General features: G+C 33.3%; 1 protein-coding gene across 1 annotated transcript; it reads left to right on the plus strand.

Annotated features, from left to right (window-relative positions):
* Positions 1 to 29,942: 29,942 nt before the first annotated feature.
* Positions 29,943 to 60,312, plus strand: LOC132753409 (A disintegrin and metalloproteinase with thrombospondin motifs gon-1-like). The gene is made up of 23 exons (XM_060743873.1): positions 29,943 to 30,069; positions 31,183 to 31,343; positions 32,206 to 32,289; positions 32,716 to 32,825; positions 33,919 to 34,065; positions 34,442 to 34,564; positions 39,730 to 39,880; positions 40,185 to 40,289; positions 40,649 to 40,806; positions 41,073 to 41,136; positions 41,870 to 41,954; positions 43,627 to 43,760; positions 44,850 to 44,973; positions 45,544 to 45,621; positions 47,405 to 47,565; positions 49,148 to 49,292; positions 51,942 to 52,068; positions 52,466 to 52,565; positions 53,007 to 53,102; positions 56,530 to 56,677; positions 57,123 to 57,251; positions 58,120 to 58,245; positions 60,045 to 60,312. The coding sequence occupies exons 2-23, from the start codon at positions 31,281 to 31,283 to the stop codon at positions 60,143 to 60,145; spliced, it is 2,559 nt and encodes an 852-aa protein (XP_060599856.1). The 5' UTR covers positions 29,943 to 30,069; positions 31,183 to 31,280; the 3' UTR covers positions 60,146 to 60,312.
* The last annotated feature ends 6,075 nt before the right edge of the window (positions 60,313 to 66,387 follow it).

The raw sequence follows: 66,387 nt of genomic DNA on the forward strand, positions 1-66,387 counted from the left end.
AATGACTGAAATACTGTTGGGAAAAGGTATAAAATGAAACAAACAAAACAATACTGTAACCATCCTACTGTCTTACTGTCACCATCGCACTGTTTACTTTCACCATCATACTGTCTTACTGTCCCAATCATAATGTCTTACTGTCACCATTGTACTGTCTTACTGTCCGCATCATACTGTTTACTGTCACCATCATACTGTCTTACTGTCCGCATCATACTGTCTTAAGGTTCCATATCATCCTGTTTTACAGTCACTATCATACTGTCTTACTGTCATCATCATACTGTCTTACTGTCACCATCATACTGTTAACTGTCACCATCGTACTGTCTTACTGTCATCATCATACTGTCTTACTGTCATCATCATACTGTTAACTGTCACCATCGTACTGTCTTACTGTCATCATCATACTGTCTTACTGCCCCCATCATACTGTTAACTGTCACCATCGTACTGTCTTACTGTCATCATCATACTGTCTTACTGTCATCATCATACTGTTTACTGTCACCATCGTACTGTTTTACTGTCACCGTTAAACTGTTTACTGTCCCCATCATACTGTCTTACTTTCACCGTTGAACTGTTTACTGTCTCCATCATACTGTCTTACTTTCACCATCATACTGTCTTACTTTCACCATCGTACTGTCTTACTGTCATCATCATACTGTCTTACTGCCCCCATCATACTGTTAACTGTCACCTTCGTACTGTCTTACTGTCATCATCATACTGTCTTACTGTCCCCATCATACTGTCACCATCGTACTGTCTTACTGTCATCATCATACTGTCTTACTGTCATCATCATACTGTTTACTGTCACCATCGTACTGTTTTACTGTCACCGTTAAACTGTTTACTGTCCCCATCATACTGTCTTACTTTCACCGTTGAACTGTTTACTGTCTCCATCATACTGTCTTTCTTTCACCATCATACTGTCTTACTTTCACCATCATACTGTCTTACTGTCACCATCGTCCTGTCTTACTGTAACCATCATACTGTCTTACTGTCCCCATCATACTGTCTTACTGTCCCCATATCATGCTGTCTTAACGTTCCCTATCATCCTGGGGTGGATGTCTCGAAAGCCTCGTATCCCTTACGACGATCGTAACACTGACGTAAGACCATTGTAGCATTTTTTCTGATTGTCACGAACAGTTCGTAATTTACGAATCATCGTAAACATCTCGTAAAGTTACGGTAAAAAAATTGACCCCATAAGAACATGGTAAGTCTACGATAACGAATATAATTGGATTCCATCTTGTCAATTTAGCCTCATTTTCATTTTAAGAGTAAAAGAAAATCCATGTCAAATGCATATTGTACTCAATCAAGCCTCTTTTTCGTTTTTACAATCCAAAGAGTCTGTATCAAATGCATATTGAACTCAAGATAGTCTAGTTTTTATTTTGCAAGTCCTAAATTACATATCAAATCCATATTGTACACAAATAAACAAAGTTCTGTCAAAACATTGATGGTGTGAAATAAAGATGTCATTGACAATACTCTGGTTTTATTGCACTTGTACACAGCTGCAAAACTTATATTTGACAAAGCGATAGAATTCAGTATTTAACACAACAATGTAAAATAAACTCATATTATCAGTGAAATAAAAGCCATATCATGCACAGTATATCACTCACACTGGGACTAGATTGTACTGATAAGGGGAACTTGTTTTGGTGAACATTTTAATTTTCATGATTCCGTAAGTTTTAAGATTTCCTAATAAGCGATTGTATTGTTTTGTTTTAAATGGCACATTTCTCGATTCAAATGTCATTATTTCTTTGTTTAATAAAAAAGTTAAAAATTACGCCGCGATTGTGACTATAAATTTAAACTAACGTTTGTTTACGTAGCGTCCATGCAGCAGTTGAACGTCTGACGTCACCTTTAAACGTGTGTTTGTTTCCCGCGCGTCATTATTGCCGTTTACTACACTTTGCAGGCATTAAATAAAAAGAAAATGAGCCGTGTCACGACAAAACCAACATAGTGCGTTTGCGACCAGCATGGATCCAGACCAGCCTGCGCATCCACGCAGTCTGATCAGGATCAATTTTGTTCGCTATAAGTTTCTCTACTTGTAATAGGGTTTGTAAGCGCACAACATGGATCCTGATCAGACTGCCCGGATGCGCAGGCTGGTCTGGATCCATGCTGGTCGCAAACCCATTATGTTGGTTTTGTCGTGACGCGGCTCAAATGTGTTAGTTTTTCGCGAATATGATATAAATCACACATCGATGTGAGAAAGTATTGCAATTATACTGGGATACCGGTATATAGCATATTCACTCACAATTAACAAACATGCATTATCTATTTAATGCTAACTCGTGAAAACTGAGATATATCAGTGAAATAAGAACCATATGATTATCACTCACAGGCCATCACTCACACTATGACTGAAGTAGCTTTGCCGAACCTCTGGCATACCTAATTACCCCCGCGTCGTTGAAAACAGTAAAAAATTGCCGTTTTCTTCATTTTAAATGATAATGCCATATATCACAAGTCACTCTTTCTTACTTCTGTGCAGCTTCTTTCGCAAGATGAAACAGAATTTACTTTTGCTATTATCTGGACCATTTTTTTGTTTGTTTTCTTTTCACTTGTGATGATTTTAGAAAACATGCTGAAAAGAAGTGATTTGCTCTCAGTTTCCTCTCTCGCAAGTACCTCAAGTTCATTTGCAGAAATATTTGTCCTCCATTTTCTTGACTCCGCCATTTTTTAATATTTATTTTAACTATTATATAAAATACAATGTACTGTAAAAATATTTATGCATCAATGTCAAAACCAGGTCATGCTATTTTTGTTTCTACTCAAAATGCTTGAAATATGTATAAAAATGTTACCCTACCCCACACATTTTAAATAGTTGTTTGACCATTTTCCTACTTGGAGTGCCTTGTTCAAAATATCCCTAAAATTTTCCAAAACGAGAGCCTGTGTACAAAGATTGCCTAAATTTTCTAAAAGGTACATGCAAACTGGATGGTCTTGTCAAATATAAAATACTTTTACCGTCTAGTGTTTATTTTATTAAACTTTGAAAATATCAGGTACCATATTTAATAATAAATTTGGCATAATTTAGCCAATCAATACCGATAATAACTTTATAATTAAAATGAAACACTTTTTTCTACGAGAGACATACATGTGTAAATAATAAATACCTATATTAATTAAATTATTAAAATTAAACACTTTTTTCTTCCTGAAAGGGATATGAGAGATACATGTTTAAAGAAAAAAAGAAAGAAAAAAAAAAGTTGACCCTTCTGGGGCTTGAACCCATGCCCCTCAGTTTCAATGCAGTTGACAGTAGTTCTAGCCTATTTTGATACGAGTTAATGCATTAGGTGGGTCATATGTTAACAACACAAAGTCACCTTTGCATATATGATGTTGTTAATTACGTTTGAGAAACGAGATCGTTAAGGACTGTCCTTCCAGACAATGAAAAAAGGACATATTAGTTATACCGCAGCAATCTCGTAAGTTTAGTCACAACTTTAAGATACGAGAATTTTTCGAGACAACCACCCCTGCTTTACTGTCACTATCATACTGTCTGTCATCATACTGTTAATTGTAAACATCATACTGTCTTACTGTCATCATCATACTGCCTAACTGTCACTGTTGCACTGTTTACTGTCACCATCATACTGTCTTACATTCACCATCATGATGTCTTACTGTCATCACCACACTGTCTTACTGTCACCATCATACTGTCTGTCACCATCATTCTGTATGTCACCATCACACTGTCTTACTGTCACCATCATACTGTCTGTCACAATCATACTGTCTTACTGTCATCATCATTCTGCCTTACTGTCACTGTTGCACTGTTTACTGTCCCCATCATACTGTCTTACATTCACCATCATACTGTCTTACTGTCACCATCATACTGTCTTACTGTCACCATCATACTGTCTTACTGTCACCATCATACCGTCTTACTGTCACCATCATACTGTCTTACTGTCATCATCATACTGTCTTACTGTCACTGTTGCACTGTTTACTGTCCCCATCATACTGTCTTACTGTCACCATCATACTGTCTTACTGTCATCATCATACTGCCTTACTGTCACTGTTGCACTGTTTACTGTCCCCATCATACTGTCTTACATTCACCATCATACTGTCTTACATTCACCATCATACTGTCTTTACTGTCATCATCATTACTGTCTTACTGTCACCATCATTACTGTCTGTCACAATCATACAGTCTTACTGTCACTATTAATACTTTTTATTGTTACCAATCCCATACTGTCTGTCACAATCATACTGTCTTACTGTCACTATCATACTGTTTTATTGTTACCATCATACTGTCTGTCACAATCATACTGTCTTACTGTCACCACCACACTGTCTTACTGTCATCATCATACTGTCTTACTGTCACCATCACACTGTCTGTCACAATCATACAGTCTTACTGTCACTATCATACTGTTTTATTGTTACCATCATACTGTCTGTCACAATCATACAGTCTTACTGTCACTATCATACTGTTTTATTGTTACCATCATACTGTCTGTCACAATCATACGTCTTACTGTCACTATCATACTGTTTTATTGTTACCATCATACTGTCTGTCACAATCATACTGGTCTTACTGTCACCACCACACTGTCTTACTGTCATCATCATACTGTCTTACTGTCACCATCACACTGTCTGTCACAATCATACAGTCTTACTGTCACTATCATACTGTTTATTGTTACCATCATACTGTCTGTCACAATCATACTGCTTACTGTCACTATCATACTGTTTTATTGTTACCATCATACTGTCTGTCACAATCATACTGTCTTACTGTCACTATCATACTGTCTTACTGTCACCATCATACTGTTTTATTGTTACCATCATACTGTCTGTCACCATCATTCTGTCTGTCACCATCATACTGTCTTACTGTCACCATCATACTGTCTAACTGTCATCACCACACTGTCTTACTGTCATCATCATACTGTTTTACTGTCACCATCATACTGTCTGTCACCATCATTCTGTCTTACTGTCACCATCATACTGTTTGTAACCATCATACTGTCTTACTGTCATCACCATACTGTCTTACTGTCATCATCATACTGTCTTACTGTCACCATCATACTGTCTTACTGTTACCATCATACTGTCTGTCACCATCATTCTGTATGTCACCATCGTACTGTCTTACTGTCACAATCATACTGTCTTACTGTCACAATCATACTGTCTGTCACCATCGTCTGTTTGCCGTGGCATGTTTTACAAACTGTTTTTTTTTCTCTCTCTCATTTCAACTACCACATCAAACTGATGTAAATATTAATTTGAGTTTCGCAAATTTTGGATTATTTAAAATAACACTGTCTTCAATACATGTCACATTATTTTAAATCCATATACATTGTATAGCGACTAAAAATATTTATTTATTTTCATGTAAAAACTAAGTGCTAAATAAGGATAAAGTGATTTGTTTTTTCGAAACTAATGACTTCTTAGCTCAGCATCATGGTACTTGTTTGTTTACGTCTTTTCTTTAATCGGCAAATTGTGTTTAGGTAAACGTTGCATAATTAATACTCAAATTGTTTATTTTTGCACTTTTAGATTGTGAGATAAAGTAAATCTATGTAAACAAAAAAATATTGCGATCCACAATCTCTCGACTGAAGAATAGTCGTATTCGATTTTTCATTTTGATTTGTGATTAACCCAATACTCGGATACTTGCTCCAGCCCTATTAACCTTTTACCCCATGAGCATATTGCGAAAAATGACCGTTTTCATTGAAAAGCCTCCTGTAACAAGTTCAAACTTTTATGAAACTATGAAAAATGCTTCAATACTGATGAAACTTGGCACAAATGTTGACTACACCATAGCCTCTGTAACAGAATGCTCTTGAAATCGTAAATTTCCTGTTACCATGGCAATGGGGGGACATCTCAAAATTGCCAAAAATCACTATTTTGCATTGTTTTTTTCCATCAAAACTGATTTCAAAGTGCTGCAACTTCTCAATGAATTCAGCGTCGGTTACTAGTTACCCTAAGATTGACCTGAGGCCATTTTTAGCCTGTCACATGTCCAAAATTTTCTTGGCGATGAGGGGGACTCCGCCCCCCCCTTCAAACATTTAGCAACATTTCTCAAACGAAAACCAGTTTTTGGGGCCTAAATAGGGCATTTTTTCACTGTTTGAGGCCTCAAAAAGGGGGAAGGTAAAAAGCTGTTGAAACATGCTTATATAAGGGAAAAGGTTAATAAGATAATAGGATCATCGTCAACAAATCAACATAAAAAACTTAATTCGAACATAAACTAGTTATCTAATAATTTCATAAACATGAAGCCTTCAGAAGGTGAAAGTATTCTCTATTTCGCCACCATCTTGCCAAAATGTCTAATCACATAACTATGCGACTCATTTAAATATGCCTGGACAGTTACTAAAACAATGCCATGTGCTTTTAATTTTTTTTTTATCATTTTTTTCCCCAAAATTATAAAAGGTGATTTCCTGACTTATATTCTACTATTTTAGTTAAGTTGCTCTACTGAAAAATAAAAAAGTACATAAAAATGAAATCTTGAATATAGAAATCATGTCATGTCAACAAAGATATTGTACATGTATATACATAGTGCATGTATGCCAGTACTCTATGAGGAACAGCCGGAATTACCTTTCCGCATGATGGAAAATGCTTAAATAATACCACTTAATTAATAATCTTTGAAAGATTCCTTCATTGTTTGTTTGTTTTGGGTTTTACGTCATATCGACACAGTATAGGTCATAACGCAACGTTCGAGCTTTACTGATGGAGGAAGACCTCAGGTGCTTGTTTGTTTGGGTTTTACGTCACATTGACACAGTATAGGTCATATGGTAACGCTCCAGCTTTGCTGGTGGAGGAAGACCTCAGGTGCCCTTCCGTGCATTATTTCAGGCACGACCGGGCACCTGAGTAGAACCACCGACGTTCCGTAAGCTAGCTGGATAGAGACTTCAGGTGCCCTTCTGTGCATTATTTCAGGCACTAACAGGCACCTGAGTAGAACCACCGATGTTCCGTAAGGTGGCTGGATAGGTTCCTCATATGAAAGAATCCAAAGTCCCACAGTGGTGAGGGGCAAGTGGTTTGGAATACACGACCTTAACCACTCGGCCATGGACGCCCCTGATTCCTTCATTAATTGAAATCTTATAACATTGATTGCGTAAATTAAACTTATTTTGAAATATTTAAAAATAAGACCGATTTGGTATTGGGCCGATATCTCAGGGGACGAAACGTCTTGGGTCGAAATAACTCTTTTGAAACGCACCTTTCAAATTATCTATGAAGTCAGCCAATTTCTAGTAAGGCCAGCAAAGCAAGTGATTTCTTATCCTCGTCAAGATAAAGAAAGTCGCCATTTTCTAAGAACTGCTTTAAAATATTTATGTCAAACCAGTCCTTGAATAGTGCACCCGCGTGGGAAGCAGAAATCCTTTCCGTTTCACACCAGGCATCGCTGAAACTGCGAGAAAACGCACCATTGCAACCCAGAACTCGCAAAAAACACAATGGAAAGTTTTCCACCTGATTAATAGCACTGCGTAGATCGTTTTCGTGCTTTTTTAACTGTTCATGAATAAATTTGACGTCAGTTTTACGCTTTTCTGTAGCGGTAGGAATATGTTCAGCCATGATTGTGTAACAGTGGCACTCTACCCAAAGGGTCATTCTCACGGTTAGTACTTTTCACTAGTCACTATTTGTACATGTACATGTAGTTTAGCATGCTTTTCATGACTTCTTGCATACACAACTACTCTCTCTCTTCTCTCCTGGACTTCGTTCTGGTAACATACCTTTCCTTGAAGTGAAGACCGTCAACTACAGTTGATATATCAGGTAAGTGATTTTATAATCATCAAGAATATTTTGACAATTTTTTTGTTCATTTTGAAACTTTATATTTAATTTGTAAACCCCATTTTGACCATGTGGTAGCACATGTTTGAAATTTTTCTGGTAAAATTTGCATACCTATTATTACTATAGGCCTGTATTCATGTAAGTGTATTTATTATAATTGATAAATACATTCATTTAGTAAACATTTAGGTTTCTAACTAGTTGTTTTTTGGGGTTTTTTTTGTTTTGTTTAGGTGAATTATTTGACATTACAGTGTTCCTTTATTTTGAGCGCTGTAACTCCCACTGCACGTGTTATCATCAGTGTTACCACGTGCCATCATTGTATTTCTTTAAGAAGTATATAACAATTAGGTTTATACTATTTTAGGTGTTTACATTAAAATTAAACACTATTCTTTTGGTATTTCAGTTAAATCATTAGGTAATTAATATTTTCAGTTTACACTTAGTAAACTTTTTTATGCCCCGCCATATAATGGCAGGGGCATATAGTGTTACCCTGTTCCGTCATTCCGTCCTTCCGTCCTTCCGTCATCATCAGTTTCCGTTCATTATCTTAATAACCCTTGCACATATTGAACTCAAATTTGACATATGGATATGTCATGAGAAAATACAGGTCAACTTCGAAATTGGTCATGGTTCGATGATTTTTGGCAGAGTTATGCCCCTTTTACTTTGAAAATAATATGAAATTTTCAGTTTCCGTTCATTATCTCCCAAACGGTTCAAAACATTCAATTCAAAATTGACATATGGATATGTCATGAGAAAATACAGGTCAAGTTCGAAATTGGTCATGGTTCGATGATTTTTGGCAGAGTTATGCCCCTTTTACATTGAAAATAATATGAAATTTTCAGTTTCCGTTCATTATCTCCCAAACGGTTCAAAACATTCAATTCAAAATTGACATATTGATATGTCATGAGAAAATACAGGTCAAGTTCGAAATTGGTCATGGTTCGATGATTTTTGGCAGAGTTATGCCCCTTTTACTTTGAAAATAATATGAAATTTTCAGTTTCTGTTCATTATCTCCCCAATGGTACAACACATTCAACTCAAACTTGACATATTGATATGTCATGAGAAAATACAGGTCAAGTTCAAATTTGGTCATGGTTCGATGATTTTTGGCAGAGTTATGCCCCTTTTACTTTGAAAATAATATGAAATTTTCAGTTTCCGTTCATTAACTCCCCAATGGTACAACACATTCAACTCAAACTTGACATATGGATACGTCAAAGGAATGCGCAGGTCAAGTTTAAATTTGGTCATGGTTCAATGATTTTTTGCAGAGTTATGCCCCTTTCACTTTGAAAATAATATGAAATTTTCAGTTTCCGTTCATTATCTCCCCAATCGTACAACACATTTAGCTCAAACTTGACATATCGATACGTCAAAGGAATGCGCAGGTCAAGTTCAAATTTGGTCATGGTTCGATGATTTTTGGCAGAGTTATGCCCCTTTTACTTTGAAAATAATATGAAATTTTCAGTTTCTGTTTATTATCTCCCCAACAGTATTAAACATTCAACTCAAATTTGACATATTGATACGTCAAAGGAATGCGCAGGTCAATTTTAAATTTGGTCATGGTTCGATGATTTTTGGCAGAGTTATGCCCCTTTTCTTTGAAAATAATATGAAATTTTCAGTTTCTGTTTATTATCTCCCCAACAGTATTAAACATTCAACTCAAATTTGACATATTGATACGTCAAAGGAATGCGCAGGTCAATTTCAAATTTGGTCATGGTTCGATGATTTTTGGCAGAGTTATGCCCCTTTCACTTTAAAAATAATATGAAATTTTCAGTTTCCGTTTTATTATCTCCCCAACAATATTACACATTCAACTCAAATTTGACATATGGATATGTTTTTGGAATGCGCAGACCAAGTTCGAATCTGGTCATGGTTCAATGATTTTTGGCAGAGTAATGCCCCTTTCACTTTGAAAATGATATGAAATTTACAGTTTCTGTTCATTATCAACCCAACAGTGTTGTGGAAATGTATATAGCCATTATGTTGGCTACAAATATGCAATATGCTGTTTTTAAAAGGTTAAGACTGAATAATTTCAGTGCCTTGAACTTTGTATAAAATGGTTTGTGTTCTAAGGGCTTTGAACTTAGAGTGAAAGAAATAGTTTGTGCAAATAAATTTGGAAGTAAATATTATCACATTTGAAATTTTGGCTGCATGCGGGGGCATCCGTGGCATGATGACACATTTCTAGTTATTTTTTGTTTTTGTAGCACTATGTTTTATACAGGGTCAACTCCCTATGCCATGTGCTTATAATATTTATTGAATAATATTGTAAGCCTTTGTTTTATGAAGGGTCAGCCCCATATGCCATGTGCTTATGATATTCATTAAATAAAAATATTGTAAGCCTTTGTTTTATAAAGGGTAAACCCCATATGCCATGTGCTTATAGTATTCATTAAATAATATTGTAAGCCTTTGTTGATTTATTGTTTGCATTGTTGTAAACAATTTCATTTTATTTGTAGTTTAAGGTTATATTCATATAACCTTTAAAACAATTTATCCCATATATATAAACATATATAAACATTTAACTTAGTTTCAATTGACAATGACGGGTTACCAAAGATTGCTCACCAAGATGGACAACCTGTGTCACATGATTGACACAATGTCTCACAAAATTGATCGCAGATTTGATGCCCTGTCAGAGCAAGTGGCTCTTTTGCTAGCTAGAAGTGAGCCTAGCCAGACAACTTTGGCATACAGGCCACCAGGTCAAGTTAAGCAAAGCCAAGTAAGCCCCCACCTGGTTTTAATAACGATCAATACACGGGCCGAGGCTTTGAATCATTACCGAAAGAATTTGAGTACTCTAGCAGTACTCAAAATGAGTATGTCTACCCTGGACTGACCTCACCAAAGTCTTCGACTGGTACATGTACCCTACCACCACCCCAAGGATTTGAACCTTTATTAAAAGTAGTTCAGTATCCCAGCAGTACTCAAAGTGAAACATCTCCAAAGTACTTAACTACTGGGTTTGAACCTCATGCTTCAAACTGTCATGAGATAGACAAAGTGACAGATGAACAGCAGGGATTTGAACCTTTGTCCGACAATTTGCAGGATGAAATAGATGATGTTTTGGCTTTTATCGACAGCATTTGCCCCATAAATGATATTATAGTCTATGCCGAGTCTGACCATGAACAGGAGACTCAAGTCCAAGAGCAAATGCAGGCCATGGAGTATCCGACATCCTCATTAACTAATGAGAGAACTTTTCAGTCCCATGATAATAAGAATAAGAAATCCTTGTTAACTTTAACTCTACCTCAAGATAATCAATCTCATTTACTTGATGTCTCTTATAGTGATGTTGGAGTGATAATACTTTCTTCACCTCCTTTTACCAAACTATTTTCACCTCCATTTTCTTTTGGTTACCTATATGGAGGCTCAAAAAAGGTTACATCTCATATCAATAGTGTAAGGTCACAGGTCATCAATTAAAAAATATTCACTTCAAACATAATATGTATCATTTGTGGAAGTAAAGTTCAATTTGTTTACTTCAACCCTGATCCTGGAATCTTGAACAGATCTTAATTGGTGGTCAATGCCAAGGTTTGTGAGATAGATCAGCCAGTCTATGCACTTTAGTTGGTCTGTCTGATAAACCTTGCCTCTTGTGTAGGTAAACATGGGACTAGTTAGCCCAGGCTGTGTACTTTAGTTAACTGGTTCCATTTTGTCTAATTTTAGGTGCATTGTTGTGATACTTTGGCCCAGGCTGTGTACTCTAGTCACTGTGTCATTGCAATGTATTCAGCTTTCATGTAATTGTCTGTTTAGTGATGTTTATATTCACTCAGATCTGCGGCCCGGTCTGTGTACTTAAGTCAATGGTCTGTGCTGAATTTAATGTCTGTATTTGTCATTCATGTATTATGTATCTGTAGGTTGGATCTGCCCAGGCTGTGTACTTAAGTAGTGAAAACCTTAAGATGCATATTTTTTTTTTAAATAAATTTTTCTAAGATTTTCTTTTTTGATAATTTTTTCTTTTAGAATTGACAAATTTTGGTTATTTAAGGTTTATATTAGAATTAACAAATTTTGGTTATTTAAGTGTGCACAAGATAAAGCTTTTCATTATAAAAATTAGTCAATAGGTAAATAAAAAAAGAAGAAGAAATAAAGTAACAATATGTACTAAAAAGCTTAAAAGGCATTTCTTTTTGTCTTGTGTATCATGGTGCACGAGTCCTGCATATGCCTGCAGAGACTGCCAAAACTCCGAAATCTCTGAGGTGCAATTTTCTGAGTTTCACTCAGGGCATGGGAGATTCACTCCAGGGACAAACATGTCCATTTGGTTTTATCTTGTCAATGGTTTTCTTCTGTTTATTGCAAATAACCTTGGCATGCGCAGTACGAGTGATCTCCTTTCCTATGTAGTGGAACAAGGGTTGCACTCCAGAGACCCCATTATCTCTGATGATGAATTAGTCTTCCTTAGAGGTTTTGACCATAGAGCAGGTTTGGAGCCCTTTAGGAGTATATCTGATTACCAGGTTACTTGTCCAGACAGAATTAGTCAATGCCTCCACTATACTGCATTGAAGAATTTCATCAGCTGTCTGGATACAACATGCAGGGAAAAACACCTGTATGACTACCGTCTCCCGGATGGCTCTGCACCTCCGAAAGGACATCCAAGGCGGGATGTGGTAATCACTGATTGCCATACTCGCCTTGATGAGCTTTTGGGGAAATATGATCACCCACTAAGCTCACTGGAAATCTTGATAGATCCTCGATTAAATTGCGGCATGTTATAGCCAATTATGTTTTTCTACTAAAATTCGGGACTGTAGGGACTCCGGTAATGGGCTAGCAGCCAAGCAAACCCTGTTGTTGTTTAGGGAGTTAAACTTAACTCATATATATGCCTGTTCAGTGACATTGTTTCATTGGCAGTTCTGAGGAATTTGTACAATGGAGTACTGTCCTTCCTAATTGCATGTTTAGTCTGTCCATGCGCTCCCTACAAGACCGGAAAACGTGTAAAGCTTTAGTTCAACACGCTGATGCTAAAAGGTTACGTTTGGAGACAGATGCTCCCTATTTAGCTAAAGACCCTACAGAAGTTTATCAGGTTGCTAAAAAAGCATCACAACTTCTGAAAATCCCTTTGGGAGAATTTATATCTAAATGTTATCAAAATGCTTCCAAATTCTTCAGGTTACCTTCTTAGAATCTTATTCACCAGTCTCAGTGAATATTACAGACTTTCTATCATCAGGTTACAAAATATAATAATCTTAATTTGGTCACACCTTGTATATATAACTTATATTAGTTATATATGGTCTTTATAGATTTTGGCTACACCCTATATATATATGTACAGTTGTTATTTCTATTAGCACTGTATGATGGTCAATGTAAAAGTAGTGGCACATCCTGTATCTACATAATATATATGTGGGCTATATTTTTCATATATATGGTTTTGGTCCACTTCGTGTACATGCCTTTGTTTTGATGGTGCATTGCAGAAGTCCCTGTACTTCATTAATGGGTAAGTTGAAACCTTGCAGAAGTCCCAGCTTGCATGCTTTTGACACTGCATTGTTTTAACACAAAATTTACAATTCCTTTATTTGTTCACCTCAGTTTGCACTCTCTTGGTGGACACGTTTGGGAATTTCCATTCTCCTTTTCTTATCAAAAGCCATTTTATTTCAAAATTATGTTATAACATGTTGGGATTTTTCTGGAGGAATGTACTACTGTAATAAAATTCCCTCTTACTACATATTCAAATTCTATATAGTAAACTTTCTGTTTTTGGTATGATACTGTTTACAAACCTTTATATTTTTATTTTATTTACGGAGTCATCAACATGTAGTAAGTAATTGCGTGTATCATACTTTGTAGTTTAGTTATCCTAGTTACTCAGAGTTCAAACAATGCTAAAACTGAAAATCCCAAAAAACAACAAAAAAAAAACAACATTACTTTGAAAAAAATAATGTATGTACCATAGAAAGAAAAAAAAGAAAAAAAGAATAGAATGTAAACAATGAACTGTCACTTCATGTTGATGTATATTTCAGTCTATAAATACTAGTAAACTTTATGACTGTGTAAATTCCGGTAAACATTTTATAAATAGGACTGCCAAACTATTTCAGCCAAAGTTCAGTCTGTAATTTTATTTTTAGTTTGTCATGTAATTATGTTACTTACCCTTTGATATATACTTGTTTTACTGTAATGGTATTCTCACTTGGCATTGTTTGAACAATAACTATCTATCTACTCAATAATTATTTCCAAATTACATTATATTTTTTGGTCTGGTTTGTGTTTCTTTCCTTTCCTTCCCTTTGTATCTTTCTTCTAGTAGTACAACCTGTCAAGAGCTTTAGTGTCTAGTGGTGTTGGATTTGTGATGTAGTCTGCCCCTTTTATCTAGATGTATCAATCCGGCACTCTCTCAGACTTAAGGTATTAAAAGTGTATTTACTAACTTTTAAAATGAATAATGTTTGTAGTTTCTATACATTTAAACGAGGGATTATCAAAAGTGAAAACTTTAACTTCTTTATTTTTATATGGTTAATTTAAGATTCATGCAGTATTTTTTCACTCTGAAGATCTGTAAAGAATAAATTTTATTTTTATTTTTTGTTCGATAATCCTGTAAAAGTTTCATACTTATTCTTGTTTAAAACAAGTATTGTTAGTATTCCTTTCTACATTTTATGTTACATGAATAATTAATCTTTAGGACATATATATATATATATATATATATATATATATATATATATATATATATATATATATATATAATATATATATATATATATATATATATATATATATATATATATATATATATATATAAATCACTTAGTTTTGAAGAATAATGTTTAAATTGTTGAAGAATTTTTGTCATCATTGAGGTTTTTTGTTAATGGCATAATGGTTTGCCTTGTTACTTTTTGTAAATTTACAATTTCAAGAAGTTTTCTATGACTTCTTTTCAGTACATTTTTGAACATTCAAACTCCAGTTCTTCTTTGTACTTATTACTTCTATTAAACGTTTTTATGAATTTTTTATAAGGTTAATCTTATAGTGACAATGCTGAACATTTCTATTTGTTAATTGTCTGGTCGATTGTTAAATGAGAGCATGCTCAGTTCTTTTTTCAAAGAAGGGGACGAGTGTTACAGTGGCACTCTACCCAAAAGGTCTTTCTCACGGTTAGTACTTTTCACTAGACATATTTGTACATGTACATGTAGTTTAACATGCTTTTCATGACTTCTTGCATACACAACTGCTCTCCCTCTTCTCTCCTGGACTTAATTCGTACTGGTTTCATACCTTTCCTTGAAGTGAAGACCGTCAACTACAGTTGATATATCAGGTAAGAGATTTTATTATCATCATTTACTTGGTGCAAATTGTAATAATTGTTTTAGAAATCTCGCGAACCGATAGTCTAAAACCCGTATCGGGTCATAATCCGGGTTATTCTCTCTCCGTGATAAAGGGAAGTAACTTGGGAAAAGTTACCAGTGTTACAAGCTTATAGATCTACGTGGTCTCAACCCGGTTCGGAATTAGACCCAGCCCGTTGTAGAAAAGAGTTCTTTGAAATTTTGAAGTGCCCTATTTCAAGTCATTTTTATTGTGACTGATTACATTTTAAGTGTAATTATTGTAACAGTGTACATTTAGTGTCATTTCTGTGACTTTAAATGTTGCATTTTGTGTATTCTGCAGGATCTCATTTCTTGGTGGAAGGATTCGAGAAGTACTACACGCCAGCATACATGACATTTGAATCTTTGATAATTTGACAGTGACTTAACAAATTAAGAAATATTGTGAAATCTAGATGGTTTACATAGGACATTTCGGGCTTCGACTAACTTGACTAGTGTTGATGTTTAAAGTAATGAAATACAGAATTCTGCTGAGTTTAATAGAAGTCCATAATGAAGCTTTAAATGTGACAGATTTACTTTAGAATAAAGAAAGACGAAAATGGTCAAGGCCGTGTCCACGTGTACATCCTGTCAGCTGCAGTGCCTAATTGTAATTAATTTAAGATTTTCTAAATGAATGCTTGATCAATGTTATCCGTTGTTGCACACTACAATTTTTGAATATATTTTCTTTTAACTCAAAATGTTTTAAAACTTCTTATTTGCAAAAAAAAGACAATGTTCAACAAAAGAAAGTGTTTTTTTTTATTGTATCAATACTAGTTATTAAAGATTCCGGCCCATGGTCATGTTATATTTCCAAACAACCGGTTGTATATGGCCTTTATAACCTGTCAGAAATATTTATTACATATAGCACAAAGACAATTATTTTTCACCCCTCATGGCATGTGTCCCCTGTATGACTGAATGACTCTCTGAGATGGACTAAAATGGTCAAAATATTCCTGTATCCCTCTGTTTGACTATTGTGGTATTGTGTGACCCCAGTATGATTGTATGATCCACAGAATTCTTGCATCAAATGTTTTTTTTTTTGGAAAAGAGAATACGTTTTCTATTAAAACATTTTGTAAATTCTGAATTTTGACTATGAAATAATTTTTCATTAAAATAGTCGAAATTTTAAACAAAATACTGTTATGATCAATGTATTAATTCCAAAATGAAAAAGAAACGTACAAAAGTTGGTCCAGCTATATGGTCATTTAACTATAACAGGCATTATTTTATAGAATCTAGAGTCGAAGTAACATTTTTCCGACCGAAGGATGGTCTGTTTTCAGTTTGACGTTGAGTGTCTTGTTTCTGACGTGTTTAATAAAGCTTATTTAATAGAAGCATTTTGACCATTTTGATTTGTTTAGGATGGGACTTATCCAAATTTTGGAATTCATCGTTTGAATTGTTTATTTTTACGATGCTATATTCAGAAATAACGGTTATTTTTGTTGTGTGCGTTCATCCGTGACATGACATAAACAACAAAGTGCACGTGAGGATGACAGGTTGGCGCTAAATGAAGTTATTATTGACCATCAAGGATTCTATTAAAATAAAGACATCCAGAAAACATAAATTTATTGCAGAATTTTTGCAATTAAAAGAAAAATGGCCGTCTAGAAGTTTTACGCAAGGGAATTTGCATTTCGGGCGCCCATTTTGAAAATAAATTTGCATAACATTTTCTCAAATAATCATATTGACTAAGATTTTACTTTAAAACTAAAAACAAACTTTCTTGATACTTTCATATTAATGTAAATATCGTGTTTGCATTACTTTTAGCAGAGTCTTTCAAATAGAATATAAAATCACAGTGACATTATGCCCTGGAATTTATTGTTGTATTATACCCTATCGGTGATCCTATGTTTTATGTTTGTATTTTAGTGAAATCAAGAGATTTAGACCTTTTTGCACCCATTATAAATACGCATTTTACAGAAATGTGAAATTCGGTTTTAGCGCAATCTTGCACACATCGCTATTTCTCAGTAAATACGAATCGCCCTGACATTATAATCGATACCTATCATTGCACATATCTGTACTATACTTGGTTAAAATTTTAAAATTTCAGAGACCTATGTTTATTAGTATCTGAGAAAAGTTGATTTTTATACGTGCACAGTTATAAGATTTGTTAAGTGTATAGTATAAGTTCCGTCCATTCTTTGAAAGTCTTTAAAACATTTCTTTTAACATAAATAATAAATTCGATCATGTTAAAATAAAATAGCAATGGCGTTTACACAATGAAATCAATCAAATTTAATAAGTATAACACGGAAAATTCGAAACGATTTGAATAGTGTTTAGATGAATTATCAAAGTAACCTTCAAACACAAAATAAATACACACAAATAGTAGTAGCAAACCAAATATATATTGAGTAAAGTTTTTATCTTCTTTTCTTCTTCGGTATCATCTTGATGAGGCCCCAACACGTCAGCAAACCTATATATTCCTGTAGACGTTATAGTAGATTTAAATCAATGACCATATTTTGTCGAGATAAAATTTGGACATGGGGTCACCAGATACTACAAGCTTCTCACAGTAATTACTTCCCTTGGCAGAACTGAGCGTAGGATTGCACAGACGCTTGGGGGTCAGATCCTGCCCCCCAACGTGATACGCCTCTGTAAACACTCTACCAAAACTATTTTAATATTTAAACACGAAATGACATCTGTTACAACGATAAAAATGGTTTTCAAACAATTTTTACGTATATGAAAAAATACCGTATACCATCAAGTCTCAATAAAGTACTTGATGGTATACGGTATTTTTTCATATACGTAAAATTTGTTTGAAAATCATTTTTATCGTTGTAACAGATGCACAATTCGTGTTTGAATATTAAAATAGTTTTGGTAGAGTGTTTACAGGGGCGTATAAGGATCGGACCCCCAAGCGTCTGTGTAGGATTGTAGATGATTACAATAAATTCTTATTTTCTTACTTTTGTTACTACAATGCTTACAACTTACATACTAGGTAATAAAACTACATTACCATAAGCTTAAGATTTCTACTGAAAGCTTTCACATTACAACATCAGCAATATTTATTAATAAAAAGATTTTATAAGTGCATATTTTAAATGTGACCTCAATGGGAACTTTATCTATCGCTGATTACCTGATCTATAAGTCACCCCTGCCAACTTGAACGACAGGCGACGAAATGACAATTTAGGCATAAAGGCCCGGATCTCTGTCGTTGAAATAGATCTAAAAAGTCTTGTATCACTGTATTAAATCTTATCACCAGGATCCCTACAGCTATTTTCTGAAGGAAAAAAAACGAATTTAAAAAGGAAAGAAAAACAGAGTCTCTATATATGCATTTTATATGTTTTGCGTTAAATTACGATAAGAAGGGTAGTTGTAGCTGAAATAAAGGTATGTCTATTGATAGGGAATTTTCTCGAGAAGATCGTAAATGACGTCACACGGATGAAGGTCTGAGTAACTGCATGATCGCCATTTTTCGGCCTACTTCATACTTTTGTAACATGTATGACAAGGTTAGCTTTTAAAAAAGCTAGTAGCGACTCGCTTCGTAATTTCTTTCCAGGGGCGTGTTTAAATGTAAAAATGACAGTTCTGTTAGCTGAAAAGACTTCAGCGAACATCAAAATAAAAGTGACATATAAAGTTAAGGAAGCCAGTTCTCTCAGTTTAACAAAGAGGAATATGAGTATATATGAAGATGTAAACAGATAGAATGAAGTCCCTATGTCTATGCACATTTACTATATGGCCTGTTGACCTTGACCAGAAAAAAAATAGATAAGTAGAATTCATAAAAATGTCTCTTTATACGAAGTTAAGTTGTAATATGTTATTTAGTATTGGAATAAGTGACAGATACAAGTCCTAAAGAAAACACAAGTTGTCTATCAATTCAGCCAGAAAAGCCGGGATCCTATTAAAAAAATAGGATCCCGGAAATTGACCAGTTCAAGAATATAGTTTTCAGAAAAGCCGGGATCATATTAAAAAATTAAGAGATCCAAGGAATTGGACAGTTCAAGAATATTGTTTTCAGAAAAGCTGGGATCGTATATAGGGATCCCGGGATTTGACCAATTCAAGAATATAGTCTTTGATTTTTCCAATTAATTAGGCATATAATTATAAGTATTGTGATTTTGTTAATAAATAGCTCTAAATATATCTATATCCTAAGTTAAATCAATTTAACTTTCATTACATACAATAAAAAAACTTAACGTTTAATGGCCTTTCATTACGACAATAATCAACACAAATATAGTTTATTAGTTTTTTCCCTTATTATCTTATACGATCCCGGATCCCGGGCGTCTCGGATCCCGGCCAGTAAATACATACACTAAATACCGGAAAGGATAAAATGACCGGAAAAAAGGAAAAAGAAAAAAATGCACAGAACCAGATGTCGTTTATGTTAATTAACCAAACGAAAACTTACTACAGAGTAAACAGGACTGGTGAAATCGCTAAATCAAAAGTCAGTGTAAATATGATTTACTGAAAAGAATCCATGAAAACAAACATTTTAATCATCAATATATCTTTGCGCTCAAAACAATACTTGCTGCTTTTTAAAAATGGCGTGAAAATTGAGGGTTTTTTGACGCTATATAAGATCAAATTTGATTGGCTAAATAATTTTGGATCCTAGCCCTGATAGATAAATTTTGTAGAAAGCTGGAAGCTAAGCTTCGATTAAATTTTTGGATTGATTCGGAGTTTTAGGTTGTTTCTCAGTAAAATCCTATCGTAATACCGGCTCGCCGTGGCGAGCCGGCATAAGACTTGCAAAAATTAACAGTGTCATATTTGCGTGCTGCTCAAGTTTAATACATTTTTTGTTGTTGCCCATCGTACATTACCTTTAATTTTTCAAGTAGAATAAGTCGAATATAGAAATTAAATGTGTATTGTCCATATTGTCTTGTGATGATAATTTGGTTTTAATGGTACTTGAGAAAGTACGTCTGCATATTATTTGAGATTGAAAGTGTCAACAACTATATATAGTTTAATTCTAAAAAAAATGCATACCACCGTACAGTAGCTCAGTTGGTAAATCAACGTCACAGTAACTTTTAATTATTTTCACTTTTATGTTTGAACCCTTCGCTCTGCTATGTTAGTATGACGTTGTTGTTGTTGTTTTTCTCCCCTTTTCACTGTGTCTGTCTTTTGTATACATGTATTTGGTTCTTATAAATTTCTACTTCTATTTCATGCTTCTGTTTTTTATTTCATTTTTGTTCCTCTCTTTATAAAGAAACTAATTTCATTTCTAGTGATTTTTTAAAACTTTATTTTATATTTTAAAAATCAAACAATTTAAACACACTACGATTTCGATATACAATGTATCTATAATTTGAATAAATGGATCAATTATAACACACTCCATTTCATTATATTTATTACATTTCAGATAATGCTTATTCCTGATGTTTGACGTTTTTCCCAAACTTAACACAACTGTATATCAACTTGTGTACAAAAATATTCTATCTCATGCATTTGAAACTATTTGAAACAAAACAGGTCGAATAAGAATAAGAAACATTAAAAACGCAAATGAAATGTTACTATGATACGAGCATCTAAATGCACGAAACAATACTGACAAGGACGCTCTGCCTGCACATGAAAATTTGACGTTTTCTTTGTGTTTCATTTATAAGGCTTCAGTCTGACTTACCCTTTTTTCGCATAGTTATTAAATTTTATGTAAACATAGGCTCAAGTTATCGTCCCGGGACAATACTTCGGCAAAAATGCCACCCCCCCACCCCCCTACCGGTAACATTTGAAAACAACGTGTGAAATATATCTCCAATATTTAATGCATATAAAACGTTTATTGAAACGTTCATGTTTTTCAAAATTAAAAAAAAATCTGGTATATAAATAGACTGAAAAGTAGAAAAAAAGGCGTAAACTGATTACCCGCTTGGTTTGCGTTACTATTGTTATATATAAACCAATTCAAGACATATCTGTGAAAATTAGCCTCCTTATCAATAACATTAGGCAATGGCATATTTCTAAGTCTGTCCTCTTACTGTTTGTCCCTTTCTCGTAAAAGATGGGGAATCTTGTGATGCGTGTATGTGGTCGCACGATCACTTTCTTTCAAACGTGTCCTGGATGCATGTATGCGGTCGCATGGTCGAAAATCTCTAATATAATGACAACATTAACAAAGGCGTTGTGGTCAACATTTTAAAATCTTAATAAGGAAAAATAAAATATGACTAGGAGTTGTTAAAGGGAGACACAGGCAAAATTTTCATTTCTTAGTTTTGAATTTTTAATTATTTATTCTGTAAATGTCCTCAAAATAAATACACTAAACAGTCAAAAGAACAAAACTTTGCTCCATGTAAAGAATAAAATGGTGTTCTCCTAACTTGACCCGCGTGGGTCAGGTTAGAGCACTAAGATTTTACAATAGATGTCACTGTGTACTCTGGAAACGTTAAAGAACATGTCAAATCAATTACTTAGACTTATTTCAATCATACAATATCCACAATACCTGTTATAGTAACTTCCAGGGTTTGTTCAAATCACATGACTTGTTTTTTAACTATTCGGGGATTCTGTTGGCGTCTAAATTTCGTTCAACATATATAGTTATTTTCAAGCTTCAAACCCAAAATATATAGAATTTATACAGAAATTCATGCTGGGAATTTAAGAAATGTCATTTTAGGGTGATTTGAGTACAGAAGATAATTTTTATATTTTTGTCAATATTTTGCCTGAGTATCCCTTTAAATAAAATCTTATTTAGGAGGAGCTTCAAAAGACTAAATACAGAATAAAAATGTTTTTTAAACTTCTTACATGCAAATCATGCAAGGCTCTTTGAACCCTTACGCCATTTGCAATGTTATCAAGAGAGATCAATCTTACCGACTCTGTTTGTAGTGCAAAAGTGACCTTCCTTTGGAACCCTTACTCCATTAGCAATGTTCTCAAGAGAGGTCATTCTAACTGACTTTTTTTAAAACGCAACAGTAACCTCCCTTATGATTCCTTACGTCATTTGCAAAGTTTTCAGGGGAGTTTATTCTAATAGACACTTTTTTTGGTGCAACAGTAACCTCCCTTGAACCCTTACGCCATTTGCCACCTTTTCAGGGGAGTTCATTCAAGTCGACTCTTTTTAGCGCAACAGTAACTTCACTTCTGAACCCTTACAACATTTGCAATGATGTCAGGGGAAGTCACTTTTATCTACACCTTTTTTAGCGCAACAGTTAACTCCCTTTGAACCCTTACTCCGTTTGCAATGTTTTCTAGGGAGGGCACTCTAATCAATCTTTTTGATGGCAATAGTTACCTCCCTATTGAACCCTTACGCCATTTGCAATGCTTTCAGGGGAGGTCATTTTCATCAACTCTTTTTTTGAACCCATACGGCATAATATTTTGTATGTGCCGTAAAATGCTACGTTTTCCGATTAACGGTGAAAATTTAACATTGAATACTTAACTAGTTAACTTCAAAATTTCACATTTAAAAATTTCTGTGCATATATTTCTAAGGATCGTATTTATAATGCGTCAGTTTATCCGTCTGTCTGTTCATTTTAATGTTAATGTAACCTTTCTTTCGGACTTGCAAACGTTTCGCACGCTTTAGCTTCAACTTACTATCTTAAAGATGTATTTCCATTGAAAACATTCAAACATGTATAAATAGATTTTATCTTTATGACGTTACAAGAACAAGATGTATTATATTGCAAACTGATATTTTAATTCAAAAGAGTGATAATTAGAAAGGCATTTTATATCAATCTGACGTCATAGAATAAATAGTCGTCAATAGTTCAATATTGTTTATTTGTATCTTCAAACGTCCTTTAATCTTCCATGTCTTCAAAAATGAACGCGACTGAACTCTCTAAAGAAAGCTTGTGTTTCATAATGTTTAAATAACAAACTGATCGTGCGTATCATCCTTGAAAAAAGAGCAATGATGAATGTGATCTATAAAGTAAAAAGAGCCGCGCCACGATAAAACCAACATAGTTGGTTTGCGACCGGCATGGAGCATCCGCGCAGTCTGATCAGAACCCAGGCTGTTCGTTATCAGTTTTTGTAGTTTTAAAAGGGTTTGTAACCGAACAACCTAGATCCTGATCATGATCAGACTGCGCGGATGCACAGGCTGGTCTGGATCCATGCTGGTCGCAAACGCATTACGTTGGTTTTGTCATGACGCGGCTCAATTTGCCTTTGTTGTTTTCACATTCTTGATGTCATATCTGAATAGTTTTAGTTATAATTAAAAGTGTGCTTAATTAATAAACGCACACGATGAATAATTGAAAACGGAGAACAAAATGTTTGCATTAACTGCTATTCTTTCAGGATTAAAGGTGATTCGCACCATTTTTCCGTATATTTTATCAACATTTTCCTCTCAAATAAGACATTTAAGAAACACACGAAAATGTTATAAAGATTGGGTACAGTCCTTTTAACCCTTATCCGGCTTAACTTCTTAAAGGCACTTGTCCAGCTTCTGTTCTTAGATTTAAAGTGTATCAAAACAAATCGGTTAAAAGAGACTGCACAGGTTAGCATGCTGGCCTGGATCATCTCTGGTGACAAATCACTGTTGGTTTTGAGACATTCAGGCCTGTTCTCTGTTGACATTATCGAATAAAGGCATCAAGAAACTGCTTACTGGCTAATGCAACGGTTTCCTATTCAGTAAAAAAGTACACTTTTCCGTAAGATGTAAACAATTTAGGACATATTTATCTGGTGCATCCCCCCTGCATGTGCTTACGCTAATAACATTTAAAAGTGCCCCCAATCGCTAGACGACTGCTCAATAAAGTTAAATTTGAGATAAAACTTTCAAAAGGCCTTCCTCAATAAATTTGATCTTAATGCAAAAATACCATTACTGGGTCGATGCCTCCCTTCCGACCTTTGATAAATTGCTCCATAAAGCATCAGTGATAACGTTATGAATAGCTCGCTTTTATAACCCTTATCATCCAGCTTTTTAAATATCGTCTTTTTATCAAAAAAAAAAGGAAATAATCTGCGTTTCCTTAACGGAATTATAAAGTCTTGCGTTCAACTCAAATATCTTTATTATAGCTTGCGAATTTGCATGCGCAATACTTTCTTTGTTAAAATGTCGTGTTTAACATATTTTACGCTATCGCTACATTTTGTGTGTTTGATAATAACTGTTCATGTGAGTATATTTTTCATACATCATTTATGTAGTTTTTCGTTTTTCTTGGCTATGACATCTTTCGAAATTTCGTCCTGGTAAACCATGTCTAAAACGTGTTATCAGGAATTCGACAAAGTTGCGCTAATTTTCGATATGGTATCATTTACCAATCATTAGTGCAACATAACGAACTGTAACTATAAATAATATTTGTATCACAAGATATCAGAGTAACTATTAATGATGTACAGGATGTGGGATTTGGGGGTTTGGGGAGTGGTCGTCATTTGGTTTTTGAGGCACCGCCAGGCAAGATATTTGTGGCTTTCCAACCACCGCAAGATATCAATGAAGAGTGATTATAAGGTACCGCCTGGAAATACATAAGCAAAATTAAAATGTAGCATGATCATGAGACAGCGCCATATAAGACAATTCGTGACTAAGAGGCATCGAAAGGTTTTTAGCAGAGTAATAATGAAAAACTGGCCAGTGTAATCGTTTGGGGATTTCCAAAAAATAAAAAAATGGCGTTGATATTTCTTCTAAAAAAAAAGTTTTTTTGGATAAAACGAGGGTTGGAGCACCAACTAAATCCGGGATTCCCCGGTATAAAAGCAAAGGGGCTTATAAAAAATGCTAAAAACTTGCCTTTTTAACCAACGGGAATGAAATTTAATAGGGCTAATTTCTTTTTCAAACCGAATTTTGTATGATAAGAAGAAAAAAGCAAAAAATGGCAAAAAAAATTTTTTTATTATGACTGATTTCTGCAACGTTATAGGGATGCCCCAACCCCGTAGGTTAAAACCAAAGTTTTTGGTTTTGTTTTCCCGACAAAATTATTCAAAAAAGAAAAAATCCGGGTGTTTTTACTTTTAAATTAAAGTTTTTAAAGCCCTTGACCAGTTTTACAACAAACTGAATTGCGCACTGCCCTTTTTTTGGGTTTACCGCCCCCAAAAAAACCCCTTTTTTAAAAAAGTTTTAAGTGTATATTATACTTTGTTAAATTCATGGGCTTCTAAATATAATGTTATAGACACTTAAGTGTGTCTATTTCTTTCTTTACATAGCTATGATTGTTATCAAGCGCAATAGTGATTTTTTTTCTTCCCTTTTTTATTTTAGTGTAAGCGTGTATCGCTTAGTCAAGAAAATCTACAATCAACGTCTCCTTTTCCTTACATTACTGACACCGACAAAGGTAAATATCTATATATATACTTTTTTTCCTGTCATGTAGAATTTTATGTTTGAAATAAGATTGAACAATAATTTGATATTGTACTAAATTTAGCGCGCCTCAACACTATGTTTTGTATAACGCAAATGACGTCATGTCAAATATATGCATGTGCATAGGCGTGCAATTCAATTCTTTACGGAGTCGCATAAGCGGCACGGGTATGTGATAAATATTGTTCTTGTGCTAGTATTTTTTCGAAATCTACGAAAGAAGTAAGAGAAAAACATCAGTAATGAAAAGTACACACGTAAGATGTCCTCTTCTTGCTGCAGTCGATTTCTGCCCCGATAAAGAATCAAATTTAAAAAATGGATACTTAAGAAAAAATAAATCAAGGATTTAATTATTATATCATAAGAAATGCATTAGTATTTCTCATCGATGATATATCGATGGCATGTTTTATGTCAAATATTATTTGAAATTAATTCTGGCACGGAATGTAATCCCGAACAGGGTCGAATATGTGACTAATTTTGCACACATTTTCTTTGACCTGAGAAAAGTAATACTTGTTCATCATTAATTCTGAACAAAACCATTCATCATTTTTAGAAACAACTTTAGAATCAGTACTGGTTTCATAGGTCTAAACTCGTAACATTGGTACAGCTGGCTAAAAAATAAATAGCTATAGTTTTTTAATTCGACAATTATTTTCTATTACGAATGCTTTAAATTCATAGAAATTAACTTTCGTTTGAGGCACATTACCTTAGGGATGCTGATTGAGGCAACCTGTTTGAAGCATATTTATTGTGGGATACTAATTAAAGCATACTAATTGAGGCATACTGCTTGATATATACTGATTGAGGCTTTCTGCGTGATGCATACTGATTGAGGCTTTCTGCGTGATGCATACTGATTGAAACATTCTTTTTGATGCATACTGATTGAAACATTCTTTTTGATGCATACTGATTGAAACATTCTTTTTGATGCATACTGATTGAAACATTCTTTTTGATGCATACTGATTGAAACATTCTTTTTGATGCATACTGATTGAAACATTTTTTTTGATGCATACTGATTGAAACATTCTTTTTGATGCATACTGATTGAAACATTTTTTTATGCATACTGATTGAAACATTCTTTTTGATGTATACTTATTGAGGCATACTAATTGAGGCATTTTGATTGCGGCATACTCATTGATGCATACTTATTGAGGAACACTGCTTTTGAATACCCGCTTTAAAGAATATTATTTAAATTTTTAGTGCTGGGTGGGTAGCTTTCTGTTTAAAATTCTAAAAACACAAATTTTCGTCATTTCCCCTAAACGTCCCGCAAAAAGGGGTCCTAAACCCGTAAAAGTTAAACAAAGGAAAACGTTTTTGATAAAATTACGTCCAAACAAAAATTTTAATTTACACCAAGGTAATTTGGATTAAATCAAAACAATTGGGCAGTTTCGTTAAGGGCGCTTTGCAGCCAACTTTTTTTGCATTTTTCATTCATTAAACATGCATAAAATCGGTGGAAAAAATGGGAAATTAAAACCTTTTTAAAATTTTATTTCCCTTGGTTTTAAAAGGAAAAATTTTTTGATTTTATCATTCAAGGGGCCCTTTTCCGGTATTTTTAAACCCGGAATACGGGGATTTTTTGTTGGGGGATCCAAACTTTTATTTAGTCTCACTCGGTAATTTCTGTTTTGTGTATGAATATAGACACAAATCTTTATTCGTGAGTGAAAATGAATAATGAATGAGACAGCTTCATTGGAAAAACATAAACGTTTTCTTTGTCAAAAAATTTCAGTATAGTTAATAAGGGCGGGAAATTGTCCCCATTTGTTCAACTCTATCGTACAGTTTGTCCGTAAAAGTAGAACTATTTAGTTATTTTATATAGTATATGTACATTGTGCTTTGTCATTGAGAACTAATTTGTTGTGCAATACTGCCTTTATGCGTAGACCTACGCTGTAAATGGTCTTTTACGACTTATTTTACGCGTATGACTCATTTGTTGCACAACAATGATTTTGTGCGTAGGTCTACATTGTAATTTGTCTCGTACAACTAATTTGTCGCGTATAACTAATTTGTTGCAAGCACTCATTTTTTGAAGCACAACATTGTAATGTGTCTTGTAACTAATTTGACGCGTCTACAGACTATTTTGTTGCACAACACTGATTTTGTTCGTAGTTCTACATTGTAATATGTTTTTGGAAATTCTTTAAATAAATTTTAAAGGGGTGGGGCCCAATTTTTTGCACAAAATGATTTTGTGGTAGTTTAGTTTTTTTAAATTGTAATTTTTGTCTTTTATAACTAAATTTGACGCGTTGAACTAATTTTAAATGGTAGATTTAAATTTTCTTTAATAAAAATTTGACCATTTGAAAAATTTTTATTGCCTTTGTTTTACAGACCCGGGGGCTTTTAACTTCACGGTTTAAATTTATCTTTCAACCAAAGTCTGCGTAGAAAATTTTTATTGGGGGAAAAAGTCTTTAAATTTTTTCTAAAAAACCTGTTAAATTTCCGGGTTTTTTTTTACATGTAAAGGTTGTCTTGTACATAGATATTTATCTAATGGAAAGAAAGACATATACCCATGTACGAGAGAGAGCGTAGACTGTTATTACACGGGTCATAGTGATACTCATCAGGACTCTTGGGTGGCCGCAAATGTTTGCTACGGTCTTGTAAGTTCTTTATATTTTTTCACATCAATTGTTACTTTGATCATTTCACTTTTCGGAATGAAAACAGAGGAAAATAGTCAGTCTTTATTGCAAGTTTAGGGGGAAACATGAAACTAAGTTTATTGCAAAGAGCTATTTACTCATGTCGATCTCACTTTGTTTCGCTTTTTATGTGTCGGTAGAAATGATAGTAGAATACTATATTGTTTTTGTTACATGGAACTAATTTGTCGCAGGGAACTTATTTGTTGATGTGTAGATTAGAACCGATTTACTCGGGAAGAACTACTTTGTCGCGTAGAGCTAGTCAAATAACATACAATAACCCCGTTTTTTTTTTTTATTTAGAAAAAACACTTAAAACCCTTTATAAGGGTTTTGGGGCTTGAAAATTTTATTTTTTTTTGTTTCCAGAATATTTTTCCCCCAATTTTTGGTTTTTTTGACAAGTTGCAATTTTTAAAAAAAAAATAAAATTTAAAAAGGTTCCTTTTTCAAACCAAATTCTTCAATTATTTCTAACGTTTTTAAATAATTAAATTTTTAAAGGATTTCCTTTTTGTTAAAAAATTTTCTTCAAATTCCTCTTTTCTTTTTCCAGTTTAACCCCAAAAATTTTTAACATTCACAATTTTTCTTCCGTTTTAAAACGGTTTTCAAATTTTTTTATTAATTCAACAAAAAGTATTGTAATTCCCGAAAAAATCAAGGGTGAAATAATAAATTTTATGAGATTTTAGTTTATTGGGGATCCCTAGGGCCCCTAAAGGTCGAAAATTAAAGAATGTTTTGATAAAAATGGGGGCCCTTTATTTCATTTCTTTTAAAAAAAGGGGCCCCGGGCCCCGATTTTTTAAATGATTAAAAAATCTGTTACCAAAGTTTCAAATTTTTTTAAATCCGTTTACACCTTTTTATTAACAGTAAAAAAATAAATCCCGGCCCAATTTGGGAAAAATTTAAAATTTACAAAAAACTAGGGTAATAAAAAAAAAAATCTACCCCTTATTTCCTTATTGTTAAGGGAAAATTATATCTTTCAATTTTAAATTTGTCATTTTAAATATCTTTTATTAAACATCCCCTTAAAAAATTTTAAAAGTTGGGGGGAGGTAAAGGATGAAAATTAAAAATATATACAAGGGAAAATTTTTTATGCTCTTCCTTGAAAGTTTTTTTTAATATTTTTTTCAGAACGGGGTTTATAAAACTTTGAAAATCGAGTCTGCTCATTGCGCCTGCGCAAAACAAGCGAATCTATGGAGGGAAATGAGGGCCATGTGCATTTAGTATATCGTTTTCCAAGGAGATAAACAGATTTGTCCAATAAATGATTTGTCTGGTATGTTAATCGTATTTATAGATTGTACGGATTTAAAGGACCAAGTCAGCCGCATTAAAAAGAAAAGAAAAGAAAGAAAACAACAACAACAAAAAAAAAAAAAACCCATAGGAAAACGCTGAGCTAAAATGTAGACAACTAAAAATTTTTAATTTTTTCCTAATGTTATTTTGCATAATTTACATAATTTTAATACGGACATACAGTATTTAAGTTTTTCGTGATACTGTACCATAACAACATAATGATCATGTTTATGTAATATATATTTAAACAACGGCTAAAGTAGCTTATCAAGGTTACCATTACAAAGCCAAGCCAGTCTGATTATTTTTGACGTCAGGCCAATTTCGCTACTGTTGGCTGCTTGATTTGTCACTAGGCCAATACCTCTTCAATTGGCTGCTGGATTTGCCATCCGGCCCATACCTTTACAATTGACTGCTGGATTTGCCATCCGGCCCATACCTTTACAATTGACTGCTGGATTTGCCATCCGGCCCATACCTTTACAATTGACTGCTGGATTTGCCACCATGCCCATACCTTTACAATTGACTGCTGGATTTCCCATCATGCCCATACCTTTACAATTGACTGCTGGATTTCCCATCCGGCCCATACCTTTACAATTAACTGCTGGATTTGCCATCCGGCCCATACCTTTACAATTGACTGCTGGATTTGCCATCCGGCCCATACCTTTACAATTGACTGCTGCATTTGCCATCATGCCCATATCTCTACCGTTGACTGCTTGATTTGTCACTAGACCAGTACCTTTACGATTGACTGCTGGATTTGCCATCAGGCCAGTATCTCTACTGTTGGCTGCTGGATTTGTCACCTGGCCAAAACCTTTACATTTGGCTGATTAATTTGCCATCAGGCCAATATCTCTACCGAAAACTATGTTGCCCTTGTACATTAAAGCTTTTATCTACATTGCTTCTGTAAAAATATATTAATTTGTTTCTAAATTGGTATTACTTTCAAAAAATCTATCAAATTTTTAAAATATATAACTCATTTTAAGTTCGATTAATTTTCAATGACAGTTGGGCAAATAAAAACATAACTGCAGCGTTATACATGCAATAGTCATTTTTTCAGACTCAGTACCGGATAATGAGCTGCACGTGGTATATGGAAGAAAGAAACGCTCTACTCTCGCGCGCTACATCGAGACACGTGTTGTTGTGGATCCAACAATGTACCTTTATCACAGATCACGTGGAAACGCTATAGCATATACTCTAATGGCCTTCAATATTGTAAGTTATTGTAGGTGTTAAAGGGAGATATACAAATAAATTGTAGGAGTTAAAGGGAGATATACAAATATATTTAAGGACTTAAAGGGAGACATACAAATATATTGTAGGAGTTAAAGGAAGACAAACAAATATATTGTAGGAGTTAAAGGGAAATATACAAATACATGTATATTGTAGGAGTTAAAGGGAGACATACAAATATATTGGAGAAGTTAAAGGAAGACATACAAATATATTGTAGGAGTTAAAGGGAAATATACAAATATATTGTAAGAGTTAAAGGGAAATATACAAATATATTGTAGGAGTTAAAGGAAGACATACAAATATATTGTAGGCGTTAAAGAAAGACATACAAAAATATTGGAGGAGTTAAAGAGAAATATACAAACATATTGTAGGAGTTAAAGGGAAATATACAAATATATTGTAGGAGTTAAAGGAATACATACAAATATATTGTAGGAGTTAAAGGAAGATATACAAATATATTGTAGGAGATATGCCAATATAGTGTAGGTATTCAAGGGAAACATACAAATATATTGTATGAGTTATAGGGAGATATACCAATATAGTGTAGGTATTCAAGGGAAACATACAAATATATGTGTAAAAAGATATACAGATATATTGTAGGTGTTAAAGGGAGCTTTACAAATATATTGTTTGTATTTAAGGGAGATAAACATAATATATTGTAGATATTAAAGGAAGATATACAAATATATTGTATGTGTTAAAGGGAGATATACAAATTTATTGTAGGTATTAAAGGGAGATATACATATATAGTGTAGATATCTAAGGGAGATATACAAATATATTGCAGCTCTAAGCATTACTTGTATATTTTCAGGCTAGCAAGTTGTACACACATCCAAGTATAGGAACAAATATATATCTGACACTCTCAGAGCTTCATGTCATAGAAACATATAACGTAAGTGTTGTATATCAAGATATCATAGTATTTCATTGCTATTCTTATATCATAATGATACCATTCTTTAAAGACATATAAGGCCTCAAAATGAATAAATATTTAGCTCTTAAGAAATGATAAACCTGAGTTTTACAAGGGTTTAAACAAAAAAGGAGCAAAAAGTAAATAAAGTAGTATTTTAACTTCCATACAAAATACTTAATCACTATAAATGTTCTAATTGCCAAAAAGCAACAAAAGAAAGGACAATTAGTTAAGGTACCTGGAACGAGTAAGTTGTTTCATTTTACCAATTTTTTAGAAATACTTGCCAGTCTGCGTCCAGTAAAATTCACTTTCAGATTTTCATATTTTCTATTGATAACGTCATACACTATATATATATACATGCAATCTCTTTCTATTCGTAAAATTATGTTAAAGGAATTTGCTTCGGAGCTGACAGAAAATGCAAACAAAACTTTGAAGACATTCTGCGATTGGCAGTCAGGACTTGCAACTAAACAAGTAGACAGTAGCGTCCTCTTAACAAGGTAGGTGGCGCTTTAAAAATGTTGTGGTATAATTTATAAATGTACATAACAAAGTAAACATCTATCTGTTCATCTATCTGTTCAGGCAAAATAATTGTTTGTTCCGTATAGGGACTGAGCATTGTGTTTGTACATCCAATTTATGTGATATAAATAATGGCGCATACTGTATGTCAAATCATTGCTTAACCAAACTTTAGATTTGAACTCGGATCGCAGGATTCAGAATTCTTAGTGCTATTAAACCATTACACTATGGAACCAGTATGGAATATAGGTCATTTCAATTGTATTTAACCACATCAGACAATCCTAAAAGACAAGGTCTCTGAAAAAAATTGCTTACTGGCAAGATATTACATCACGTCCGGTCTCACAAATTCCTTTTAAGACACATTGCTCTGTTGGCAATTGGTAGAATTGTAGTGAATTAGTATTTTGTATGGAAGTCAAAATACTACTTTGTTAACATTTTGCTACCTTTGCAACACATTACTGCACGTTCATTCTTACTTTCTTCAGTTCTTAAATGCTCTAAAATCCATTGTCAATGCATTATTAACAAAACAGATGTTTGGCATTTCTAAAGAATAAACAAATATTGATTTCTGAGGCTTAATGTGCCTTTAAAGTCTCTTTTAATCATATATAAACCAAGCGTCAGTTTTTATTCGTCAAATGGTAGAAATCGATACATTCTTCATATAAATGATAAAGCTGCTCAACGACATAACTTGGATACCATTTTCATTCTTTAAGTTCTCATTTTTAACATGTTCAAATAATAAATGTAAATAGTTTGTTCAAATCAGCCTCTTTGGTCGCTTGACATTTTGCACTGAAAGTCATATTAGAACCACTTAACAGCAGGACCTCTGATGCCCGGCATGCATGTGAACCGCAGATAACCCCTGGTTTTCCACCCACGTAGCCGTATATCTTGTTTCATTTATCAAAAGTCCCTAGCAGGATACGAAACGGTAAAGTTTCAGAGTCAACAATCTCAACCACTCGTCTACAGCGACCACTCTTAATTTAACCCATCTATGTTCGTTTGAGAGACCACACTACGTATAACCTATCTATGTTTCAGACTTGACCTTGAAGATGAAAATGGTAACAAAGGTATCAATGGATTGGCCCACTTAAACAAAATGTGTGATAAAAATACGAAGTGTGCTATAGTTGAGGATGAGGGGCCCATAATGGGGATCACACTCGCTCACGAAATCGGCCATTTGTAAGTTCAAAACAGGGAAATAAACTAGTAAATGAATTTTACCAAGCACGTTGTCAGATTTGATATAATTCACTGTTTTATTTTTATCTAACTTGTTCTCAACTCATTACGTCATTTTAATGTAACATCAATTCACATCGGGTAATTTTTTTGTTAATTTACTCTAAAGGGCGAACAAAACTGTTGGAAATTTTATAAAGATTTATATATTAAGATTTCTGATGACGCACTTTCTGTTACGGGTGTCGCATATTCTTATTCATGTTAAGATTTGTCATGACGCACTTCCTATTACGGTGTCGCATATTCTTATTCATGTTAAGATTTCTGTATCAAGTTTTGATTACTGATGTCGCATATTCTTATTCTTGGTTAGATTGGGAATGACGCATGACGATTCCAACACTAGTGTAGGAATAATGTCGGCTGGTGGATGGAGTGGGAACGAGGCATTCACTTGGTCCAGTCACAGCGCATCGGAACTTCAACGATCTCTTTCGTATGTATTCGTAGTTGCCAGTGGCGACTACATAAAACTATTTTTCCTTAACACACATGTTTGTTAAGGTGACAACAGACACTTTCCGTGGTACTCACATAAATGTCATTTAAACCAACTTATTTTAGTAATAATTGTTATTTATTTAATATTTGTGCACTAAATGTCGCTGATCATCATAAAAAATAACATATTTGAAAAAAAATGCCGACCCGCATCAAACGAAGTGTCATAAATCGGCTGTTCTCTCTCGGACCCCTACGTTTCACGCTAAATAATTGCATAATACACAAATATCGCACCAGAGAGGGTCACAGGTTGCGGTTACAAACAACATTTAATGACCCAGTGACATCTGACCAATTAAAAAGTTGCTGATTAATATCAGTTTATAACAGAAATTTCTTCAAATCTTAACGTGATTTACTGTCCGTCTGGTATCGGTCGCACATGTCACGTGACATTCGGTAAAATTTGAGGCACTCGGTGGGGGGAAATGGAACGTATTTGCGCACCGCTAGCGGGGTATTTAATTGTTTCACTTTAATTTGAAGGTTCGTCAGCATTATTATTATATTATACCAGTGTCACTCTGTCTGTGTATTCGTGTATGAAATTCCGTCAAAATATAAATTAAAATAACAAAAAAACTGAGCTTCTGACGGTATTTTAAAGGCCATGGTAGATGTACAAATAAGAACGGGATATTATATATTTTTTTCCTCCAAATTGATATAAATGCTTCACATATTTTAATAGAAATTAAAGGTATCATTCGATCATTATGATCTGATCTTCTTGACTTCTATTATCATGAAAATCATCTATGCACGGTATAGATATCCAGTTTCTACTGGGATATACAATAAATTCCATACTTTGTCCCAGGTTTATTAGAAGTGTGTTCGATTTACTGGCGAACAATTTATTCAAAGCATTCACTGATAATATATATTTTAATATCTTTTTTTATTGATTCATAAAGAAATAATCATCCTTAAACAATCTAAAATGGTTAGAAATTTGTCAGGGACACCGTACCACAAGTCATATAGGCATTCGCATAAAAAATGTTGTCTGTTTTTGTTGTTGTTTTACTTGACATTGTTAGAAAACGAGGATGAATGTAAAGCAAACCGTTGAATCCGTACAAAAGTCCATAAACTCAATGTAATATCTATCAGATTAACGGGACAGACAAATTATTTTCACACATTATGGATATTTTAGCAACTATATTTTTAATCAACCCTGTGGTCGTGCGATTTGCCGCTATGCTTAATTATTTATGTTTCATACATTATGTTACGTACATTGGCCGACAATTTCTTATTTTATAAAAAATGACAAATAAAAGGTAGACAATATGCATAAATGATGTACGGTATTTGTACGATACATGAATTACGAGCAGTATGGACCGGTAATTCACGGATATATGGAACTACCGATTTCCCTCATTGATGCCTCAATAGGGGGCGGAGCGTTATCGATAATTGACAGGTTACGCGAATAGTAGATAACAATGGTACAGGTACCGTTTTAAAACGTTTAAAAAAACCAATTTTTGGACTAACTGCTTCCAAATTTAAATTACGAATGTGTTCAGAAAAGGTTGATAATCTACTAAGCAAAAAATCTCATTTTAGGTATTTTCAGTGATAATTGACTCCGTTGTCACCTTAAACGTCTTTTATTTTACTTTTACTGAAAGAATAACGTGTTTTTTTTTATTTATACCGCATTCCAAACAAATCGTCGCCTAACTCTTAAAGTGTCCTATGTCCATTTTTGCAAAATTTGAGATAAATATACCATTCTTTTTATCTTACATTGCTCTATCTTTTAAGCTTTGGGTTCAAGGTTATGATGACCTAGAAACGGAGTTATCGAGTATGAACTTTGCTCTATGTCCACATTTCGCATGATTGTTTTATCCTTATAGTAGGGTATGTACGTTACTTAGGACAATTTTATAGTGAAACCTGAAATAAGCCAATCAAAACACAAACTGATGGTCAGGTGACTTTGGTCGTTTTCGCAATGATAGTGCGCTAAGTCAAAACTTCCGGTAGAGAATTTTCTTGCCAATATTTTTTGTAATGCCATTGATTGTGTTTCCAAGCAAGATAAAGAAATAATATGTGAGTATATTAAACTAAAATCTCTGTACGTGTAACTGCAATTTGCTTTTTTAACGTCGAATGCACTGTAATCTCAGAATTTTAAGAAGTTTTGCAAAACCTAGTAAATGTAATTCGGATAAACAATATTTCGGATACATAAATAAGTAAAATAAAGTTCACCTTTTCATTTTTATCGTGAGCTATGCTAAAATCATTGATATTATAATCTACTTAAATTAAAATATCATTATAGGTTAACCTCGTGGTGTTGCCCGACGGCGTCCTTGTACACATTTTGGGCTATATCGGCATTCAAGATCTGTTGACAAAAGTGAACAAAGTTTGTAGAAAATTTAACGATTTGATAAGCAATTGTCAAGACTTTGGTGTGATTTTGAGATTGATTATCCTATTGTGTCACTGCTCTCTGGACAAAGTTGGATATAATGTTAAATGGAATGAACAAGTCGCTGGACGAGGATCTAATGAACTTGCTAGTGCTGTAACTGTTATTTTAGAAAACGATTTGAAGGCTCATGCTCATGTTAAGAAAATAACGTTGTGGTCTGATAGTTGTGTACCACAAAACCGGAACAGCATGATGACCACTGCTTTATAACTATTTCAACAAAATCATCCTGAAGTGGTTGAAATTGTTCAGAAATTTTGTACTCGTCGACATTCCAGTATTCAGGAAATTGATAACATTCACTCACATCAGAGAAAAAGCTGAAAGTTTCTGAAATTTACTTCTCGAAGCATAATCAAGTCCGTCCGGATAAAACCGTAATCATACAACTAAAAATGACGTTATTTTTGACTATCGAGCGGTTGCTGAGAAATTCACATTAAACTCTGTCCCATTAACAAGAGTTAAAGCATTGAAATATGTGAACGGATTGCCGTTTCAAGTGTTTTTAAAGAGTCATTTGATGTCCAGTACACAGAGGCGACAATTCTAAGGACAACAAGGTTATCTTTTAAAGCAGACCTACTTCCTTTGCCTAAAATTCTAAAATGTGGAAAGGGTTTGTCTGATGACAAGAAAAAAATACAGAAACCATGCTACGATTTATACCGACAGAGGATCGCATGTTCATGAAAAGTCTGTGCAAAATATAAACCTTTATAAGTGCAAGTGCTATAGTATTACGTAAACAGACATCATAGGAATTTGATCATGTCATTATTCTATAACACAATTTATCATATACTCATCTACATCTACAGGTGATTAATATTATGTTTGAGAAATTTACTAAACTCAATGTTATGAAGAGACATTTGAATATATTTTCTTTTTTGATGTGTACTTTGGAATCATGTTATTGATGCATTAATTTATGTTTAAAACTGCAAGCCACATGAATAGCTGATTTACGTTTAATATTAATGACTACTACACGGCAAATTTGATGAAGTACCTTGGCAACAGGTTTTCTTACATTGTTAAAGAAAGTAAATAACATTTTAATAATGTTAACCTTAGTCCATTGAAAAAATGTTAGATAATAGAAAAATTAAATCTTTCATGATTTTTTGTTCACGGTATGACGAGACGCTGTTTTATGTTTTTGTTTAATACAGACATTTTGCATTAATGTCAGTTGTATAATTATTTTAATACATACAGATTGAGATTTTGCAAAGTAACATGCTGTATATGCAAATATAAAGATATTAAGATATGTTTCTTTGTTACGCAACTTACGATCAGTACGTATTTATGTTTAAGATATCAATTTCTATTTGTCATGATAAGAAGTCATATTTATTAATGATACAAAAGTTATGATAAACAGTTATAAATTGTTGAACTTGTTGTGACTAAATATCTGGGGACCAATATCATAAAGTCTTAACACTTTAGGTTTGATGCATAACGTTACGTTTAGGTCGGTTTTCTGAATTTATTTTCCCATAACTTATAAAGCAAGTTTTATACTATTATACAAAGAAACATCCAGTCGCTCATTTGCGTTGACAAATTATTGCGACGGTTTGTAATGATTTACAATAAAATCTAATTGCACATACGGACAAGCATAATAAGTGCAATTTAAATGTTAAAACAGCCTGTGTATGTAATAATTTCTACCATTAAAGTATCGTATCTCTGGCTCCTTCGTTTAATTTTGGCATTACTTTGCTCTATCTCCAATGACGCACTTTTAGAGTGACTTTTTAAGAAATATTTTGACCTTTTGCTCTATCTCAAATTTGTTTTTTTCATATTTACTCTCAGTCTTTCTCCAGAAAGAAAAATAAACACTTTTTTTGCGCATTAAAATCCTAAATATAGATGTGTGAAAAATTTCAATTCAGTGGGGTCACGTGGAAAAAAATATTAAGATGCAAAATGTTTAAAGTCGTTTTTCTCAAAATAGCATTTTGGCAGTTAGGACATTTTAAGAGTAAGCCGACGAAATCACGCAAGGCGTGTAAGTAAAACACATAATCAACCGTCCTAAACTTGTAAGTTATGGTGGACTATGAGAAAACAAATTAACCCTAATTGTTTAGGTCATTTCGGTGTAAATGTCGTTATTTACCACGTAAAGTGGACGCCCCTCGTCCACAAATTTGTTACATGCTTCAATATGTCCATCGATTTTTCAATAGAAAAAATAATGCATGTACTGTACCAACATATTGTTTGTTAGCAGCGAAGAATTATTATTGATATGCACATATACATATAATAGTCTGTTTGAATGTTTTGTTGAGCCATCATGGTGGATGACGGCGACCTACTTGTCCTTTACCGCTACGTGTTCAAATTCCGTTCTTTCATTTGAAAATGCTTTCAAGCTATCACCCGGCAGGTCAATTGTTCTGCTCAGGCACCAGGCACCGCTTGTGTCTGAGTGGACGAGTTTTCTTACACAAGTAAAAGCTAAAAAGCTATAACCTTACCCTCAAAGTCCCATAAACAACCCTTCGTCGAGTCATTAGTTCTTGACATTATCATCAAGTAAAATGTAAGCATGTTATATGCTATATGTTTAATCATTCTTACCATAAAACTGTATATTTCAGGTCTAACCGCCTTAAATGTTTGGACAATAAACCGAGCGGATTTTCCCAGAACAGAATTGAATTTCCGTTACCCGGAACGTTATATACCGCCGATCAACAGTGCCAGATGCGTACTAATAATAGCTTTATGCTTTATAGATCAACTTATAATGTAAGTGTCTTTTCTCTGAACTAAATTTTCATTGATACTGGTCTGTAATTAAAATATACTGCAATCATTATTTTCTTTGGACATTTAAATCTATTTAAGTTTATAACTAAAATAATGTTGTCATTTACTTGTTTTTTCTGGTGGCATTTCCCTTTAAGATACTGCTCCTGTAACGTGTTTCTTACGCAGTGATCATCTCTTATCAGTCTGTAAAGGGTAAACAGGCTTGTTTGATTTGCAATGTTCGAGGAAGTTTAGATATCTTGGCTTCCACTCATTATTGTTTTATATGTTTTTTTATTAGAAAGACGACCCTTGCATGAACTTGAAATGCAAATATGAAGGCAGCGACGCTCTTGTTTTTTCTTCACCTTTGTTAGACGGGACGGATTGTAACAACACCAGAATGGTATGTATGATAACCCGATGAATATTTATGAGTTTTGACTATTCATGGTTATTTATGATTTGTTATTAAAGAGTATTTATGATATTTAATGAGTACTTATAAGTATAAGTGAATCTAGTGAGTATTTCTTTTTTTATAATAATGACTGTTTATGATTTTTATGATTATTCATTAATACATGCATGTATGCATAGTGATGATTGTAATGCGTATTCATAAATAATGTTCAGTAGGCTTTTTGACCTCAGTGGAAATGTGTTTATAAATGACTTTAAATTTTAGAAGTGATTAATCTTTAATGGGAATGATAATTAGCAATTGTTTGTAAATCTGTTAATCAATTATTCCTGTCTGCACAGTGGTGTATACGGGGCGAGTGTGTGCCTATAGATAGGAAACACCGGTCGCTAGCTCCGGTAGATGGTAGCTGGTCAAGTTGGGAAGCGGAGTATACTGCCTGTAGTAGGACGTGTGGCGGCGGAGTTCAGATTAAGAGGAGATTTTGCAACAGTCCACCGTATTTATCTCCCTTTTTTATAATAACTACATTTGTACATCTACATGCATTATAGAACTTTGGTCTATAACAATGGCACTAGGATTCAAAGCTCACAACCTTTTTAAAATAAAAAAAAATATAATTTTGTATATATAAAATACTACAGGGTTTCGCAGCCGACATGTTTTTACGCAACGGAAGTGCGTTGACTGGTAATTGTATGTGATATATAATAAGCATGTTATGCACTCATTCTATTTCAACAACTTTTACTGACTTTACAGACCACAATATGGAGGAAATGAATGTCTTGGACTTTCTACGACAGAAAAGATTTGCAACATTCAGGTAAAAATAAAACATGTTAATTTGTTTGACAAAAAAAAGAAAGGGTACTTTAAGGGAAAGATGATTGAGTCTTGACCCAGTGACTCACGCAGTGTCATCTTTTAAATACTTTCGCCTATTGGTCCACAAAAGCGTGATGGTTGTAAACGACACAAATTATTCACAATAGGTGTCAGTGAAACTCTCCGGTTCTTTCCGTCAAACTTCGGATTAAGAGGTTTATTAGTTATCAATATGTTTTTATAATACAGTGAATTAAGAGGTCAGTAAACGTAAACTCTCGCCCAATCTTGTCTCGAACTAATTGCAACAAAATATCTACTTTCATTTATTTGAGCTACTTATAATGGACTAATAAAGGAAAAAGTTTCATGCACTGGCGTCTTGCATTTTCGTGGTAACTTGCATTCCTGGATTTCGGATTATTAAAATATGCTTTGCATATTTTGTTGCTTTGAACATATTGTTCTTCACATTTGTATGTTTTAATATTGTGTTAACATCAGTAAACATAAATAGATAGCTTACACTGTTAGTGACGTGTTTAGACAGATTGGATGTTTTTTTACTGGTCTAGAACTTCATCTAAAGAAAAACAAGATTTATTTCATTAACTGACATTAGCCGTGTATATAGACTATATAAACGTCACGATTATCCAAAGAAAGGCGGCGTTACAAAAGTGAACTATTATAATGATTTATGCAATAAATTAATAAGTTTTATTTTTCAGGAATGCAGCTCTGACTACAGATTACTTCAGTGTTCCAAGTCAAGCGCAATTTTACGCAATCCTATTCCTGCCTTTGGAGATATAGGTACAATTATATGTAGTAAAGTTTTGACAGGTTATATGACCAATTTTTTAAACGGTTGTTTGTTATATAACCCGAGCAGCTGCTGTTGGGCGTTACCTATGTACATCAAACACCCATTGATATGTTGACATTACGTGTCAAAATACCGGTTTTTTAATACTATTAATTTTCTTTCTAGGAAAATAAAGATTTATTTTGAAAATTACAGAAGCCGTGTAGGTAGATATATTTGGTTATCAATCTAAAGCACCTTACATGTTATATGGCCAGGTGCAAACAGATATATAACAAACAACTATTCCTGCTCGCCCATATTACCTGTATACTATTTGAAAAATAGAAATGTGTCCATAGGACACGGATGCCCCCACACACCACTGATCTGTCAATCTTATGTTTCTAGGTCAAATATTTTTGGACTACATGTGCCACAAGTTGAAAACTAGAATCAAAAAAGGGCCATAATTCTGTTAAATTTGGTCACAGCAAAAATTCCTTCCTTTACTATCATCTACACATTAAGGTTGTTAATCCCTGGAAGTTTAAGCAAAATCTGCAATCTGGTTTAAGAGGAGTTGCGTTCACAAAATTTCTACATAGTATACAGTGAAAAAATCAACAAAGGGCCATAATTCTCTTAAATTTGGTCGCAGCAAAAATTCCTTCCTTTACTGCCATTTACACATTAAGGTTGTTAATCCCTGGAAGTTTAAGCAAAATCTGCCATTCGGTTTATAGGAGTTGCGGTCAAAAACTTTCTACAAAGTATATAGTGAAAAAATCAACAAAGGGCCATAATTCTGTTAAATTTGGTCGCAGCATAAATTCCTTCCTTTACTGCCATCTTCACATAAAGGTTGTTAATCCCTGAATGTTTAAGCAAAATCTGCCATCCGGTTTAAGAGGAGTTGCGTTCACAATATTTCTACAAAGTATATAGTGAAAAAATCAACAAAGGGCCATTATTCAATTAAATTTGGTCGCAGCAAAAATTCCTTCCTTTACTATCATCTACACATTAAGGTTGTTAATCCCTGAAAGTTTAAGCAAAATCTGCCATCCGGTTTAAGAGGAGTTGCGTTCACAAAATTTCTACATAGTATATAGTGAAAAAAATCAACAAAGGGCCATAATTCTGTTAAATTTGGTCGCAGCAAAAATTCTTTCCTTTACTGCCATCTACACATTAAGGTTGTTCATCCCTGGAAGTTTAAGCAAAATCTGCCATCCGGTTTAAGAGGAGTTGCGTTCACAATATTTTGGAAAGTACGGACAGACCTACAGACGGACATATGGACGGACAAGTGCAACGCTATATGCTCCCACATTGTGGGGGCATAAATATCACGGAAAATAAATATATTTGCAGAACAATAGCAAACATGCAGTTGATGAATAACCATACAAAACATTTTATAAAGTTATTTCTTTAATTAATTAATTAATAACATTCTTTTGTGATTAAAATTAAGTTGAATTAAATTGTTAATTAATTAATAAATTGATATGTATTTATTTATACTCGAAATTATCTTTTATTTATTAATTTATTTATTCATTCGTTTATTTATATTTTTATTTATTTGTTTGTTTGTTGTTTGTTTGCTTGTTTAACTATTTTATTCATTCATTCATTCATTTATTCATTCATTCATTCATTCATTCATTTAAGGTGATTTGAGTTGTAATATCAGTTGCCAAAGTGACAGAGGTATAATGCTGTCAACAAAAAATTATTTGGATGGCACAGAGTGTTTGTTGAAAAAGTCTGTACCATATTCTAGATGTGTACAGGGAAAATGTCAGGTATAAACACTTATTAATTACATAGAAGTTTTAAACCATGTGAGCCGCGTCATGACAAAACCAACAGAGTACGTATGCGACCAGCATGGATCCAGACTAGCCGGTGGATCCGCGGAGTCTGATCAGGACCTACAAACCATATAACAAATAGCGAACAGCATTGATCCTGATCAGACTGCGATGATGCGCAGGCTGGTCTGGATCCATGCTTGTCGCAAACGCACTATGTTGGTTTTGTTATTGTTCGGCTCAATTATAACAAAATACAGACAATAGTAAGTTTATGGATAGCAAACAACCGTTTCGCCTTAACACTGCCTTATTTTTTTTTTATTTATAAACAGTATATAACCTGACATATTTTTTTCCTTTATTAAAGTGACATTACGCTCATATTTTCACAGTCAAGTTAAGTTGAATTGATATTTTATTTCAAAAGATTGACTATTAAAATGGTGTTTGACCAACAGTTTATTTTGGAAAATGTTTAAAAATATGAAAAGAATGCCCCACTCTTTTTATAAACTAACCGTTTCAGGTAAGTTTCAATTGATATTTACAGAAAATCCCTTTCTATCCGGGGTTTGTTTATTGTTTATGTGAAGTGAATTATTAAATTAAAAGGAACTATGGCAATATAAAAACATATTTTAACTTTCATCAGCTCACTCACTGTATACCCTTTAATTGGCATAATGTCACTTAAAGAAAAAAGAGAAGATTTATAACGATGCAATTTTGCTTCCTTTCAGTAAGATATTTTTGTTACACCCGTATAACTGTTGCAATTATCCAATGAAAATCGACGTTACAAACATGCGATGTAATGATTTATTCGTGTGTATTTTTGTTCCAATGTAGCAGACGAGGCTAGTCGACATTACATTTTACAATATTTGGTATTTTTGTGTGCGTGTGTTTTTTTTAATTTAGACACTTTGAATGAAACGATGTATTCAGTATTTGCGCATTGCGTTAAATCACCGCTCTGTATGGGCATATTTTTTCCGGATATTTTATTGACTTTCTATTTATTCATTATTTATCAATATTATGTATGTAACTAAAGTACAGACAAACTATTCATAGGAATTTGGTTGTGACTGGCTTTCCAATTCTCGACTTAGATATGACGAATGCGGGATTTGTAACGGCACGGGTACCACGTGCAGTAAAGTGACGGGAACTTACAACGAAAACGGTTCTTCGGGCAGTAAGCAATTTTTCATAAATTAATCAAATAATTTGAAAAAATATCTCTGAAAATGTTTGTGTGGATGACAGGTTTACTTTTTGATAACAGAATGAATGTAATGTGTACATACATTACACAACTGTATGTGGATTTATTACATACACATGTGACCTATACTGTGTCGGCGTGACGTAAAACCCAATCAATCAAACAAACAAACATACCCGTGTCGCTTTTGTGACACCGTAAAAACGGTGCCGCTCGGTGTTGCATGTATTTGAATGTGACTTTATTTGCGGAATACAAAGATAGCAATGCCATGTAAACGCACTTACATGATAGGCGCGGCAATGAAAATTTATTCTTTTTTACTGTTTACAGTCTTGATTTTGTATATTTAATAAATATAGGGAAAAAATACATTCGTGTAGGTTCAATACTGAATTTATTTTGACCTCCTTGAATCAAATAATGTAATGCTGGTGGAAGGCTTCTTGCATAATATACTTTTATTCAACTCATTCAATTAATTCAGTATTGAACCCACACTCATTTAATATCCTCTATTCCTAACATTTACATTTACAGGTTACACGAATGTTACCACTATCCCGGCTGGAAGTTCTGACATATTTATCCAACAAACAAATAGATATTGCATGCTCAGTAAGTATAGCATAAAATAATGTCGACGAATGACAATAACATACGATATAACAGTAATATGCGATGTATTAAAATATGCAAATGACAAAAAACTGTGAGATAACATTAAGATGCTATATGATTATAACATGCAATTATACATAACAAATCCTTGCATGTCAGACAAGATTATCTACCGTTTACACCGGTGCTAGAAAACCCTGTCTTGCAGCACGCCTTTAATGAATCAATTACGTTCTTAAGATGACGTCATTTTACAGTTATGAATATCAGTTTTCATAATTTCCTGTTTTGAAAATAATTGATATGTAATATGCAAGAAAAAGAATCAAACACTGGCTGCCGGTACAGACCGGACTATCTAGCTCCTGGGTAACTGTTTAGCGGAAACTCGACAGAGCCTCGTTACCGATGTAAACAGTCACCCTCGAGCTAGATATTCCGGTCTGTACCGGCAGCCAGTGAAAGATTCTTATAATATTAATGCGATATAACAATAATATGCCATGTAAGAAAACATGCGATGTAGATCTAACAAAAAGATGTGAGGTAATAGTAAAATGCGACATGACATGACAATAACATGCGATATAACAGTAAGATGTGATATAATAAAAAAATATGAAAAAGTAAGATTGATATAACAAAATATGCTGTATGAGAAAACAATACGATGCGACATGACAATAAAGCCCGAAATGACAGTAATATTCAACAGTTAAATAAGATGCGACTTGACAGTGCGCCGAGATATATATTATGACAAGCAACATATCTACCTAATCATTATGCCAATGCGACACGGTAATTGATATCAAAATGCTAATATCCTCAAAATTCGTGTGTTTTTTTTCTTTCCTTTTTAATTATTTCTAGTCGTCACGAATTTTCATAATTTTTTTTCGCATTGCAATCTGTCGTAAAATGTAAAGTCGAAAATGTCATGCGTCAGACACATGAAATTTACCAATCGCAACTTTTCGGCCTTTTCCGTCAGTCTTCGGTTTATGAATGATAGCCGAGGGTGTTCGATTGGAAATGTACATTAATAGGATTCAGTAGTCTTAAGGTTAATACACATTTAATTGAACAATGAACGAGACCATAGACGGAGAAACTATATTGGACAAGCCTATGAGCAATGTCCAGTTATAATAGTTTGACGCTGACATAAAACCAAACATTGTGTTGTAAACGATTTTTCTATAGGCTGGAGGCGTTTCAACGGGGTCAAATGAGGTTAAACACTTAGTAAGTTAGTTTTTATTAAGTTAACTTACAAACGATCGCTCCCTTTTGATCGCGACCCTTTTGCTCGCTTCCTTTTGGGTTATTAATTTTTAAAATTTCACCTAATAAACATAGGCATATACAAAGTGTCCAAGTAAACTGGTCCGGTCGTGGTCCTCATTTTTCGTATGCGCCAGCGGTTTGTTGTTGAATACATGGTACGGGAAAAAGTCAGTTTTAAAGCCTCCACATAAGTCGAAAAAGTGGGTAAAAAGACTCGTGTGATTTCTAAATATATTGTATTCCTTACGAATAAATTTTGGATACCTCCCTGTTGTCGTTAACGGAGTTTTTTCTTTGAAATTACATTAATCATGCCAACTTAACTGTACACACTAAACTGTCCAAGGTCAAACGTATGCAATATATTAGACAGTCAATTAGTTTAAAACAATAATTTTCACAAATAATTACACATATTTAAAGAACTATAGACATATAAATTTTGCAGTTAAATTTTTACCATTTTAATCAGGAATATGATATTTATCAGGCATGCTTGTTAATGGACATCGGGTACTGAATGACGGGATGCGGAAATCAGGATCTGCGCTCTTTAATCTGTATGGTATACAGCTACGGTACTTAAATGATAGACAAAATGGGGAAACACTCGAAATTGTTGGGAAAATAGAAAAAAGTATTGTTGTACAGGTAAGATATACAATCGTTAATAAAACATCGGCTCCTTCCGTATACAATCGTTAAATATCGGCTTCTTCCGTATACTTTTGATACTCACGTTCAGGTTATGAGCCAATGGACACTGGCCATATAGCCAATGTTCGTTCGTGAAAAAGTAACACAATTCCTATATTCTGAGAACGTTGCCTGATTAAGAAGGGAAATTGATTATTTATTAAATTAATTTCAAAATGTCACTGCAATTCTTTCTTTCATTGTATAAAAGAAACATATCTTTATCACTTTTACAATAAATGTGGCACATGGAGACCGCCATTTTACCATGTGACAGAAAGTAGTTCCAATATGTCGCCTTATTTTATCGGAGGTCTATTGCAAAGCATAATATTTAGAGGAGACCAGATTGGTAACTACCAAGCTTTACCGAACTGTACCGTTTAATAGCGAGCTCGACGAGCTGGCCCGAAGGGCCTGCTCGCAAAGCGAGCTTTACGGTAACGCGAGTACCTGCTAAGTGATGGTTTTGAAAACTTTCGTCCAAAGTACCGAATTGGACACATCGCAACCTTTCGAATTTAAAGAAAACGATAAAAACTGAGGAATTCTGACTGAAAACGGATGTGTAGACTGGTCACCCGCGCACGTCTATGGGAACCATAATTGGACTGGGAACCAGAATAACGGAAGCTGTGTATAAAATATCGAATGATAAAATGAAAATCGAAGGCGCCATATTGTTTGAAATCTGATAAATAAAAACAAATTTTTTGACGAATTTTGTTGTGAAAACTATCTAGAATGAAAGAAAATGGTCTAACTAAGAAAATTAATCCGAACACCAATATCTATTATTCAGTCGTTAACGCTGTACAGACGTTTAAAGTATTGTTTACGTGACGTCACAATGTAGCGCCAAACAGCACGTGCAAAACAAACAAATCAAGTACGCTATTTTAATGTCGCAAACGTTTTAAGTTTTACATTTATTTCACTTTAAATAATCTTTATTTCGCTTGAAAAAATATAGAGTTAAATAAAATAAACAAAGTTTTATCAACGTTTTCAAAACTCGTTATTCATTTCACGACAGGGGCGGAGCCATATTTAACACAGTACGTGTGACGTCACACGCACTCGTTACTGCATTTGAAATAAAAATGAGCGATCATTTCATACATACTATTTAGTACATCGAGCTCGCTTTGAGGCTTTGCCTTTTTCATATTATTTTCAGACATTTGAAAACTGTATGGTTCTATTCAGAATAAACTTTCTACAAAATAAAAGTTTCAAAAACACAGTAAAACTGATTGTAATATAACGCCATTAGGCCGCATTTAAAATGCCGTAAATGAAGAATGTCATTTATAGTTGTCGTAAAATAACACTGGAACTGTTCGATGTCGTAAAAAATCAAAGCAATTAATCGCTTTCATTGAAAAACAAAGACACTTTTCAATTTCCAGAAAGATCAACAGCATTTATCTATTGCGTAAGACTAATCTTCACTTATTTCGTCATAGGAAGGCAATAATATATTTATGCTGTGCAACTACATTTTAGAAAGATTGTTTTTATTTGTTTCTTGCAGATTCTAAGATTCTACGATTATCGTCAGTATGCCGGCGTTACTCCTAACATGAGCTATACATACCATATACCCAGCCCACATTCATCCCAGTCATACGCTTGGGCTGAACTTCCAAACCAAAGCTGTTCAAGGTCGTGCGGATCAGGTGACCTTTCTGTCTACATAATGATAAAAGAGACTCTTAGATAATGTTCTGCTCTCATTTCTATAACTTAAAGTCCATGAAAATACTGTACATAAAAAACGGTGGTTCTACACCAAGGACTCCGGTATCCGGTGCCTTAAAATGTCATGAAAATAATGTACAGAAAAACGTCTTCGCTGTAAAGTCGCCTTAGTTTTAACTACGAAACTACGAAACCTCTTTTGGCTCATTTGTATTTGTGTCAACATTTAAGCGTAATTAAATTATTTTCGCGAATGGAAACAGTGATAACAAAAAATTTACGGGAATAAGTGACAGGCTTTTGCAGACAAATATATGGCCACCAGATAACCATATAACTAACTAGTTAATTAAGAGGTTAACTAGTTACGTAACTAGTTAACCTCTTAATTAACTAGTTAGGTATCAGGTTAACTAGTTACGTAACTAGTTAACCTGATACCTAACTAGTTAGTTATCAGGTTTACTAGTTACGTAACTAGTTAACCTCTTAATTAAATAGTTAGGTATCAGGTTAACTAGTTACGTAACTAGTTAACCTCTTAATCAACTAGTTAGTTATCAGGTTAACTAGTTACGTAACTAGTTAACCTCTTTATTAACTAGTTAGGTATCAGGTTATCTGGTGGCAGAAATATGCCACCATACAGATACAATGTATGTAGCTTATTATTGATAACTTTCGCAACTACATGCAGGTTGTTAGTGAATAAGTGTGCTGTTAATCCGAGGTAAGTGTTAAACACATGCGCTGATCTAGGATTTTTGAAAAAAGCGGGGTCGCAATTAAAACTTTCCACATGGGGTCAACCATTTTTCAAAGGAAGTTGACATTTTAATTGTTTTAAGACGGACCAAGAGCTGATATTCAACTATTTTTGTGTGATTCTCTCTAAAAAGACTTAAGTTGGTATCCAAATCGCAAAGTGGTTTCACATACCAGCAAATTCCTTACTCCAACCCTTCCAATCGCAATTTTTCGGCCCTTTCCGTCAGTCTTCGGTTTTTGAATAATAGTCGAGGCCCATGCATGAAACAATTGAGAATAAATGAAAACTCAACTATATAAACGAATAAGTGAAAAGTTACCGTTTCATTTTTTTTTTGCTCCGAAAAATGTTTCTAACTTTAAAGGCACGTTATGAAAAAAATCATTCTTTAGAAAATGCAAACGTAAATTTTATTACGTTTTTATAAAGGTTTTAGAACATTTTATATACTTATATCCTGAAGAAAGTAGAACTGGGTGTATTATTATTTGTCATAAAAAAATTCCATTTAAACAACTTAATCATTTTATTTTATGCTTTTCAGTGGATTACTGTTTATCCGTGAAAATTATATTTGATAATTTCACAGTGAAAATTATCAAAATATAATTTCACTCTTTTCAATGACAAAACTACTTTTTTACGATTTTCCCCATGAAGTACCTCAATTTTATTTTTGCTGACAATTCTGACAATGTCCGGCTGTTTAAAGAAAAAGCAAAGCTGAAATTGATAAATAACTAAAATGTTAAAAGTAATAAAAAGAAGAAAACTTACTTCTACTCATTCAAATTCCAATCACCAAATTTCGTCTCTATGCTAATTTTTTTTATTTCATTTTTACAGTCTGAAAAATACATTCCTTCCCCATGAAAAACTGCTCTTGATGACATTTGGGCATATTAAAGTATCCTACGAGCAATAACTGCCATATGCTTTATGAAAAATTAAAAAAGCATTGACAGCCTTCACTCGAAAAATAAGTAAAACATCCCAGCGTTCTCGAGCAAGCTTCCAAGTTTTCCATTTTCCTAGCTCCTTTTCTGAATGTTTTCACATCTGTAAACACTTATTTTTTGTCTGTTACAATCCTCAAATAAGTTTTCTTTCTTTTAAAAAGGTGTATGACTAAGAAATCCAAATTATATCCCTCTGAATCTTACACAATTATTTTCCTCCCATGAAATACACAACTTTAAAAAATGGGTGCCGTTTAAATTTTACCAAGCCAGGTCTAATATAAATTCGCAGTAAGTAACAGAAATATGGATGGATGGTTCGACTTTTCTCCTACAAGAATTGTTTGTTTTTATTATTAAAACAAACGATCATTCATATTTTTTTGATAAAATGAATAAATATCACCGTCATTTAACGTTGATTGGCGGAGTTATTTTTCAGCTCAAGACTTCTTGATTTTAGTGAGAAATTCCGACTAAATGGGGCTCTCAATGGGGGAAACAGATTTTAATATTAACTTAAAATCATGGAAATTTCGTTTTAACTTGTTTTTAAGCATAAAATAAAAAGAAAATTTGTCTGTTTGTTGTGTAAGATGTAACTTTATTTCATCTCGTGAACTTAAAAAAACAGTATTCTCACTCGTGGCTACGCCACTCGTGAGAATACTGTTTTTAAAGCCCACTCGATGAAATAAAATTTCATCTTACACACAAACAAACAAATATCCTCTATATATTTTTTTACTAATGGCTAAAATGCAGTAGATGCAAAGGATAGTTCAGGTATTTGACCAATCAGTAATTTTGGAAACTATAACATTAAAAAAAAGAATTTTGATAATTGAAAAAAATCATTTCTTTGGCATTTAACAGTGAAAATGTTTATTTATTTCCAGGTGTAAAATCAAAGACCATAAAATGTATGAGTATACGAGGAGAGTTTGTAGACGACTATCATTGTGGCTTGGAAAATAAACCAAAACAAACATTCTCCAAATGTAACACACATGCTTGTCCACCAACGTATGTATGTTTATGATACTTACTTACAGTGAAAAAAGGGAGGTTACTCTAGAGTTAATTCGTATATGGGAGGTCACTCCAGATGAACGAATTTAAAAATATTTATTTTTCTGGCAACACGTAAATTCAGTCAACTGTTTGAACTGGCTTATGCATTCAATCAGCTGAAATGAATGATGAGTGTTAATTTAAAAATAAATTATCAGGTTAGAGGTGGTAAAGTACATGCAAGATAAAATAAATAACCTTTTGACTTATTTTTACACCGAGCCTTTGCATTCAGTGACTGTACACATTTTAGAATGTAATGAAACTCCATATCTGTACAGGTTTGTCACCCATTAAAACTTTCACTTATTAAATTGTTGCACATGGTTGTTTTCTTATATTTTTTTAGATGGAAGGTTTCAGACTGGGGACCATGCTCTGTGGAGTGCGGCACAGGAATAAAGTCGAGGACACTACAGTGTGTTAGTATGGTGAATGGTGTCGATCAGGTGTGTTTGGTTGTACCAATATTTACATTATACATATACCAATTAATACAAATAATCTGGATAAAGTGTGATCCCTCGGAAGCATTAATCACAACAAAATTACATGAAAATTGCATTCTCGGTTTGATTGAGTCTGTAAATTGAGTATGTAAAAGCCAGGCACAATTTATCAGGAATAACTCGAACTTAAGATTTTTTATTGACAACCCCCTCCCCTCCCTCCGGTCAAGACCCTGCTAAGTTTGTAATTACCTCGCCCTACTAGTGAAAACTCAGCCAAACTGATCAAAAACCCAATTGTATTAACAATGATTAAAATTCACTTAACAATCGTTTTATCTACAGAAGAAAAAAAAAACGTTTTCAAATAGTTTAATTTGTAAGACATTTATTTTTTATCTTTATTTGATGCGTGTTTATTTTCTTTCTATTTTACCAAAGGCTATACCTTCAAGTAAATGCGACGACAAATTGAAGCCACACAATACTTCAAGTTGTGAAAATTTGTGCACATGGAAACCAGGCATATGGTCAAAGGTATTTGTTTAAAAAAATTATTCTGGTCAATAGGTTTTACTCATTTTTGAATAAAGTTGGTCATTCGAAGTTTGCAATTGAAAAAACTTTGCCCTCTCTATTCCGATTACAAAGCAATTTTGCCATGGCAAAATTACTATATGAAATTGAAAAGTCTATTTTGCCATGGAAAACACAAATTATTTTGAACAGGTTTCCATCAAACATGTGTTTTTGAACAAATTTGCCATAATAATTTGGAAAACAATACAATTTTGCCATGGCAAATATAAATAATAATAATAATAATAATAATAATAATAATAATAATAATAATAATAATAATAATAATAATAATAATGATTAATAAGAAAATAAAAATGAATTGCAAAGTTTATAAGTTTATTTTGCAATGGCAAACATAAATGTGGTCTTACGGTAATTCTTTCCCGCCAAAAAATAATTTTAACATCGGCCAATATCGTAGCAATTCGGTTAAATCCGAAACCTTATTTTTTCAAAATGTTGGTCATTACATTCTTTGCAATCACTCATCCTTTAACAATATGTACTAAATTCCGGATATAAACGTTAAAAAATTGAATTCTGAAATCGAGAAAAATAACGTTCCGAAAATGACCGATTAATTACGATATTGGCCGATGTTGAATTACCTTGAGACTACCTTAATTTAATAAGCATATTTCTAGAAAAATTAATGTAGAAAAGTTACAGAAATAAAACACATCAATTGTGTAGCATAATAATAAAAGTAACTGCATTCACCTTTTCACAACATCAGTATCATATTTTGTTTCTTAAAGTAAGTCTTCTGAATGATTTTGATCCCTGTTGAGCAATCTCTCACAACAGCGTTCAAAATTCTTGTCTACCAAAGGGTGGTCGTTCTGCAGAGTTTATAATGTATTATTGTCATAATAGAATGATAATATATTCATCATTGTACACATCATCGTCGTGATAATCATCATTCTTTCTTTTCATCAAAATGACATCTATTCTTCAAGTGTGCACAAGTAGCATGGTATAATTGCATTTAAGGTGACAACAGACACTTTCCGTGGTACTCACGTAAATGTCATTTAAACCAACTTATTTTAGTAATAATTGTTATTTATTTAATCGTTGTGCTTTAAATGTCGTTGATCATCATAAAAAATAACATATTTGAAAAAAATGCCTTTGTAAATGATTAATTTTTAATAAAAATCTTAAAATTTTAAATCGTCATATCAAAGTCATTTTTTATTTTTTTGTCATCAAACTTTTGGAAAATAAACATACATATAATATCTGGGGAACCGTGTCTCAAATTTTTTCTATCTTTTCTCAAAAAAATATTACGTAACGTCAAACATTTTATGCGACTTTTTCACCATACATATTACGTAATTAAAGATAATTATGTCGCAGATTGAGCAAACAAAAATCCCTGACACGGTTCCCTCCGTAAATGAATTCCCTTTCATGTGATTTAAACCGCATGTTAATTGCTTGATTATTAAAAAAAGTTATGCCAATTCAAAGTTAGTCCGACCCGCATTAAACGAAGTGTCATAAATCGGCTGTTCTCTCTCGGACCCCTACGTTTCACGCTAAATAATTGCATAATACATACATATCGCACCAGAGAGGGTCACAAGTTGCGGTAACATACCCTAACACCATTTTTATGACCCAGTGACATCTGGCCAATTAAAAAGTTGCTGATTAATATCAGTTAATAACAGAAATTTCTTCAAATCTTAACGTGATTTACCGTCCGTCTGGTATCTGTCGCACATGCCACGTGACTTTCGGTAAAATTTGAGGCACTCGGTGGGGGGAAATGGAACGTATTTGCGCACCGCTAGCGGGATATTTAATTGTTTCACTTTTGAAGTTTATAATTATTATCATCAGCATTATTATTATATTATACCAGTGTCAATCTGTCTGTGTATTCGTGTATGAAATTCAGTTAAAATATCAATTAAAATAACAAAAAACTGAGCTTCTTGCGGTCTTTTAAAGTCCACATGGTCGATGTACAAATAAGAACGGGATACTATATATTTTTTCCTCCAAATTGATATAATGCTTAAAAATTTAATAGAAATAAAAGGTATCACTCGATCATTATGATCTGACCTTCTTGACTTCTATTATCATGAATTCACGTATCATCTATGCACGGCATAGAGATCCAGTTTCTACTGGGATAAACAATAAATTCCATACTTTGTCCCAGGTTTATTAGTACTGTGTTCGATTTACTGGCGAACAATTTATTCAAAGCATTCACTGATAATATATTTTATTATCTTTTTTTTATTGATTCATAAAGAAATAATCATCCTTAGACAACCTTAAATTGTTTAGAAATTTGTCAGGGACACCTTACCACAAGTCATATAGGCGTTCTCATAAAAATGTTGTCTGTTTTTGTTGTTGTTTTACTTGACATTGTTAGAAAACGAGGATGAATGTAAAGCAAGTCCTTGAATCCATAAAAAAGTCCATAAACTCAATGTAACATCTATCAGATTAACGGGACAGACAAATTATTTTCACACATTATGGATATTTTAGCAACGATATTTTTAATCAACCCCGTGGTCGTGTGATTTGCTGCTATGCTTAATTATTTATGTTTCATACATTTTGTTACGTACATTGGCCGATAATTTCTTATTTAATAAAAAAGGCTAAATAAAAGATAGACGATATTCATAAAAGATGTACGGTATTTGTACGATACATGAATTACGAGTGGTATGGACCAATTGGATCGGTAATTCACGCATATATGGAACTACCGATTTCCCTCATTGATGCCTCAACAGGGGGCGGAGCGTTATCGATAATTGACAGGTTACGCGAATAGCAGATAAAAATGGTAGAGGTACCGTTTTAAAACGTTTAAAAACATATTTTTTGGACTAATGCTTCCAAAATTAAATCACGAATGTGTTCAGAAAAGGTTGATAAATCTACTTAGCAAAAAATCTCATTTTAGGTATTTTCTGTGATAATTGACTCCGTTGTCACCTTAAGTTGTTCGGATTAAGTGAGGTCATGTATTACAGCTGATTTTTTTAGTATTTAACTCACTACAGACGCTTGCGGAAATCATTATCACAAAAAAAAGAGAAAAATATCGCTTTTTACGCCGATTTTTACTTTTTTTCATTCATTATCGAATATGAATCGGTGTGAAGAGATGAATAAGACGTCTTCAAGTGCATTTCGACGGGTGCAAAGATCGATATTTAAGCATTTAATCATTCAAGCGCTTTGTCCGGTATATACCGGAATACGGCATTTAGTGTTGTGCTCTAGTCTCATTGTAATGTGTCTCCATATTCCATTTCTAGCCGTAAAATGTGTCAGCTATTTTATGCACGTGTCAAATGATAAACCCGATTTTTATGTTAATTCTTTACAGTGCACGAGAACGTGTGGCGAAGGATACAGGACGCGGGAACTATTTTGTGTTCAGTCTACCGGTGCCGATGTAGAAACCAATGCCACATTATGTGACCAGGACAGCAAACCAGTCGATACGATTAGGTGTCGCAATGACCCTTGTTTCGGTGATTTACATTCTAGCTTATTTCATAGTTCTTATTTCAAAGATGATATTTGATATATTTGTCATAAAAAAATATTGCTTTAATCGGCGATTCTTACATTTTTTCAGTCATAATCGTATATATACATGTAGATAAGTGTGAGAAGATAAATTTGTCATCTGAAAGACTAGTGCATTTCAATTGGTGAAAAGGCGCGGATTTTAGCATTAAATCATTCAAGCGGCTTGTCCGGTAAATACCGGAATACGTTATTAAGTATGGTGCTCCAATATCTGCCTTACTCAAAAAAAAGGATCAACATAACCAATTTTCCAATTTTCAATGTTTCTAATAAAGATCTAGTAATGACAATAATTATTATGATAATACTGATGATAATACAAATCAGACAAATGGACAATAGCATTGTTTTTGGGTTTATTTATTTATCTATGTATTTATTTAGTGCTTCCTGGGACCTGCGTTGATAAAAGACCGGACTGTAAGAAGTACTACGACTACGAAAGCACTGCATGTGATGGAAAATATAGAAATTGGATGTTTACAAATTGTTTAAAGACATGTGGTGTTTGCCGTAAGAACTTTGTTTCTGAAATTATTTCAAATACAATACTTATAGCAAATATAGGCGAGAAAAAAGTGTGGTCAATGAATTGAAGCAAAATAGGACGACAGGTGGCGTTATAGTTGAGATGTCTGCAATTTAGTGTGGGAGTCTCGATTTATATGTTACATATAATTAGATATTAAAATTATGAAAAATATTGAATATGAACGTGTATTTTTATGGTTAAAGAAACACTACTGAGGTGTAAAACCACAGAAACACAATATTTGAATTTCTAAAAATAGATCAGCTTGTGTACTTAAAGAAATATACAAATACTAAAAAATTAATTGAAAATTGAGCCGCGTCACGACAAAACCAACATAATGGGTTTGCGACAGCAGCCTGCGCATCCGCGCAGTCTGATCAGGATCCATGCTGTTCGCTATCAGTTTTTCTACTTGTTATAGGGTTTGTAAGCGAACAGCATGGACCCTGATCAGAGTTGTTTTTGACATAATACGACTGGAGATATTTTTTCGACTTGTTTTATTTGATGATCATCTTTACCATATAAGATCATTCGCTCACTTCGTTTTTCCAGAATATTATTCTTATTGTGAAAAATGGCCCTGAATTTAAACGCGTTGCAACGCTTTTTACTCAAAGCAGGCTAAGAATAGCACAAAAATATAATTATAATTTCAATTAATATTTCAGTATATTTCTTAATCATTTTTACATATCTTTATAATTAAAGTACACCGGATGATCTATGTAAGAAATTAAAATGTACTGTTTCTGTGGTTTTAAACCTCAGTGGAATTTCTTCAAGACGACGAAATCGCTTTTTAACATGTCGTCATTTTTTAAGAAATGGCTCTCATTTTTTCAGGAAATGGCTCGTGTGTAGACGAAAATAGCTGTCAAAGAGTAGACCAATCAGTTGATGCATGTAATAACCCCTCGTATAAAGTATGGATGCATGCTCATTGTCCACAGTCATGCAACCTTTGTCGTGGTAAGTTAGTCATTTATTTGGGGAATAATATTGTTTGACTTTTTTTTATATCCATGTAGTTGTTTTTTTGTTAAGTTATTTGGATCCTTTCTTGATGAATGTTTAACGCTCATCACCCTAAATATCTTAAATGGATTGTTCCATCTTATTGTTCCATCTTATAACCTCGACGAAATCATTCATCATTTTTAGGGTATCTTTAAATACAAGTACTAAATGAAAAGCAAAAAGTGCAGACCATGAACAGACGGCACGGATATCGGCTGATCTAAGTCGGCACTGGTTGCATCAATCGCAACATTTCGGCCCTTTCCGTCAGTCTTCGGATAAGGACGTATTATGTATAATAGCCGAGGATGTTCCTATTCTAGTCACATGGGTTACTTCAGTTGCCGCCATCAGGATAAGAGTTGACTAGTGTCGTAAAAATATTTTTAAAGCTGATATTTATGCAAAAAGTAGTTAGAAAGTAACAATTTAAATTGTATTTGTAACTTTTCTGTAAAAAAAATATGTAAATAGAAATTGACATAGAAGTAATAGAAAGAGCACCGAAGCACAAGGCTATCTGATTTGTACGAGGGGCTACGCCCCCGAGTATAAATCAGATTGCCGAGTGTTTTGATGTTCTTTCTCTTTTGTATCATAGTCAAACATAGATACAATAGTGCGTTTATAAAACTGACTCCTGAAGAATTTTAATACTTAATTTCAAATGTGTTTTAACTAAATTTAGGTTATTCGTTCAAATCAAAGCTTAGAATAAAATTTTCTTCCGGTCAACATCGACATTTTCCCTAAAATTGTAACAATATCTAATATGAAAGGAATAAGCCACCAAAATTGCGATAACAGCCGAAACCTGTTCAAGTAAATTTCTAGGGGCAAAACTATCAAATTTGTTACAATTAAGTTTTGCTTATTTTATTTTATAAATACATGTATGCTAAGATTGGGAGAAATAAACGGAAACATTACAGTTAAAAGATCTTGTATGTTGTAATTGAGGTTGTATTACCACACTTGAGTTAAATTATATATATGTATGTAGTTATGCTTATAAAACAATTTTTAAACATCGACGAATATGTAAAATATGTAATGCAAAATATATTACGCACATTAAACGTATGTTATGATTAAAATATATGCATTCATTTGTTATAGAAAAATTTGACGAAGACTTTTTAGAAAGTAGACTTTTTATTACCTCCCTTTACATACATGAAATGTTAAATTCGGTTATATTTTTATAAACACAAGAAATGTAATGCTTTTCGGAACATACCAAATTGATAAATCTTAATTTAAGCATCATATTTATGATTTAAAACCATAAAAAGTTGTGTTACAGGATCTTTAAGTACCTCTATGGTCAAATTGACGCATATTTGTTTTTAAAGAAAACGAAAAGGGTCGAAAGAAAATCGATTTAATACCAAACATTTTCACTTTGTGAAATCGACTTTTATATTATTTTATTTCATTTAGAATACGAAAATTAACGAAATTTGCCGAATATTTACGAGTGAATGCTGAATAAATGGCAACGCATATAATTTTGTAAAAAAATCACGACATTACATAAAATATATAAGAAAAAAATTTCTTTCACAATTCTTTGTATTAACAATCTGATTTTAATCAGCTCTTTATAACTCTATCCGTCTACATGTACGAAATAAGTAGATTGGTTAAATATATGTTTACATATTTAACAGTTGCTTTTATGTAAATAGAGTTTATCAAGTGTTGTTCTGTTCTGTTCTATAAATTTGAATATATTTTTTTTATTTCAGATTGCGCCGATTGTTCGAAATTTGATCCGAAATACTGCACTGATAGTCAATACAGGGGGTACATGGCGAAAAACTGCCGCAAATATTGTAAATTGTGTTGACATTTTGAACAAAACTGTTTTTGTATGGCTGTTGAATAACGAACGGGAAATTGATATAGATATATTGGTGATAGGATTGATCTTAATATAGACTGTCATTGAATTGTCATTTGTACATTTATGATTATTGATTTGAATAAAAAAAAATTGGATTTAAATTTACTATTTTCATTATGTTCATGTAAATATCATGGAGGAGTTTTACAAATGCATGTGGTCAAATTAGTTTGATAAAGTTTAATAAAAATCTTAAATTCTTAACTGAGTAGGGAAATAATAATCTGTTCTATTAAAAAAGTAAATTGGCTCGCCTTTAAAGCTGCACATCTCCTTTTACAATCCAATTTTAAAGGCACATTATGCCTCAAAAACGAATACAAATTTATTTCTTTAAAATGGCAAATATTAATTTTGTAACATTTAAATAATGGTTTAAGGGCAAGTTAGATACTTGTTACATGAAGAAAGTAGCACTTAATGAGTGAATTTGTCACAAAATTAGCAAAATGTAAACAAATTTGACTTCCACACAAAAATACTAAATCACTGTAATTATATTATACCAATTGCCAAACAGCAAACGAAGAAAATGATAGTTCAGGTTATTGGTCAATGAGCAAACTTTTGGAAACTGTAAAGTACACCTAAAATAAAAAGCTTTTTAGAAAGAAAAAATAAAAAACCATTTCTTGGGCATGGATGGGCCTTTTAATTAAGATATAATATTTGTCACGGCACTTAACAATCCAGATAAACAACATATTAAATGTACTAGAAAATTACGCAAACTTATGATATAGCCTCCAGAATTTAGAACCTCTCTGGTACGCCGCCACTAAATACAAAAATTTGCCAATACTCCGTTTATTGTAGAAATACAGTGCTAACTAAATCTAACGTAAATTATATAAATTTTCGGATACTTTTATTTTCATATACATTGTATATATATTTGTTATTTTGACCGACGTGCGCCTTTAATCTTTCATTATTTAACATGATTTATATGCAATTTATATGGTAAAGGACTTGTTTATTAAAGTGTCACCCCTACTGAAAGGGCCAGCCATTTTGACTTATGAGACACCTTTTGGTTGCATACCATGTACCTCCCAATTCCTACCACTATGCCAGGCGCCAGGCGGATAGAAATCGGTAAAACCTTCTTTTAACTAAAACCTCGCGGCTCACGAAGCGGCCATTTCGGAAACGAGTCCACGAGAAACATTCATCCTTCAATTAACGGCTCCCGTGGGCTCGAACCTTTCGACCTCCCGATCCGAGGGAGGACGCCTTAACCACTAGAGGCCATCGGTACGGTTATATGTGTGCTTTGGTGTGGAATAGTGGACACGTATTCAAGAAATTTTTCCGCACCACCATTGTAAAAATCAACTGTACATTTTTTTTTTTTTTTTTTTTTTTTTTTTTTGGCCCAAATAACCTGCTGATATTGCTTTCTTAGAGCTTTATTTATGTATTATGAAATAGTCGGTGTAACCCACAGGACCCTAGGCAAGTTGGTGGCAGATAGTGGGGTGGGGAAAATGAGCCGAATTTTACGGACAGGGAATGAAGCCGAAATTTTACGGAACAATGTTGTGGGGTTTCGTTTAACAACAAACTAGCCCGGAATCAATCAAACTGCCGGGGAGCGGATATTAAGCGGGCCTTTTACAACTAACTGCTGCCATCGTGTGACATTTACCATAGGATTTGAAAAAAAAATGTCAAAGTCCTCGCTGTTTTCCGGTATTGGAAATAAGTGGTGATGGCGGAGTAATTGCTGCAATATTAATAACTAATCTTTAAAGCTGCATGCCTCCAGATGACCCAAAAAAGTTCAAGAAAATTTAAACTTGCGAAAAAACCATACTAAACTTTGAGTAAAAGTAAACAAATTAAAGGTTCAAGTGATAATTTATATCTTATATGCAATTAATGACTGTATTTTGTAGTATTTATCACTATATTTCTACTGCGTTACTAACGCGAGTAGGGGCTATTTTTTGCATATTTTGACCTCTTTTGGTGATTAACGCCGATTGTAATGGTCAAGTACTTTCTTTGTTTCATTTTCACAATATTTTTCCTTTTTAATACATATATATTTTAAGAAATTTTTTTATTAAAAATTAAGATGAATCTTGTAACTCTCTTTATATAGTGTAAAACGTGGTGAAGGGGTTTATTGTGATATACTTATTCTTGTTACTGGAAAAAAAGAAAAAAACTATATTATTTAATAAAGTTTTTTTCCAAATCATTGGATCAAGTTTCCGTTTTTAACCCCCAAACCGGTGATTACATTTCAACGTCCCGAAAAAAAATTTCTAAAATGAATAAATTCAAACTGCTAATCGGAAACATTATCCGGCTATTTTCCATAATCCTCGGACAACTTCCACTTAGGGATTTGAAATTCGTCTGCGGGACATGGTTTTGTAAAATTTAATTCTCATAAACAGAGAGTGTAATCTTCGTAATATTTAACGAAATATATATATTTTGAAAACAAAATAATTTGCTAAAAATAAATTTCTGAAAAAAAAATTTGAGACAATCATTATCAATTGTACACCCCACACAATCATAAGCAAATCAGAGTTATTGTCAACAGGACAGGCATTATGTACTTTTTGGTTTCTACAACCAATTATAATAAGTTATACTATACAAATAATGTACCTTTTACCTTTTATAATCTACAAATTTACTAAAAGCGGCGTTCCAGCTTTTGTAATGGTTAAAAATGTTCTGTTTGTTTTTAAAATAATAATCTTTTCATATCATTGTCAAATCAAAAGAATTAAGCTGGAAAAATGAAATTCATTGACGATAAAATACATAAACAATAAGGAAACCTCTACATACCTCAAATTTACCGGTCCCCTCTAGTAAAGCGGACGATTCTTTTCCCGATCTATTTTGGATGTTATAAATAGCTCTTGAAACAACCAACACAAAAATAAAAGATGAAACCCGCTTTAATTTAGGGGTACTAAATTAAATATTCAATATATTGGAATACACTTCGGCAACAACTCCTATCAATAAATTTTCTATTTCTGCATAATGCTGCTATATTGTGTCCAAGGTCCTTATCCGATGTCTGCCGGAAAGGATCGAGAAGTTGCGATTGATTCAACAGCTCGTGACGTGTTGGTGCATGCCCAACTTGCTTTGTCAGTTAGCAAAAAATCTACAAAATAAAGACAAAATACAATAAAGTTTCCTTTAAAAAGGAAAGGCTTGCTCAGTTGTGCCATCATTCATCCCTTTAAAAAAAATTGTTTTATTTCAATTTATTATCAAAGTTCTTTTTTAATTACGGTAATTGTATATGATAAAGGGTTTATTTAGTTTTTTTCTTCACTTTTAAAGGGATAGGTGGGGTAAGCCCAAGACTGGACGAGCATCTGTGCCCATTTGTTTGAGCCCAAGTGTAATGCATGCAAATTTGGCCAAAAAAGGACCAGAAGTCAGTCCACTGATTATAACTGAACAGGAACATGCTGACGATAACAGTAACAACTTTTTTTTGTAAAAACGAATATTTTTTGTCAAAAACGATTTGAAATATACTCTCTATTGTATAAAACTAATAAAGAAAATAATCAATGGTAAAAATACTAACATTGGCTCTCCCACGTGAAGATCTATCTATCATATTTAAGGGAAACAAATGTGCACATTTCAATTCCACTTTTTTCGCAGAGAGAGTCATTCGTTTTGACAGTTGCTAATTTCATTTATGAGCTTAGTTAGAAAGTAAATTGCCACTAAAAGACTTGTTACGTGGTTTTCAATTAATAAGATGTATCAACTTAGTGTTACACCTAAAAAATTTATGATCACAGAATATAACCGACAACACAGGATGCGGTTCTGTTTAATCAGCAGTGGTTAAGGTTAATGATATGCGTGGGTATTCTTAGATTTACCTCACCCCAAGACGGGTTTACAACTATCTCAGTGATCTAATAAATATAATGATTATGCACTAATTTTCGTTGATTATGTTTCACGATTTTTGGTAAGAGAGCGGAATACTACTCAGTAACCATTATCTTTGTACATAAAACTAATAAAAGACAAAAAACAATTTAAAAGAAACTAACTTTCGTTTGAAAAGAATTGAAACGGAACGCAATTTTCGTTTATAATTCTTTCTTTTCCTTTATTTAAAACCGATAAAACAAGTAAAAAATTTAAATCCCCATTTATTAAACCAATGGGATTACCCAAGTAACTAAAAAAGGGTCAGATTTTCCCTAATATTCCGCAGTATGACGGAATCGCTGAGTTGTTTAGAAATTTCAATCGGATTTCCTCGGCTATTTTTCATTTTTAATCCCAAGAAATGACAGAAAAGGGGCCCAAAAATTGCGATTTGGGAAAGATTGCAGCGGAAAAATTTGATGGTTTCCCTTCAATCATGCCAACCCCCCAAAAAGTAAGAAAAAACCACCAAGGAACCATTTTTTCCAAAAAAATGGTTTTGGCCGTGCCCCCAAACCCAACCAAAAAAAAAAAATCTGATAAAAATTGTTAGTTTTTCTTGATGACTAAAAATTTCTTTTTAAAAAATATTTAAAGCATTTTGTAAATGATCCCGTTTCGTTAATATTGATACGAGAATACATGAGAATTGTGTAGTTATTTAATGTGAAGTAATAAATCTTTACATGTTACTTCGTACAGGTAAATCTTCAGATATAGCAAGAAAATAGAAAATAAAAAAATGCCTTTGTTACTGACTGTTAACTGTTTATGGTCTCCATGATCAAATGGCTCTGATCACTGGCGAAAATTTTCCATGGTCTCAGTTGCCAAATCGCTTTGATCGCTGACTTTGATAACTGACTTTGAACGTTTACATGGCCTCCATTGACAAATGGTAATGGTTGATAGATCAGTGCAGTAACTTAGCAAATATCCCTTGATCCACCAGGACTTCTTTACTTAGTTTCAGAAAAAATAAAATTCACGTCTGTACATTAAAAGCCCATAACGTTCTTCTGCTGACCTTGTCAACAACAAACACAACAAAGGCAATAAAAAGAACAACAAAAAACCCAAACAAACAAACATTGTAACAAGTATTTACACCTAAAAGACATATGAAACAAATTCATTAACAAAACATGTAAAACCCTTTAAATTTTAGTTGCAATTATTTTCCAATGAATGCATAGTAAAGAGTGTTCTGGGCAAAGGTTGTTGGTTCGAACCCAAGAGGCCATTGTACATGGCAAATCAGTCTTATACAAGAAGAAAATACAACAAGTTTTTTCTAAATAAATTTTTATTTCTCTTGGCGAATAATTTCCATCATTGCAGGGTAATAAAAGCAATTTAGGAAATTTAAATACACATCATATTTGCTCCGACAACGGGTCGCAAATAGAAAAAACGTTATGTTAAATTTCAGCTGAGAGGAGTAGTCAAAATATGAATTTTTGCAAAATTAACAACAATTAAAATGCACGCGACAACGGTTACACGTGTTATGTATCTCCGATAATTACACAAACATTTTTGATGTCCTTTGAAATCTATATTAATAGTGTTGCAAGAGCACCGACAACGGTTGCATCAAGAAAAATTGACTAATGTCTATTCAATTAGCAATTGACTGTTTATTTAGGTACCGTCGCCCAGATAAAAACATGTTTCCCAATATGAGAAGCGTTGGCGATAGCTGACTCCTGAAAATGGAAAACAAAGCACAGCAGAAATCAAAGTGGTGAAGGCACTGCAGTTGGGACGTAATGAAGGATCAAATAACTTTTTTTCTATTTGGGGCAGATAATTCAACTTTTGAGTGAGGGGTGTTGCCGGTTGATAAATATGAAGTGCAGAATTAGTAATTGAAACAGTAGTTGATACAATTATTCTATGACAGACTGTTCAAAAATATAATATTTGGTTACTGGTTAGTGTTGGTTCGATCATAAACCGTTTTGGCTTTTTTGACAAGAACTAAACCAGAGGAAACTGCAAGCCTTGACTATTTTAACACATGACATTATAAAGGGAGAACAAAGCTATGAAAAAATAATCAAATTGTGAAATATATATATCAAATTTTCTGTATCAGTATCAAGTAAACACTCAACGGTCAATATTTTTTGCTTCACATTTTATATGAATGTGACCATGTCATTAGAACTTATAATGGCCTTTGTTACTGCAATTTCTCATGCTAATCTCTTTCACTTGTATAACGTTTATAAGTT

The sequence above is a fragment of the Ruditapes philippinarum genome, unplaced genomic scaffold (assembly GCF_026571515.1).
Source record: "Ruditapes philippinarum isolate M1 unplaced genomic scaffold, ASM2657151v2 ctg6699_1_1_1_1, whole genome shotgun sequence".
Classification (NCBI taxonomy): domain Eukaryota; kingdom Metazoa; phylum Mollusca; class Bivalvia; order Venerida; family Veneridae; genus Ruditapes; species Ruditapes philippinarum.

Bases quoted from the DNA above. Each gene is read 5' to 3' on its own strand.
- LOC132753409 (XM_060743873.1), top strand. From the start codon at position 31,281: ATGTACCTTTATCACAGATCACGTGGAAACGCTATAGCATATACTCTA. The intron at 52,566-53,006 runs GTGTGTTTGGTT...ATTTTACCAAAG, and splicing joins TGGTGAATGGTGTCGATCAG to GCTATACCTTCAAGTAAATG. The intron at 57,252-58,119 runs GTAAGAACTTTG...TCATTTTTTCAG, and splicing joins AAAGACATGTGGTGTTTGCC to GAAATGGCTCGTGTGTAGAC.